At 35.8% G+C, this 72,089-nt stretch overlaps 4 protein-coding genes across 7 annotated transcripts; 3 read left to right on the top strand and 1 right to left on the bottom strand.

Moving 5' to 3' along the window:
* The first annotated feature begins 22,214 nt into the window (after positions 1 to 22,214).
* Positions 22,215 to 22,703, top strand: LOC145805255 (protein FAR1-RELATED SEQUENCE 5-like). Its single transcript, XM_082900361.1, has one exon. It carries the CDS (start codon positions 22,215 to 22,217, stop codon positions 22,701 to 22,703), a length of 489 nt encoding a protein of 162 aa, XP_082756487.1.
* Positions 22,704 to 33,181: 10,478 nt separating this feature from the next.
* LOC114319209 (ATP-dependent zinc metalloprotease FTSH 4, mitochondrial) lies at positions 33,182 to 43,511 on the top strand. Its single transcript, XM_028266216.2, has 7 exons — positions 33,182 to 33,550; positions 34,322 to 34,385; positions 37,316 to 37,579; positions 38,005 to 38,250; positions 38,341 to 38,465; positions 39,081 to 39,557; positions 42,265 to 43,511. The coding sequence occupies exons 1-7, from the start codon at positions 33,524 to 33,526 to the stop codon at positions 43,192 to 43,194; spliced, it is 2,133 nt and encodes a 710-aa protein (XP_028122017.1). The 5' UTR covers positions 33,182 to 33,523; the 3' UTR covers positions 43,195 to 43,511.
* A 1,662-nt stretch (positions 43,512 to 45,173) lies between these two features.
* On the top strand, positions 45,174 to 55,661 carry LOC114319210 (putative uncharacterized protein YDL057W). 2 transcript variants are annotated; one of them, XM_028266217.2, is made up of 7 exons: positions 45,174 to 45,575; positions 47,178 to 47,296; positions 50,630 to 50,712; positions 52,579 to 52,700; positions 53,722 to 53,886; positions 54,183 to 54,276; positions 55,030 to 55,661. In XM_028266217.2, the coding sequence occupies exons 1-7, from the start codon at positions 45,524 to 45,526 to the stop codon at positions 55,277 to 55,279; spliced, it is 885 nt and encodes a 294-aa protein (XP_028122018.2). In that variant the 5' UTR covers positions 45,174 to 45,523; the 3' UTR covers positions 55,280 to 55,661. The 2 variants fall into 2 exon arrangements, with proteins under 2 accessions (XP_028122018.2, XP_028122019.2); XM_028266218.2 differs by lacking the exon at positions 53,722 to 53,886 and having other exon boundaries at positions 45,262 to 45,575.
* A 485-nt stretch (positions 55,662 to 56,146) lies between these two features.
* LOC114319211 (Translation initiation factor SUI1 family protein) lies at positions 56,147 to 60,792 on the bottom strand. 3 transcript variants are annotated; one of them, XR_014348571.1, is made up of 8 exons: positions 60,340 to 60,716; positions 60,140 to 60,229; positions 59,357 to 59,421; positions 58,277 to 58,358; positions 58,099 to 58,166; positions 57,931 to 58,014; positions 57,579 to 57,759; positions 56,147 to 56,517 (listed from the first exon to the last, which is right to left on the bottom strand). XR_014348571.1 is itself a non-coding variant. In XM_028266219.2 (7 exons), exons 1-7 carry the CDS (start codon positions 60,485 to 60,487, stop codon positions 56,461 to 56,463), a joined length of 594 nt encoding a protein of 197 aa, XP_028122020.1. In that variant the 5' UTR covers positions 60,488 to 60,792; the 3' UTR covers positions 56,147 to 56,460. The 3 variants fall into 3 exon arrangements, 1 of the variants encoding a protein (XP_028122020.1); XR_014348572.1 differs by having other exon boundaries at positions 57,579 to 57,675; XM_028266219.2 differs by lacking the exon at positions 57,579 to 57,759 and having other exon boundaries at positions 60,340 to 60,792.
* Between the last annotated feature and the right edge of the window lie 11,297 nt (positions 60,793 to 72,089).

The raw sequence follows: 72,089 nt of genomic DNA, 5'->3' as shown, positions 1-72,089 counted from the left end.
AGGCAAAGATATAACATCAATAAAAGTAGGAGGATGCACAAACCTAATAGCTAAAACAAAATGATTCCAACTAATTTGACATTAAAAAGCAAACTCAAATCATCTACAAAGCACAACCAAAATTGGTGAGAGTCCAACCAAGGAGCCAGAAATCAAAAACATAAAAAAATAAAAACAAAACAGTACAAAACACTCTAGGTACTCCATCCAATCATAATCTTGTCCGTAAATTTTAAAATCTAAGTACATTTTTTGAATTTTTTTTTTTAAATATGTAATATTGATGTTTCTCTATTAGATATAGTAATTGATTGGGTGCTCACGAAAATAAGAGTTAAGGAAGTGAGGGCTTGCAATCCTCTATTTGTAAATCTTTTTATTATTTTGTCTCAATACATTTATAATTATTATATCATGTCTTTTCATTTAAAATTTTTTAATGACTTCGTGATTTTGGAATATGTACGAGTACGAAATAATTCTTCTCGTATGATCTTGTTGATTAAGTTTGCGCTCCTCAAAACAACGTTATTTTGCTACCTGAAAACACAAACATGAGCTAACCGGCGGGTGTGTGCCGGAAATCCCCCCGATGCCTAAGTCAGCAACTAGACAATAGACAGTAAGCTCTGTGTATTCTAGAGTAAGAATTGGGATACCTGTCCATAGGTCTGGTCATAAGCTTTTATAGACTTTACTTTGACACAATCCTAGTAAGATTCCAACTCTCCCTATGAGAGTCCTCCTAGGAATCACACACCCTACTCACTACCAACCAAGTAAGATGGTTTTGTACAATCCTAGTAGGACTCTACTCTCCTTAGCAAAGTCTTCCTAGGAGTCATACTCCTACTCACTACCAACCAAGTGAGATGGTTTGCACAATCCCAGTAGGACTCTAACTCTCCTTAGCAGAGTCCTACTAGGAGTCTCATCACTGCAAGCCAAGTGAGATGGTTGAACCCTTTACCTCGGTTATACATTTCTGACCGAACTGTCTTATCTCGGTCCCCTGCCATTCGGACCATGTGATCGAAAGTCGATCTATCGAATGCCACCCTACCGAGCTATACATAGTTCGGCCCTCGCTATTGATGTTACCTCTGTTTTGTCTGTTTAGACCGAGGTAACTGCAGTAGTCTCTGACCGAACTAACAAGGACAGGTCCAACTTGCGAAGCCCAAACACCTCAGCCCATAGTTCGGCCTAAATCTGAAATATGAGATGTCTTCTCGGCCTAAGACCGAGCTATACCAGCCCTTATCTCGGCCCATTGCGCGGCCCAACTTCCAAAGAAGACTTTTCCTAACTCGGCCCAATTTGTTTACAAATTACCCTCTCAATTGCCCCTTAATTCCATCTGCGTAGCATGATTGAGATTATTTTTCCTCCAGCCAAGCTAAGAACGCCCTACTCTGCCAAGCTAAAAAGTTTGTTCGGCCCCCAATAAGCCTTGTCAGTTGCTCAATATGTTCTTCCACTAATCTGATACGACGTCATTCCCAGGATACATGTCGTGCCCCCAATATCCTCGTTCTCCTGTTACCACTGTCATGCCAAAAATTTGAATAGCCCTGCCTTTTCGCCTTCAACGTATATATCCTTCGAGTTTGCAATCGTATGGCCAGTCGTTCTCTCTGTGTCTCGCCGAGGTAACCATCATCCCGGCCAAAGAGTTCAAAAAATTTGTTGGTCAAACCTGCCAACCTGCTTTGACCGAGGTAACCATCATCCCGACCAAAGAGTTTCAAAAATTTTGTTGGTCATACCTGCCAACTTCGTGCAGCCTAGATCCTCATCTTGGCTTAGGAGAGCTAAATGTTGGTTATTCTTGCCAACCTTATCTCGGCTTGAAGAAGAGCTAAATGCTTGGTCATTCTTGCCAAACTTCTTGATTGTCCCCCAGTCGGGCAAAGACTTGTTGGTCAAACCTGCCAACTTCCTGCAGCCTAGATCCTTATCTTGGCTTAGGAGAAGTGTTGGTTTTTCTAGCCAACCTCTTTAGCCTAGATCCTAATCATAGCTAAAGAAAGCTCAAAGTTGGTTATTTCGGCCAACTCTGAGCGAAATGTTTGGTTTTTCCAGCCAAACGTCTTGCAGCTTGGATCCTTATCCTCGGCTTAGGAGAAGTGTTGGTTTTTCCAGCCAACCTCTAAGTTGGTTATTCCTACCAACCTAGAGTAAAGTGCTTGATTATTCCGACCAAACATCCTGCAGCCTGGATCCTTATCCTGGGCTTAGGAGGGGTGTTGGTTTTTCCAGCCAACTTCTAAGTTGGTTATTCCTGCCAACCTAGAGTAAAGTGTTTGGTTATTCCGACCAAACGTCCTGCAGCTTGGATCCTTATTCTGGGCTTAGGAGGGGTGTTGGTTTATTCCAGCCAACTTCTTCTGTTGCCCCCCCAGTCGGGCAAAGACTTTTCAGAAAGAGTTGGTCAAACTTGCCAACCCACTTTGCCCCTAGTTGGGCAAAGATTTTTGTGCGATCGGTCCTACTTGTCAACCGTGTTATCTTTTGTCAAAGATGTTTTGTCCGACATCGCTATTGTGCCAGACTCTGCCTTGGTGTGCGCCCTATCTTCCTCTACCCTGATGTGTTGGTGCACTCTCTCCATCAGGGCTTCCATAGTAAGGGGCAGCGTCATTGTCATTGAATCCCTCAACTCAGTTCACGATATTCTGCTTCAATCAATTTTACACCATCAAATAGATACTGCTTATCTTCTATATAATCTCTGAGCCCCTTCAGTTTCTTCAAATGCTCTTGCCTTGAAACTTTCTTTATAGCCCCAATGTCGTCTTCTTCCAAAGCATTAGACCTCTGAACAGCTTATTCTTCCTCCCTCTGTGTTAATTTTGGCTCAGCTAGCTTCCTCGTTGCTGCTGCATCTCTCTCTTTGGTCATGCAATTGTTCTTCCTCCGACTCAGAACCATCATCATCATCCTGAGAAGTCTGTCTTTTAACTCGTCTTTCTTCTTCACTGCTCTTCTTTTTCTTCGAATCTTCCTTCTCTGTCTTCGTCTTCTTCGACTTTCTCTACTTCAAATCCTGCTCCTCTATCTCCGACTCTTTTTTTCTCCCTTTGCCTTTTATCTGGCTCTTCATAGACTTTATGTCAGTCGCCATTCTTCTTATTACTTTGTCTTGCTCCCTTATGCGATCTTCAAGAACCTGTGGATCCATCTTCCGCCTCTATCTATTAGGGCTTTGAGAGCGGTGTGGACTTGAGCCCCGTCTTTCTCTTGCTTCTCTCTGTGGATTCCTTCGCTGGGGATCTAATTCTGCCATGGGTGGAATAGAAGGTAAACCTTCGCGCCTCCCACCCCCTTCCGGTGTTTGCCCATCAATAGCAGATTATGGCAAGTCTTCATTGTGCGCTATTGCTTTCAACTAGAGAGGAAAACTTGATCAAGAGGTTTTGTTCTTCGTGAAATTTTCACAGACGGCGCCAATTGTACGAGCACGAAATAATTCTTCTCGTATGATCCTGTTGATCAAGTTTGCGCTCCTCTAAACAACGTTTCTTTGCCACCTAAAAACACAAACGTGAGCTAACCGGCGGGTGTGTGCCGGAAACCCCTCCGATGCGTAAGTCAGCAACTAGACAATAGACAATAAGCTCTGTGTATTCTAGAGTAAGAATTGGGATACCTGTCCATAGGTCTAGTCATGAGCTTTTATAGACTTTACTTTGGCACAATCCTAGTAGGATTCCAACTCTCCCGATGAGAGTCTTCCTAGGAATCACACACCCTACTTACTACCAACCATGTGAGATAGTTTTGTACAATCCTAGTAGGACTCTACTCTCCTTAGCAGAGTCTTCCTAGGAGTCATACTCCTACTCACTACAAACCAAGTGAGATGGTTTGCACAATCCCAATAGGACTCTAACTCTCCTTAGCAGAGTCCTACTATGAGTCTCATCACTGCAAGCCAAGTGAGATAGCTGAACCCTTTACCTCGGTTATACATTTCTGACCGAACTGTCTTATCTCGGTCCCCTGCCATTCGGACCGTGTGATCGAAAGCCGATTTATCGAATGCCACCCTACCGAGCTATACACAGCTCGGCCCTCGTTATTGATGTTACCTCGATTTTTTCTGTTTAGACCGAGGTAACTGCAGCAGTCTCTGACCGAACTAACAAGGACGAGGTCCAACTTGTGAAGCCCAAACACCTCGGCCCATAGTTCGGCCTAAATCCGAAATATGAGATGTCTTCTCGGCCTAAGACCGAGCTATACCAGCCATTATCTCGGCCCATTGCGTGGCCCAACTTCCAAAGAAGACTTTTCCTAGCTTGGCCTAATTTGTTTACAAATTACCCTCTCAAAATAGGAGAACAAGTAGATATAAAGATAGAATTTTTGACCATAACCGAGAGAAGAATGTGCATGGATAAATCATATGTACATTGAATAGGTAGCAATTTGTAACCAAAATATAGATTGTGAGAGCAAACAAAGAGAAAACCATAACCAAAATGGAAATATGGAGTTTTTTTTCTTTTTTAGGTAAAGACACTAGCACATCTAATGAAAGCAATGAGGAACTGAATTAATGACACTATTCAATTTTAGGTAATGAATGCTCTGGTGGACAAAAATTGTACCACTAGGTTGTGGTGGCATTCCAACAGTAGTTGGACTCTTTTGGACCTGAAATATACTCACAAAAGAATGAAGAAGTGGCTGGAGAACAATCAGGAGACTCTCCGATACCTAAACTAGTAAACAAGTAGACAAATGAGCAGAATATGTGACTAGAAGTTCAAGTAGGAGTGTTGGAATGTGTGTACCTTAGCTTTGGATACTACCTTTATTTATACTCTTCTCTCACTGGTTGTTATGGGCAGTTGTGTCTCCCTCTACTCTTCACGTCAACCTTTTTCTCTAGGGATTGTGTACCAGATTGGCACAATTATTTAGGAGTTTGTTGGGCCATGATTTTAGGAACAAGCCTTTGACTTAGTCTGCTTCTTGTGGAGTATGTGTTTCCGTCTTGTTTCCTGACCTTATACGTCTGGACCCCTAGTTCTAGACTTATAATCCTCTAAACCTGCCATTCTATTAATTTGAACCCCATTTTAGCCTCCCACAAATGCCAAATAAAATAAAATAAAATAAAATGATAAGATGACAAAAATGTGTGAGAATATTGACCATTACACATTATAAGAGTACCGGACTATCATTAGAATCAAAGTCAAAAGACTTTCCACAAGTTCGGACTAATTAAAATCCATAATTTAAATGAATAATTTTAATTCTTGAAATTCTAAACTCATTAATTTAAATTTTCTTTTTTAAAATCTTATAAAATGAATGTGAAGGTTACGAGAGTAGTATTACAAAGGTAGCAGAATATATATGCCTACTGAAGTAGTGGAAGATGAGTGAGGGGGTTTGGGGGTGGCAGTTGGAATTGAAAATAAATAGAAGAAGATGGTCGGAGTTTGTAATGATAGGCAGTGGCTAGAGCGTGACAGGTGGGCCTCGACCCAAGGGGCCACCCAACCTATCTTGCATTTTTAAGAATTTGGATAGATCATAGAGTTGGATTTGCTAAACTTTTTGTCTCATTTATTAACGGGTTGGACTTATAAATAGTTCTTGAGCCCATCTAAGCCCTGTCTTGCCCAACCCAATCATTAATATTTTTGTTATAAATTAGATATAATAAAAATCTTTATATACAATTTATTTAGCTTTATTTTTATTTAAAGAAAATAAAATATACATCAAATGAAAATACAATATTTTTTATCATTTTTGTCAAAATTGTAGAATTTTATTGATAAAAAATAAATACAAAACTAAAGACATCCGTCATCATCCATGTGGGTGTTGATTTCTGACCACACAACCAAAAGGGAAACTCAGTTGGAAAGCATCGGCAGAATAGATTAAGCCCAACAACCTACACAAGAAGATGAGAATCCAGCGGTGGTTCGTCCACCCGGGAGCACGCCGATGATTAAGTCAGTAATCTCTCAAAGATATCAATTCAAGTATTTAACTCACAATTCACTACTCACAGTATATCACACATAAAAGTATACCTTAAACCTACGAGGGTGCCTTATTTTTATAATGATCAGTGTCCAACTTTTCCTAGAAGTCTTACTTCATGGGACTCTATCCTTTACAAGGATAACATCTATCACAACTCACACTATTCAGATTAAGATGAACTCCCTCAAGAGTTCCATCTCTATCCAAATAAGTAGCATGATGTCATCTAAGACTCTAGTCCTCTATCCCAATATCTCGAATTCTGCATCCCCGCAAAATACCTCGGCAGTGAACATCTCGGCAAACATGATCTGCCCACGTGGCACCTTGGTTGACATATCAGTGTCACCTTAACCACGTGGCGTCATCTCAAAATACTTTATCACAACTGCCCCCTAGGTTCTATTACCTCAGCAACCTAATGTGATGGAACCTACATCGTTTCATCTTCCAACATGCTAGAGATACTCTTCCGACGAAGATCATGACTCACCGGCGTATCGAAATAAGTACTCAAATGTCTACTCATCAAGAACCATCATGTTCTATTTCATCCAGGTCCAACATCTCGATAGAGATCACACTACTAGCAGAGATCATTATTCACTAGTTCAAGAACATCAAGACCATCAACTCATTAGGAACCAAGAACAAACAAGTTATGGTTCATCTAAATTCAGCGTCTCAACCGAGATCATCATGTCATCACCTCGTTGGTTCGTATCAGTCACGCGTCACTCCAACACATCAAAGCTGTCCACGCCACCTAACAGGCACATCGTCCAAGGCAGTTACATAATTGTAGACACCCCATTTTTTAGCGCTCTTAAGACTTGGGTGCTTTATTCCAAACACCCCATGATGAAAATTACACTGTGCAATCTTTTGAATTCTCATCGAAAAAATTTGGATTCAAGCTCTAATCCCAAACCTTACACCCCATTTTGGCCAAATCATTTTAGACCTTAAAACCCTCTTTTTAAAAATATTTTGCCAAATGTTTTTATGATGTTTCGAGGCTCACATTTCGATTAAAATATTGCACTTCTCGATAAATCGAGTAAGAACAAAGTGGAAATAAATGAATGGAATGTGAACTCTTTCAAAAATATTTTAAATCATATTATTTATAGGTTTGGAGTTGAAGAAAATAGGAGGGGGCGGAAGAAAACTAGTTTAGGAAAAGATCGGGCATCTCACTGTTGAGAAATAAATGAGCAGCCTTCACTAAATTAGGCATATCTCTCTAACCACTTAGAATTTAGATGTGAGGCTACCACCATTGGAAATTAGACTTCCGAGGCTTCAATTTAGAATCAAAAATCACCGAAAAATGAGTTTGGATGAAAGAGATATGCCCGCTGAAGTCGGGCCTGAAATGTAGATTTTTTAACCCGGCCAGGTCCATTTAGATCCAACCGTGGCTCATTTAGACCCGGTCAGGTTTCAATGAAAAATAGTGAATTTGTGCCTTTTAGACCCGGCCTTTCATTTTTGGGCCTGGCCGTGTGTTTTAGGGACCGACGGGGTCTCAATAGCCCCAAACAAACAGTTGGCAGGAATTGGACAATTGGCTTTGTTTAAAGATTTTTTTGACCAAATTGGCTCAAATTCTATAAATAGGACCTCACACTTTAGATTTTAAGGTTAGAAAAACCTTCCAAGAGGCTTAGACATTGATGAGTTATCCTTGAACCTTCAAGCTTCTCTTTTTTCTTCAAATCAACTTTCACCCTCCATATACCATTAAAGCTTGGAATTGAAGCTTTCTTGTAGAGATTTTAAACCATATTTTCTGAACCTAGAGGGTTAGGAAATATTTTCAAAGACTTTGAAGGTTTTTAAGAGCTAAGACCATCCATCTTCCTTCCAAAAGCCTCATTGACTTCATATCACCTTTTAGCTATACATACACAATACATATACCATTGGAACTAGTTCTTGAAGCTTTTTGTTGAAGTTTCAAACCATATTTCATAAACTTGAGGGTGTTTGGAATCAAGTTTAATCAACAACCATACATATTCTTTAAAGAGGTATACTTCTTACCCATCTTTTTCCTTTGTTTTTACTAATCATCTTCTTCATTTTCCTTGAGTTTGTGCATTGCTGGAGGTTACTTTAAATGGCTGAAATATGTGATTTAATTCACAAAAAGTGGAAGGGTTAGACACCCCTCCTTAAGCTTGTTTGTCTAGTTTGTTCTCTCTTATTTTTGTTTACTTTCTTCACCTTTTTGAAGTAGTTTTAGCCACTGTTTTTGGACTATTTTGGGACTATTTTTAGACTGTTTTAGGGCTAAAAAATGTTATTTAAAAATGAAAAACTGGAGGGGTTAGCCACCCCTCCTTAAGCTTTGTTCCATAGCTTTTTCTCTACTCTTTGTACTTACCTTCTCTCGGTTTTAGCTACTTTTTTTTTCACTTTAGGGGCTGATTTAATTTATTTAAATTGCTTATGCTTTGAATACTTAGCTTGTTGTGTTGTAAGTCCTCATGACTTCGGTTGTTTAGGCCTTAGACACCGAGTCATTTGAGTTGATAGCTTTTGATTACTACTTAGTTTTCATGTAAGAGTCTCATTTTAATAATCAATATCGCATAATCATTTCTGCGCCTTCCTCCATTTCTTCTTTTCTTTTGTGTGAGAACTATTTCACACGATTGATGGTTATTCAAGGCATGGGAAAAAAACTTATGCTCAATGGCTTAACCTCTTTAGAGGTTCATCGTCAAGGCATAGTCCCTCTTTCATGCTTCGGATCACTTCTCGTTTGACATTTCTTCTCATGTAGTGGACTTAACTATCACTTTGGGACAAATTGATTAAAGAATGGAAATGACTAATAAAATGGGCTTAAAACCAGTGAAACCAACATAAAGAAAATGAGTAAGATTGCTTGGATTCGGCCGGACATTATGTCGAGTCCGTAGTGTTAAGACTCGTCACGTACCAATTCATAATGTGTTGATGAAACTTGAAGCGTCTCTACCTCCCTCTTTGAGCTCACTTCATAGTAGGATGGAGGGGTGGTTGTTAATTGCATTGATTGATTTTTGTCCAATTGTCCCCGAAATCATCAAGCGATCAACTCGCTTATTGATTGTTTCGGAACCAACTTCGTTCTTCTCTTGAGCCTCTCCATAACAGAGAAGAGCAGAAGGGACAAACAGAGCTCAAAAAAGTTTTGTCTGCACTGTTTTCACCTCAGAGAAATCAGGGCACGGCCGGCCTTATTTGGGCCTGTCCAAGCCTCATTGGGGCCGACCAGGCTCCAATGTTTGGTAAGCAATGCATTTTTGGCAGAAACAGAGGGTAGTGGCTGAAGGTGAAACAGGACAGATTCCAAGGAAGGCAGACAGAACTGCTTCTAAAAATAGTCACGAGCATGCAATCCTTGTGCATCTTTATTTATCAATGTTGTAAATTAATGTTCCTATATAATTAATTAATTACCATTACAATTAGCATTGTTGTAATTATTATTAATGTTTATTCGTAATTGTCATAGCTAGTTAAACTTAGCTAGTTAGTTCTATTGTTCATCTTTGTTGTAATAAATTAGATAGTTAGTTAGTTATTTAGTATTCATTAGCTTAATTCATTCATTTGGTTATGTAATAGTTAGTTTATTTCGGACACTTGGACATTCGGACCTGTGAAGGCAAACAATGTAATAATTGTGTATGTCTTCCAACCCCCATTTCTTTCTTTCTTTCTTTTATTTACCTGCTTATAATGGTAGCATCATATGTACGTAGCATCTTCCATGATGTGCATCCATTCGTCTAGCATGCATGAGGTTTGGTTCATCATTTTAATCAAATGTCAATTTCAAATTCATTGCTTGGATACGTGATTTATTGCATGCCTTAAATTGATTCAAATACCATGTTAGTAACCGAACTTATTATTTGCATAATGTATGTGTTGCATTAGTCATATTGCATTGTTTAGGAACGTGCATTTTTTCTAATTATTTTGTTTAATATGGCTTGCCTTGGAGTATTAGGTGAGCATTTATTGCTTTAACATATTGCATTGTATGTTTATGTTGACATGACGAGCATACCTTCCATGAGGCTAAGTACTTAAGTGATATACCTGTTTGAATGCCAGCGAATAAAGGCCTTTTTACTTAAGTTGGAATACTTTGATTAAATGTAAATACGAGCTCGCTTTTTCAAGTGACATGTATTCAAACCACTTTTTTAAAACAAACATAAAATCAATGCATTCCAAATTTTGTGAATTGGTCTATACTTATTTGACATCACATAGTAATTAACGATAGCATTATAATCAGAACAAGAGCATATAATGTAAATAAGAATCACATCATGATTAGTAAAGACCGTTCTTTGATCAGGTGAGTGGGGTGCTTAATTCATGACCTTCTTCTTTCATACCTAAGTTCCCGAGCCGAGACACTTTGGTGATGACAAACACGTGTCCTTCGGCACGAGTCACGAGTTTTCTAAATTTTTCTAAAAAATATTTAGTTGGCGACTCTATAATCTAGCAAAGCAGTCCATTTTTGACATTTTTGATTCAAAATTAATTTTCTAAAAGATTTGCCAGATTTGGACTCATTTGTGTTTATCTATTTCACATTGCACTTGTAAAATCAGATTCAGAATCACGGGAGTCCAAATTGTAGGGCTATCGTATCCGAAAGGAGCATGAAAAGCAAGCTACAATAATGTTTTGCCACATTTTCATTTTTGGACAAAACTTCCTTTACTCTCTCTTTAGAAGTCTCCATTGCTATACCTTCGAAGCTTTTTGTAACGCCCTCAAAAAGTACAAGACAACCATTCACTAATTGTTATAAACATAGGGGAAACATCATCTCTTCATTCATCAGAGTTTCTTTTACAAAAGATATTACATGCATTACATTTTCATAAACATTCATCTTGATACTATAGCATGTAACTCTAACTTCTAAACAACAAAAATAAGTGCCCAAAGGACTTACAACTTTCTAAGTTAACACTTAGTTACAACAAAAAAAGAGTCCTAACTCTTTACATATAAAGCCCTTGGCTTGAAATTTTACATTTAACACCAAACAAAATATGTAAAATGGAGTCTTCCACCCCTAAACCTCCCAAGCTATGTCCTTGGAGGTGGCGTCTCAAGTAGGGTGAGCCAAAACCCAGTAGAGATATACTAAACAGTATATGAGAATTAACTAAAACTTTAGCATCCGATAAATGTTTAACACTTGAAAACCAACTTACACCTTTTTCATAACCAATCAACATTGACATCAATACTTCTATTCACTTACATTTACTTATCCAAATCAATTCATGGATATAGGTCATCATCATCTAAACAATTCAAAATGAGACTACAACTCATTTATCAATACTTCAATCATAAACATATATTCATACACTTTCATTTCTTGCCATTTTACAGAACTACGTCCGAGGGAACCGATACCCAAATAAATATAAGATTTCGGGACTTTCACCCTGGAAACTCCGACCAACTTAATTATCAATGGAGTCCATCCCCTATCTCTTCCCAAACAATGGAGTACATCCTCTATCTCCTCCCAAACAAAGATACATATACAATGTATTTAAATACGTTGTCATATACAATGACCAATTAAATCACATATTCTATGTTTTAATCAAACCGTCATATTCAATGACATAATCCAATTGATTAGTTTCAATTCACCTAATCATCATGCAATTTCTATAACAATCATGGCTATCCTCCACCAATAGCCCAAAGCAGATATTTCTAAACAGATAAATAAATCTATCAATAGATAATTTATCAATTTTTTCCATAGGTGAGTGATTTATTGATCCAACTACACCATTTAATCATATGTTTCTTCAATTCCATAATTTCCAAGTCAATCTCGTTATTTATACAAAATAACTCATTTAAATCAAATTAGGGCAAATCTCCCCCTTTATCAAATATTATACCTAAGACCAAATTTTCATCAATTCTTCTCAAGTCATAACATGTTCAAGACCTCTCATGCCCATAAGGAACCCAAATAGAAAACCCATCTTTTATATATATAGAAATTCACCAAAAACCTTCCCAAATCACACCATTTATACAAGATGACAATATCTATGTTAAAACTCATATAGGAGAGTAGAATATCCCTATCTCAAGCTTAGAAGAGGAAGAAGGAAGAAAAATCCAAAAGTTGACGGAAGAGAAACGACGTTTTGCTCCGATCAAAATGAAGCCCTCGACAAGCTCTACAATGTATCTCAAAGAAGCAAGGTGAGAAGATCACTCTATGTGAGTAGATCTAGAGATTTAAGTGAAAAAGTTGAGTTTTAGAGAGAGAAGAGAGAGAGATCACGGTTTGAGAGGAAAAAGGGAAAGAAAAACATGAGAGAATGAATGGTTTGGGCCTATTTATAGTAATGAGGAAAAGCCCTAAGGTCAAATAAAATAATAGGCCCAAAAACCCCCTCTATCGGGCCCATTCGGACCTAAAAAATCTGGAAAAAAAAAACACGCAGGGGTTGACCCTTAGATAGGAGGACGTCGACCATATCTTCCAGCAACTAACACACAGACATAAAAGGGTCGATCCTCTCCTAGTCTGGTGTCTACCCTATCTTCCAGCAATTAACACACAGACATAAAAGGGTCGACCCTCTCCCAGTCTGGTGTCTACCCTATCTTCCAGCAACACTTCTAGAACTTCACCAACAGGTTAGGGTCAACCCTTAGGAAGGCTAGTGTCGACCCTAGAATGGAATTTCTAAGTCTCCAGGGAACTTTTGACAAGAATAAGTGTGAACAACCAAACCCAACAAGTTTAAATCGGATTGTATTCCTCCAAAGCCAACCCATAACAACACCAAAGATTCCCAAAATAGAATAAAGGGTTCAAATACACTTACCAAAAGCTTTAAAGGACACAAGTGCTACAACCTTCCCACCTTAGGAAATTTCGTCCCCGAAATTTTAAAGCAGGTATTTAAAGCCATGATTAAACCAATCCCAACAATAATAATCAATCAATTTCATCACCATGACCCATCTACCAGTCATTCCATCTCTTCATAAGAGAACAAATCCACAACATATATTACCAATATGCGTGTTCCGAGATTTAACATATTTCAACACATACATCTCGTGTTTCCAAACATATTCAATGCTTATGACAAGTTTACATTTCCCAAACTTAAATAACATATGCAATGTTCAAATTTAACTTGTGTCTCCATAACATACTCAACATTCACAATGTATTATAATCTCAAAACATATACAATGTTCTTATAGTTCATCAACAAAACAAAGTTTTCAACATATACTCAAACATTAACAAATAGGTCCAGATATTTCTCTCAGACCTCTAATTCTCGTTTCCAAGTTGCCTCATCAACTTTGTGATGTTTCCATAATACTTTGACTAAGGAAATCGTCTTGCCTCGCAAGACTTGGTCTCGTCTATCCAAGACCCTCACCGGTCTCTCCTTATACGAGGCATCCTCATCTACCTCTAAATCGGTCCAATCCAACACATGCGATGGGTTCAACTCATACTTCCGAAGCATACTAATATGAAACACGTCATGCACTCCGAAAAGTTACGGAGGCAACGCCAAATGATATGAAACCTCCCCAATCCGCTCAAGGATCTCAAAAGGGCCAATAAACCGAGGGGACAACTTCCCACTCTTCCCAAACCTCATCAAACCCCGTCTAGGTGATATTTTCAAAAAGCCACGATCGCCCACCTCAAAAGACAAAGGTCTCCTCCTACAATCGGCATAACTTTTTTGGCAACTGTAACGCCCTCAAAATAATAACAATAAACCCATCAAACAAGACATGCATTGATATTCAAACGTTCCACATTCTTTCATTTATCAGAGTTTCATTACAAAAAGTATTACATGTTAACAACAAAAGTAAATGCCCTAAGGGCTTACAGCTTTCCAAGTTAACACTTGGTTACAACAAAAGAGTACTAACTCATACACATTTAGCCCTTGGCCTGAATTTACATGTAATACATCAAAAAGTAAAACGACAAAAGTATGTCCGCCTCTAGCCTCCCAAGCTATGTCCTTGGAGGTGGCATGCTACCTGTACTTGAAAATGATATTCCCATATAGGGTGAGCCACAGCCCAGTAGAAATATACTAAACCAACCATGAACAATGACTAAAAGATTAGCAATTGATAGATGGCTAACACTGATACATTCACATAAATCACATATTTATGCCTTACGACTTATGAGTCCAAATTACTTTTCATTTTCCCTTTTTCAACAGATAAGCATATTAGCTCTATCATTATTTCAACAGATATGTATAAAAACTATATCCCACATTCACAGATAAGCATATAAGCTATATCCACATTCTCAACAGATATGTATAACAACAATATCCCACATTCACAGATAAGCATATAAGCTGTATCCACACTTCTCAAAGGTAAGCATATGAGCTCTATCTTCACTTCTCTAGACAAGCATATGAGCTGTATCTACGGAGTTCATCCCCTATCTTCTCTCAACACTATCCGGTTTAGAGGTACATCCCCTATCTTCCCCTAAACCGCGGAGTACATCCCCCATCTCCTCCTCTACACATAACGTATACAAACACATTGGTTCTATATACAATCATTCAATACATACAGTTAATGTATTCTATCGACCGTCAAATTCCATGACACCTTCCATTGATTAGTTTCCGTTTGCCTAATCATCATGCATTGTCTACAACAATCACGACTATCCTCCGCCGATAGCCCAAAGAAGTTATTTCTAAACAGAAAATAAATGCACAATGGATATTCAATCAACATTTCATTCTCTCATTTCTCACAATTAATTATCCCAATTAATCAAACAATGTAATTAGGTCATTAACCATAATTGACATTTCAACCCTTAGGTCCCATTTTTACCAATGATTCAACATTTATTCCATTTCTCTATTCCAATCATGCATCTAGGTTTATTATGAATAAAACCCCAACTTTTGTAAAATTACACAAAAGCCCCAAACTTCCACAAAATTACCAAACCAACCCCAACATCTCAAAATACCAAAATTTAAAGACAAAATCCATAGAGAGGAGTAGGATATCCCTACCTCGAAGTTTAAGCCAAAAAGGAGATGAAGACTCGAAGATCAACGTGCTCCAAATCCAAACTTTTTCAGATTAAGACGAAGCTCTCAACGCCCTCTATCTTTCTAACAAAGACCCTAGGCTAGATTCACACTCTAGGGACATCAAATCTTAGAGAGAGTGTAAGTTTAGAGAGAGAGGGTCTCGGATCTAGGGTTTGAAAGAAAAAGAAAGTGAAAAAAAGTGATGTTCAAAAACGCTACTGTCCGTTGATATAAAACACGCTCGCTCGAGCGAAGACTTGGTCGCTCGAGCGACCAGACACAGAAAACTCTCGCTCGAGCCAAGAAGCTCTCGCTCGAGCCAAAAACTCAAAAGTGCGCTCGAGCGAAAGAATGCCCGCTCGAGCCAACAACTCAAACCCTCAGGTCTGCAACCAGAAGCACGCTCGAGCGATAGACCTCTCGCTCGAGCGAAGAACAAACCAGACCGCTCGAGCCAAGAAAAGCTCGCTCGAGCCAAGAAATACAACTCTCAGGTCCAGAACCAGACGCCATCGCTCGCTCGAGCGAAGCCACTCTGGCTCGACCCACCAGACACGAACTCAACTCTCGCTCGAGCGACCAACTCCTCGCTCGAGCGAAGGTCCAAAAATCTGGGCAGCAACACTAGGCTCCCAAACACAACCAACCTGTAACAAACCTGCCCAACACATCCTATAACTCAAATAAGAAGTAAAAAGGATGCAAACAAGATAATAAACAACTACGAACATCCACGGACACATGTCCGGATCACTGTACAACAAGGGTAAACCCGGGATCGCTATAGCGACTCTAGGCTGTAACCAACCTCTTACGAATAAGTGCCACTTTCTCCGTCATTTCCTGAACCAATTCTAGACCCAATAGAGGTGCCACCTCGGCCCAACACACTAGAGATCTACACGGTCGGCCATACAAGGCCTCAAACAGTGCCATACTAATACTCGATTAGAAACTGTTATTGTAGGCAAACTTCACTAAGGGTAGGTGTCTTTCCCACGATCCCTTAAAGCCAAGGACACAGCCTCGAAGCATATCCTCAAGTATTTGAATAGTGCGCTCAGACTGCCCGTCAGTCTGAGGATGGTAAGCCGTGCTAAAAGTTAATCTAGTGCCCAAGGCACTCTACAAACTTTGCCACAACCGGGGGGTGAAACGCCGGTCTTTATCTAAGACAATCGACACCGGGACCCCATGCAACCTCACTATGTCCCGAATATACAAGTCAGCAAAGTAATCTGTCGAATCTCTTACGCGCATAGGGATCAAGTGCGCCGACTTAGTCAACCGGTCCACTACCACCCAAATGGCATCATTACCCCGTTGAGTCCTCGGAAGGCCCACGACAAAATCCATCGTGACGTGCTCCCATTTCCACTCGGCTATAGGCAAGGGTTGTAACAAACCCGCTGGCCTCTGATGCTCAGCCTTCACTTGCTGACAAGTAAGGTATTTCGATACAAACACTGCCACATCCTTCTTCATACCCTCCACCAAAACTGGCGACTTAAATCATGATACATCTTTGTGCCTCCCAGATGCACTGCAAGACGTAAATGGTAAAACTCTCGGAGTACTTCCTTTCGGCAAGACTCCGGCACAAACAAGCGGTATCGGTACCTCACACTCAGGTTGGGATACACAGTCAAACCCTTCTCTACCTTTCCACTAGAGATCTTCTCTCGGAGGAATTCTACTTCAAAGTCACCCTTCTGCACTTCTAATACTCAGTTCACAAGTGTAGGTTGTATAACTACTGAAAACAAAGTTGCAGACTCAACAGACTCGCCCAAGTGCATGTCAAACTTGCCAAGAGCACCCAACATCTCCCATTCTCGGATAGCTATTAATTTTTTTAAAGCAAATGCGTGAATTATATATTATATAAAAATAACAAAATATAATTTTATTTTTATAGATTTAGAATCCAAGCAGTATAGTTATTATTTTATAAATTAATTTTTAAGTAGTTATGGGATTATGAATAAATTTTTTAAAAATAATGACAGATTTCTTAGAAATATAAAATTTTACTAACATTATGTTTGTTTGAACGAAAGACAATGGAAATTTTACTAATATTTTATGATATTAGTGTTATAAAAAACGAAAGTCGATGAAAATTATTTTTTATGGTCAATCAAAAATAAACCTATATGAATAGATAATATTTTTTTTTTACTAAAGTCATATCAATGTTATCACACCATCACTGTTACTCTCACCTCCACGACCACTACCACTATCACTGTCGCCGTCGTCCCACCATCATACCACTACCTCCACTTTTATTCCACTGCCGCTACTAAAAAAATAGAAAAATATTTTTTGTCCAAATTAAAATACAATAAATAAAAAAAATAAATCAGCCATCGCAGTGTACAAGATAGCATAAAATATAGATAGTATTATAAGCCCTGTTTGGACGGATATGAGAGTAGAACCGGATATAATATGAGTGGGTTCCACATGTTTTCTTGTCTCTCTATATCCCGTGTTTGGTTGCTCCAGATTTAGGGAGTCTGGATAGTATATGATGCAAAAGGGGATATGCAATACTAACCCCCATGGTATTGTATATCCCCACCATCGGATATAAAAAATCTTCATCTAAAGGTCAAAAATAATTACTCTCCTCTTATCCCATCTTATATCTTATATTAATCAAACATAATATAAGTGACCCTACAGTATATATTATAGCAATCCTGGTTCTTCCTTCTTTGATTGTTGTATCCGGACGTAGGTTCCGTGGAGTTGGTTGTTGTATATGTCTTGTTGTCATCCTTTAATTCCATATATTTGAGTTTTAGGATGCATTGGGCGTGTTTTGAACAGGTTGGTTGAGCTTTAGTCTCATTCCTTGTTGCCCAGATTTTTGGTGGTCTGCTCGAGCGGGTCTCTTTGCGCTGGAGCGGAGTTTACACACTTTCAGCTTTTTGTGCCTCTACAAAACTTCTGCAGGTGCGTTTTTCACGCTCGAGCGGATTTCCTTAAGCTCGAGCGGGTCACGCTCTAGCGGACCTTTTTGCGCTCAAGGGGGTGTTCAATGACTGTGAAAATATTAGAAGAAGATAATTTACGCTCGAGCTGGTTTTCCTTTGTGCTTGAGCGGGTGCTTTTTGATTGTGTCTTGGCGCTCAAGCGGGTCTTTTTGCGCTCGAGCGGGTTCAGTTTTTGTGTTTGACGCTCGAGCGTCCTATTCTCCGCTCGAGCGGGATAGTCGTATATCAGATGGCAGCTGAGTGATTTTGAATCACTTTTCGCATTTCCTTTCTCTCTCTTACTTTTCTAAACCCTCTTTTGAGAGCTCCTCTCTCTAGAATATACCTTCTCTCTAGGGATTGATCTAGCTTGAGTGATCTACTCCCTTAGTGTCTTTGCAAAGAGTGTAGAGCTTGGCTTGGGCTTCCTATCAATCCGAAAATCTTGGGTTTTGGAGCATTTTGAGATTTCTTCATCATCTCCTTTGAGTTTCATCTCTTGAGGTAGGGATTCCTACTCATCTTTATGAGCTTTAACATAGATGTTGAGCTTTTTGTATAAATGATTTGATTTGGGAAGTTAGGATTTGAGATGGGTTATATTAGAAAGAGGAGTTTTGTTATTTTGATTCAAACATTTATGTTTTGGGTCTAAAAAGAAGGTTATTGACGTTGTTAATAATATTTGGACCTTTGGGTCAATATTGAGAAAAATGGAAAAAATGCCATATTTGGATATATTTGGGTCATTAGTATAATTAATGACATTTATTATGGAAATATGAAATTAAGTTGGAAATAATGTAATTGGCTCATTATGAGATAGAATGGTGGAGTTGGAATTATTAATCACTCACCTTGGAAATTGTTGACCAATTATTGGTTGATATAATTATTATCTGTTTAGAAATAATTGTTTTGGGCTATCGGTGGAGAATAGTCTTGATTGTTGTAGACATTGCATGATGATTAGGTGAATTAAAACTAATCAATTGAAAATGTCATTAAATATGACGGTTGGAATAATACATCAAGTTTATGTATTGATTGATTATGTATATGATATGTGTTTATATACATTGTGTTGTGTGGGAGGAGATAGGGGATGTACTCCACGGTTTAGGAGGAGATAGGGGATAGACTCCTAAACCGGATATTCTTTGGGAGGAGATAGGAGATGAACTCCATTGATACAGCAAATATGTGTATCTACTGTGAAGTATGGAAGTATTTTATGTGATATTGATACAGCAAATATGTGTATCTATTGTGAAGTATGGAAGTATTGTTGATATGAGTTATAGCCTCATTAAATTATTGGCCAGGTTTTGAGCCTTATTCATAAATTGAGAACTGGATAAGTAATGGAAAATGGAATGAAATATGGACATAATTGTCATGTAATTGAGAGAAATTATGAATTGATTTATGTGAGTTAAACATTTATCAAATGTTCATGTTTTAGTTATTACTCATACTATGTTTAGCATATCTCTACTGGGCGTTGGCTCACCCTATATGGGACATCATTTTCAGGTACAGGTGTTATGCCACCTCCAAGGACGTAGCTTGGGAGGCTTGAGGCTGTTAAAACCTTTTTGTTGTTTTGTTGTATTACATGTATATCAAGCCAAGGGCTTATTTTGTGTAGAGTTAGTACTCTCATTTTGTAACCAAGTGTTGACTTGGAAAGTTGTAAGCCTATAGGGCATTTACTTTTGTTGTCAACATGTAATACCTTTTGTAAGAATACTCTGATGATTGTAATACGAAATCTCTTTTTTGTATCGTGAATGTATGATGTTATGGGTTTATTTTGAGGGCGTTACATATATAATCCATTTCATATCTTACAATATATTATATCTCATCGTTATCCATAAGTATTACATATCCTCCTCAAATCCTTATGGTCCCGTTTGTCTAGAGTTGGAGGACAGATTGGGACTATTAGTGAGGTGGGATTCAAAAAATTGTGTTTGATGTGGAAAGTGGCTATGGGATTAAGAGTCCCATGGAACTATGAAAGGCCTTGGATGAAGAGACCAGTAATGGCCTAGTGGAGGTGGTATTCAAAAATGAATCTCTTGGGACTATGGTTTAATTGATTATTTTACCCTTGTGTTTATTGCTAAATTTGTTATAACTTTGAATGAGTCTCATAATTGAGTAAGGATCCTTGGCCGTAGCCCTTTCCTACGGCCCTCCTTTCTGTCCTCGCCAAAACGATGTCGTTTTGGTTAGTATTTTCCCTCTCTAAAAGAAAATTTGATTTTCTCGCTTCTTTCACTTTCATCTTCCTCTATGTTCTGTTTAGCCCTAACAGGTAGACAGAGCAGAGACGAGAGAGAGAGAGACGCTAGATGAAGAGAGAGAAAGGGGCATAGAGAAACGAACTGAAAGAGATGGTGGAGGGATGCGACGGCGACGGCGAAAGACGAAGGATGGCAAAGGAAGGAGACGGCTACAGCGAATGACGAAGAATGGCGGAGGGATGCACAGCGACGGTGGAGGGACGCAACGCGACGACAAACTGAGATTGCGGCCATGACGAGGTGTATTTCATCATTTTAGATTTTTCTTACTGGTATATACATATATATGTATATAACCAAGTCTATCTGTGTTGTGAAATTCCTAATTTTTGTATCTGAAATTCCAAAAATTTATAAAATGACTCAAATGTTTGTGTTGTCTGCTTTGAAATTTCTGTAAGCTGTATTTGTGGTTTAGTATGTTTGATCTCAAGAATTAAAGGACTGATCATTAGTATGTTTAGTAGTCTGCTTTGAAAAAGAATTAAAGGTGAGTCTGGAAGAGATAACACCCAAAATTGGTATAAATATTGAAAATTTTTTCAAGACAAAAACCTCTATTCTATTATAATATTAGGTACCCGTCTTGTATTACTAAACACTCTAATCAGCATTAGACATGAGATTATCAATTATCTGCTCTTCTTGCTTACTAAATGAGAACATGCTCATTTTTCAAAATATTTCAGCATTCCCATGGTTCTGCAAATTATCAATTAGTATGTTTGATCATTAAAAAGAATTAAAGGACTGAAATTTCTATATAGTAGTCTGCTTTGAAATTTCTGTAAGCTATATTTGTGGTTTAATATGTTTGATCTTGAGAATTAAAGGACTGATCATTAGTATGTTTAGTAATCTGCTTTGAAAAACAATGAGTTGCAAAATGTGTAGCACTTTTGTGTTTGCTTGGCAGTTGGGATATCATGTTGTCTTATTTCCCAAAGAAAAAATTTATATTCCAAGCCTACTTACTTTGATTACATTATTCAATTATTGTTTATGTTACTTTTAATTTTTTTATTAGTTGTATGGTACTAAAAATTGTAGGTAATAGAACAAAATAATATTGTTGATGAGTTGGTTAGTTGTGGTTGGAAGCCGAAATTAGGCATGTCATTTGACTCTGAACAAGCTGCATATGACTTTTACAATAACTATGGGGAAATGTGGACTTTAGTATTAGGAAGATGTATGCACACAAGAACAAACAAATTAAGAAAATAACTTCACGAACTTTTGAATGTTACAAAAAGAGAACTCGGGGTATTGACAAACGAGATCCACTAGTAAAATTTCCGAGACAAGAGATGAGATGTGGTAATGGTGCCCGATTGAGTATCAAGTTAGATAGAAATTTAGGAAAATATGTTACAATTGATTTTGTTGAACATCATAAGCATGACCTTATGCCTCAAGAGTGCATTCATATGTTGCTAGCCTAAAGAAAAATATCTACCACCCAAGTAATTGAAGTAAAATTGGCTTCAGAATTTGGAATCCCTCTTAGGTCTGCTTATGAGATATTTGGTAGGGAATCTGGTGGAAGAGCAGCACTTGGCTTCACGAAATTGGACCAAAAAAATTACTTGAGATCGAAGAGAAAAAAAGATTTGGAATATAGAGAAGCAGGTAGTGTGTTGCAGTACTTTCGTAGGAAAACTGTGGAAAATCCATTCTTTTATTATGCAGTCTAATTAGATTGTGAAGAGTAGATAAGTAATATATTTTGGGCCGATGCTCAAATGATAATGGACTATGCTCAATTTGGTGATGTAGTGACCTTTGACACTACTTACAAATTAAATAATGAGCATAGATCTTTTGGAACCTTTGTTGGATTTAATCATCATCAAGAAACAATTATATTCGGTGCAACGTTGATGTATGATGAGACTGTCGAATCATTCACATGGTTGTTTCAGATTTTTTTGAAGGCAATGTCAAACAAAGCTCCGAACACTATTTTCACAGATCAAAATGCTGCGATGGCTAAAGCCATTCCAAGTGTCATGCCTACTACAAACCACCGACTTTGCACATGGCATTTAATGCAAAATGTTGTGAAGCATGTAAGTTCTCTTTTTAAAGATGTAGGGGTGAAGGGTGTGTTTTCAAAATTTAGGCCTGAAATTGATGACGAAGAAGAATTCAAAATACAATCGGAACAAATGCTTGATAAGTATGATGCACGCAACAATCATTGGTTGGAGCAAACTTTTGGTGTGAATGAGAAATAGGGATGGCCATATATTATGAATTCTTGGGCAGCTGGAATGAGTGCTACTCAACTACGTGAATCTTTCAATGCATTTTTAAAGGATTATTCCAATTGTGATCATAACTTGATGGAATTTTTCATGCATTTTGAGAGTGTGCTCTATGAGAAGAGATATAAAGAATTGGAAACCGAGTATAATTTGTCCCAAAAATTGCCAAAGGTTTCAATTCCAACTTTGATGTTAAAGCAAGTGGCAGAGATTTATACTAAAACAATTTTTGAGGAAATCCAAAATGCGTACGTGCAGTCCATTGAAGGGTCCATTGTAGGCACTATTAATGATGGTGAGAGTACCATATTCACAATTAGAACGGTAGTAGATGGAAAAAAAAGATAAGAATCTGACTATGGATAGGGATGGTTCTTTAAATTGTAGTTGTAAGATGTGAGAACCCGTATTTTTGTATATTAAATTATTTTGGTAATTGTATTTAGCTACTTAATTTTGTAATCAACATCCATAATCCAATTCCATAACAACATTTTATGACGAAATTCTATAATTAACTTTTAATTATTTAATTAGTGCAACTTTTATCTTCATAGTATTATTATTATTGTTGTTGTTGTCATCACTTTTATGACTACACAAATCTAATTCTTAATATATATCATTCTATATAATTGTTCTGTATAAAGTTTTGCATTAATAATTTGTGTACAAAAAAATTAACCCATGGAGATTAATTGGTTCAATCTCAAGTCTTTTAGTTACCTATAATAATATTATAATATTAAGTCAATTAATAGTGATTATTAAACTATTAAATCATAATGTTAATAGCATCATGATTAATACTATTATTAAACTCCTTTAAATAAATTTATGTATCCTTATGTGATTAAATTTCTATATCTATATACAGCTGTGGAAATTTTTAAACAAATAGTAACTAAATTAATCAGAGGATAGTAGGGAGTAAAATACCTAGTGACTAAGTTATATATATTCATTGATTTTTATTTTGTATACAAAAAAAAAAAAGGAAATCAGATTTGTTTTTGGCAGAGGAATTCAGCCGTCTTTCTTCTCAAGAGGTTGTTGTCAAAGCATGCCAAGGCATGCATAGAAGTATACTCTAAAGCCTATATATATAGATAATCCCAAGCCAAGAGGCTGCTATCAAAGCATGCCAAGGCATGCATAGAAGCCTATATATATAGATAATAATTCCAAGCCAAGAGGAAAAAAAAATAATAAAAAAAAAAATTGTCTCCAAGCTCCTACATATAGAGCACTATTCACCCATTTTCATTTCCACGGCTGAGGAAAAGAAAAAGAGAGAAAGAGTAGAAAAGAAAAGAAAAAGATAAAAGAGAGGGTGCTTAGTGGTTACCAATTCAAAACCAATTTTGAGAATTGTTTGTAAAAGCTCTTGAGGTAGGAATATTCAATCTCTATCCTCCCTTAGATATTTTTCTTAACTAAATCTATATATTAAAAATATGCAAGAGTGTGCATTGTTAATACACAATAGCTCAATGCATGTTTACATTTTGATAGAATGATAATTTTATGATTATATGATTTCTATCATTCTTGCAAGCATGGATTATTTAGCTACTGATTTTCTTTTTATGTGTTCAAATATTCTCCATTATTTGAAATAATCTTGCATGCTTATGAATTTGTGTTCACTCTTCATAAATATTATTTTCATCTATTCCGTGTTCTCACTAATGAAAGTAAATATGAAGGATTAGAGTTTCACATAGGAATAGTAGCAAGAAATAATTTTTATAGTCTTGCGTATGATTTATGGTGAATACAAAGTGTGTTTTTCACAAAATAATGAACTTCTAGCAAAATAGATTTTTAATCCGTTTTGAATAAACCCAAACAAACTCATGAGAACACTTTCATAAAATCTGAAACTATTGGAGTTAGCTTAACACGTTTTCATGGTGCTAGAATATCGAAAAAATTATTTGACAACGTTCTGTGGTCAAAACATATTTTTAACTTCATTACTGTCTGGAGGTAGTAACAATGTTGACTTTACCAGGTCACTATTTATTCTACAAAATGAGTTTTCAAGTGATTCAAATTGGCAAAGTTAGATTTTTAAGTTACCTTTCTGAGAGGGAGTTTTTATGTGCATTAGGGCTGAGCTAGGCCAAGGCATGGTAATGAGCCGTTCTGTGGGCCCCGGTAAAAAGAGCTGAGTTAAAGGACCTTGTAGTTAGCTCGGTCCAAATATGGTTACAGTCACCACGGTCAAAGTGGTAATTAGGTCGGTCATAGTATTTGGAACCAAGGTATTTGGGCTTCTGATAGTGAACCTTGCTCTTGTTAGCTCGGTCAAAACTTGCTATAGTTAGCTTGGTTTCGACAGGCAACCAAGATGCAAGTGAACAAAAGCCAAGCTATGTGTTGCGTGTGAAGGTGCTAGATTAAGTATGATAGAGATATTGTTAGCTTGGTTATATTGTCATCCCACAGAGGTAAAACCATCTCACTTAGTTTAAGCAGTGAGGGGGGTGTTGGAGGATAAATATTATCTTTCAGGAGTGTGATTTCTAGGAGGACTCTACATGAAGGAATAAGAGTCCTACTAGGATTGTGCCACGCAGAACCTACAAAAGCTCACAACATAACCTATGTACAGGTAACGCAACTTTGATCCCCGAATAGATAGAGCTTTTGTTTATTTGTCTATTTTGCTGACTTAGGCATCAGACAGGTATCCGGTACACATCCGCCAGCTAGCTCCTGTTTGTGCTTTTAGGGAGTAAAGCGACGACGTTTGGAGGAGCGTAGACTTGATCAACAGGATTATACGAGAAGATAATTTCGTGCTCGTACAATATTCATAACAACATAATGGTAAGTAATGTAGTAAGTGGAGTTTATTTTAAGTGGTAGTAAGTGAGGTTTATTTGAGTGGTAAGTCAAGCCCAACAAACTGGTAAGTAAAGTCTTCTTGACTAGTAAGTATGATTGAATAAAATGGTAAGCCAAGAGTAATGAAGTAGTAAGTGGAGTTTACTTGAGTGGTAGTAAGTAAGGTTTATTTGAATAGTAAGTGAAATGCAAAATGAGATTTTTTCTTGGCATATTCAATGTAATGAAATCTATCCAATCTTCATTGCATCTGTGTATTCTCTCTCTGTAGCCTTGATATGACTGTTGCATCATCGCATGATTTGTTTCTGCATAGTTCAGTTGAGCGTGCCCTTGGAACCCGTAGCCCATGCCATCGACAATATATCTCAAGTTCACAACGTTTTTCGAAGAGGTCTTGCCATTGTAAGTTGTTTCTGTCAATATTGACCCCGCGTGGTGGATGATCGTATGCATGACCAACAATTACGTGACCCACATCTGATTGCCACGGATCATGCATGAAAAGAGGTTTATTATGGAAGTGATGTTTGGCTCCATACCATGTCTTTCCTAATGAATCAGTATAGGAACCTATTGTTGGAGGTGTTTGATCATCACTACCATGACTAAATGTAGAGCTAGATGATGCAATATTTTCAGATTTTCGTTTAGGCATTTTGAGTACTTAGGCTTGTAGTGAAGTGTGATGTATACAAGTGAGGTTAAATAAGGGTGTCACATGTGATCTATTAGTATTATTTTAATCATTGTTAATAGTCACATGTGAATAGTCATATGTACTAATGTCATGTCAATCATGTTCAATCATTTGAATGGTCAATAGTCATATGTACTAGTGTCATGATCAATCATTTTATATGAGTCACATGTGAATAGTCAAAGAGTAATAAAGTAGTGAGTGGAATTTATTTAAATAGTATACCCAGCCATCTTATTCTTAAATGTCGCTGGTTTCATAATTTTTTTTTTTTTTTAAGCATTGAGAGAGAAACGTCAAATTTTCCAAAATGTGATAGAATCTGTCCAGTTTTCTTAGAAAAATTATTTAACCATCTTCTATTGAGTTTCAGTCTTCAAACTCTTTTGAAAATATGTTCTAAAATTAAATATCTAGCAAGCCGTTCTGACCATACCTCTTTTTGACACCGTTTGAGGCCCCTTTTTATTTTTCAAACACAGATTACCTGTGCTAGAAGTTAATGTAACTCAATGTCCCAAAAAAACCAGTTTTCTCCAAATTTTATTTCTCCATTTTAAAATTGTTTTTAGCCTTAGTATTCTTCTCGAAATATTTTCCTAACTCGATGAACTAGCACCAGTTAAAATATTGTAATGGTTGAACTTCGTTTGGTATGGGTTTCATTTTTTTTTGTCTGACCATACAGTGCTGAAAGAAGAAGTGTGTGAATTCTTAAGAAATTTTGTGATGATTCCTACGACATTCTATCATATTTATTTTGGCTGCCATACATGATTGTGTTGTACTATATAAACATTATGTCACTGTGGTTTTCAAACTAAAACTCACACATGCATCAAAATGTGAATTCGACGAAGTAAAGAAACACGAAATTAAACCGATGATACATTAAAATTTAAAAGTGATGGGGTGAGCCCGGTTTAGAATCTTGCGCAAGTGAGTTGCAAACGCTAATATGGCACAAGAAGGTATTTCGGCTCTTATCGGTATAGGTGATATAAGGTTGGTGGTATGGGTGCCATAACATAGACCATTCCCTTCGGGTAGACCATGATGTCACGACTTGGGTACGTAACCCTGGTACATAGGCATCATTGGTAGTTACAGTAAGTAACATTTGAATATTTAACCAAGAGGGAGTTAGAATTGCCCGTGGCCATTGTTTAGTAGTTGAGTGGAAATAGTGCTCTGCGGGGAGTTACTTAAACTTATCTGATAAATGAAATCTATGTGAATTTAAAAGAAAACTTGGCATTTTTCCTTATGATGAAATACTGTTTCCACTTGCCATTGTTCTTATTATCTATTGTTATTACTTCAATTGATGGCATTCATGTTGTGCTTATTAAATGTTGCTTGTTATTTTGTTACTACACAGTGTTCATTAATTGTGAGTATTATTATCGTGGTGGGTATTTTCGGGTTGTAGTATCTTATTGAGCTCGTCGCTCATTGGCATTTCCGTTGTCCTGGTGTTTCATGCTAGGTACCGAAGAAAACACCAAGGTGTTGGAAGGTAACATTCAGCCTTGGTTAGCTTGAAGCATGCCAAAGTTCCATGAACCATTTTTCTAAGTTTTCTAGTTTTTTTTTTTTTTTGTGTGTGTGTGTGTGTGTGTGTGTATTTCTTTCATATACTAAGACTAAGTCTTGAGTTTTATTGGAGTTGTAATTTAAGAACTTTTAATTTTTGTATTGTTAATTAATGGATGGTGGTAAACTTAGTGGCAACATTGATGAGGAGTTCTTAATTAAGAAAATTGGTTTTAAGTTCTAAACCATATTATGATGTCCTCAAATTTTGGGGCGTCACACAAGAAGTTTGGAGTGAAGGGCATATTGTGTCGACATTGTTTGAAGGTGCTTAGAGATATATTCAATGCAACGGACCTTCCTACACAATACATACTGAAACGATGGACTAAAAAAGCAATGGCTGAAAGTGTGAAAGAAAGTCGTAGGTATGACGTCAAGGCTGATGTGAAACTACATAAAAGCGACCGATATAGGTCATTGACGAATATGTTTAGAGCAATAGCAAGTAGAGCCGCTGAAAGTGAAGAAACTTATCATTTGTCACTTGCAAAAGGTGAAGAATTGAGTGTAATGGTTGAAGACAAATTAAGTGTGCACACTTGTGGTCAAGTAAAGGTCACTGAATTGAGAAATTCCTCAACTAACACATGCCCACAGAGTAATGAAGTAGATTGTCCAATCCAAGCTAAGAGACTTAAGAAAAGACAAGCAACTAGTATGGGAAGAAGGAGGATCAAGGGCGGGATGGAAAAATCTATTGCAAAGAAGAAAATAATGCAATCTATGCAGGTAATAACACGAAAAAGTTGCATATGATTAAATGATATTTTGTTATGTGTGATTGTTATGTGTTATGTCATATGTGTTACCAATTTTGTATTATATGTGTTGGAAAAATAATGAATTAAATAAATTGGTCGTTTGTAGGGTGATGCTTTTTGTACTCTTGAAGGTCAATCTGAGCCTCATGTTGCCATGGGTAATAATTCTAGTCAGGTAATATTTATTATTGTGTGCAACCTTGTGTTAATCTTGTTGGATTGGTTATTCTTGCAATCTAGTAGGGAGATATTTATTATTTTGGGTCTTTTGTGATGCATGTAGGGTGGTTCTTTTTGTGCTTCCCAAGGTCAATCTCAACCTTGTTCCACCATGGGTAATCATTCAATACAAGTAATATTTAATATTGTATGCAACCTTTAACATGCATAGAACTTAGGGAAATTGAACATCATACAGAACCATTGTTTTATTTTATTAATGTTGTTGGATAACTAAGATTCCCACATATCTTCAATTGGTTCTTCTTGCAATCTAGTCATATGAATTTTTTTTTTTTCGAGTATTGGTTGTATAGGGTGTTATTGTTTATACTCCCCAAGGTCAATCCCGACCTCCTTTCTCCATGGGTAGTAATTATATTGAGGTAATATTTCATATTGTGTGTTTTTTTATATGAAAACGCATTATTTATTTGTTTTTATTTCATATATTATTTTCTTTATGTTGGTTTATTTTAGGGTCATGGTCATGGTGTCTATATTTCTTAATCTCAACCTGAATCTCAATCTCAACCTCCCTTTGCCATGGGTCGTGCAAGTGTTCCTCATGTTATGTATCCTACATATGATGTGAGTTATAATTGCTTACATACTTTACACTGAAGTGGTAGTATACATTGTATCAATATTTTAATAAATTTAGCACTATTACAGGGAAATAACACGCCTCAGTCAATGCCTTTAGTCTATCCCACTCAGACATCGTTTTAGGAGTTGCTTTGAGGTACTAATGTTCAACACTTTGCAATCCAACTGTCGCAAGCCTCACATTGTCCTGCTGACAACCATGTAGATGGACATCTTTGAAAGGCTTGCACCGAACAATGATGTTATTATATTTTTAGATTTGGGTGTATTTTTTTATGTTGTTCGAATTTGAGTATTTTTTCTAGACATCTTTTTTATGTATTTTTTTTATGTTTGGGAACAAAGTTCTTGCCATTCATTGCAATGGGAACAATGGGAGCAATGTTTGCAATGGGAATAATGTTCTTTTTTTATGATGTTGGGTGTTGGCTGTATGACTAAGAAGAATATGTTGGCTTTATGATGTTGGGTGTTGGTTGTATGTTTGCTCAATGGGTGTTGGCTTTATGATGTTGGGTGTTTGCAATGGAAACAATGTTATTTTTTTGATTCTTATGCTATGAATGAGAGCATAATGCATACAGTATAAATGCATAAAGCAAAATGCAAGCACATGATATGATTTTTATGCCATGATTTTTTAGATTTTTGCAAGCAGAATTGTTGAGAGCAGAATTCTTATGCTATGAGAGCAGAATTCTTATGCAATGATTCTTGGGAGTAGAATTCTTGTGTTATGATTTTTTTGCTTTTTATGTATGTTTGATCCATGGTGTAGAATGCATGCATATATATCTTTGGGATAAGGATGGATAGATTCTTTATATATATTTGAGCAGAATGCATGCATATATATATATATATATATATATATAATTAAATTGGTACAATTTATTTCAAATGGGTCATCTAAATCGTTATTGGTCATTACAAGCGAAAGCAATTCTGTTTTAATTGTGAATATACATAACACCTAATTTCATTAATTAACACAATTGACATAGCATAGTAACTTCATTAATAAAGCATTGTTTGGATTTTACATGCACATATAAAAGCTTCACAAACCAAATACAAGTTCTACAAACAGTGGTTACATTCAGTAGAAATGGTTACATTCACTTGAGAAGCCCCACTAGCATGGTAAAATCAACCATCACTAAGGTTGTCAACATAATGAATTTCATAACTTCAAGTCGTTCTCGTTGGTTTGCCTCAAGTCGTTCCAATTTATTCAAAACTTCATTGTTTCTCTTAAAATTATAATCATACTTGCTCTCATCTTCATTCTTCATATGCATAGCTTTAGTTCTCCTTTGGATATTTGATGCATTCCCAGTAGAAGCTGCTCCCTACGCAAAGTAGTCACAAATCTTATCTGCACACTTGAAATGCAACCTTCTTGGATTTTTCTCTAATTCTGATATGTACGCTCTTGCTTTTTTCTCACATTTGCATCGCTTATTTTACAAGAATCCAGCATCATTGTTTGAACCCACTGACATGTTAATCCTAATAACAAGTAAACACAGAATTCAATTTCAAATGTAGCCATAGAACCTTAATCTAGGCAGCTGTGAAGCATGTAAAAAATTAAAGAGTTCATTTTCATCAATATGAAATTTCCAAGAGATCAACATCCTTCAAACACACTTTTATGACATGAAACCTAGAAACCCATTGACATGTTGAATTTGTTTTTTTTTTTTTAAATCTTTTTTTTTCTTCTCTACAATCTTAAATCATATTAGATGGAAAGAACAAATGGATTAACCAAGCTGGTGTATTGAATTTGAAATAGTAAATGACGAACAAATAGTAAATGATGAATAAATAGAATAGTGTAAATGAGGAACAATGAAGACAATGTTCTCATCATTTTGAATGGATTACCAATAGAGTATGATGCTTTCAAGCCTGCAATTCGATCTAGGTTTGAAAGCATCACCATGGAAGAATTGTCCTCTTTATTATGCTCAGAGGCCATTCACATTGAGGCAAAACTCAGACAGAATTCAGAATTACCTGTTACTTATGCAACAATAAAGGAGTCACAATCTTTATCTTTTTCTTAAGGATTTTATAATCATCAAAGTGGATGCAATTATTTCAGAAATGATTCAAGACAATGTTATAGAGGAAATAAGTCTTGTTAAAGAGGTAACATGTCTATTTATGGCAGATCTTCTGACATAGGAAGAAGTATTTATGCTGTGATTGCCATATCTATGGTAAATCTAACCACTATGCTCTGAGTGTTGGTACAAGCTTGATACTCACTTTCAACCACAGTCTCAACAACATGCAAATCAACCATATACTCATCAACAACATCAGTTTTTCCAAGCCTCTCACGGTTCATATTACTTCATATCCTTCTCCATACTATTCACTTCAGCCAAATCATTCCATTAGATTATATATATATACTCACTTCAGCCAAATGTATATATAGTGAAAATTATGCTTTTCAAGCTCTGGAATCAGCAAACCTCAACAAATCATTCCATTCAATGAAAAAATGGATAGAAAAAGTATAAATCAATTTAGTGTGAAACCACAAACATCACAAACACCAAAACAAACAAACCTCGTCGCTGCCTCGCGTTCGTCGACCTTTGTGTTCGTCTCTCGCCGCCTCCACTTGCTTCACTGCCGCATCTCTATCTTCATCTCCCCTCGCTTCGTGTTCGTCGCCTCTCCCGTTCAATGATCTATTTAGCTCTGTTCGTCTCTCTCAGAGGGGCTAGGGCTCAACAACCAAAAGGGGTTGAAAATAAAAAAGGGGAAAAAAAAAGTCAAAACGACGTCGTTTTGACGCACGGCAGGGAGGGTCGCAGGAAAGTGCAGCCGAGGATCCGGACTGCTCATAATATGGCTCATGTAATATTAAACACAAATAATTGAGTAAAATTCTATCGATAATTGGATTCTTTGATATTTTGCAAAAAAAGAAAAAAAAGAAAAAAAAGAAAAAGAAAAAGAGAGAATAACATTGAGTAAAAATTTATTGTTAGTTGGATTTATTAATATTTAAAAAAAAAAGAAAAAAGAATAACTTTGAGTAAAAAAATTTTGATAGTTGGATTATTTAATATTTAAAAAATATATAAAAAAGAAGAAGAATAACATTGAGTAAAAATTTATTTATTCTTTAGTTGATATAAGCTTAAATTTGATAATAATATAGAGGGTATTTGTGAAATTTTATATGGTTAATCCCATTTCTATTTCTTAAAATAAATATGAACTATTATTAGTCTACTGGTTATCAAACAAATATAATTTTTTTAGGATAAATTACAAATACACTTACTGAGATTTAATTAAAATACGAATCGCCACTTGTAATTTTGAAAATTACATTCCACTCCTTAATGTTTCTAATTTCATAACAAATCGCCAATTTTATTAATAAATTATTAAGTCAATTAACTGTTTTTAATAATGTTAGAAATATATTTCAATTAATAATTTAGATAATTTTTATTATTGTATAGAAGAATAGTTATGAATTTCATTTTTTTAATTAATTTGTTATATAAAAAATACTAACAAAAAAATATTTATAATTTTTTAAATTATAAAAAATAATCTATACTTTAAATAAATTTCAAAAATGTAATTATAATTTATTATTTTTTTAATTTCTTCGCCAATAATCTCTTCACTAATACCTGGAAAAAGAAACAGGACTCTGTACTCAATCCGGATAATTAAACGGGCCCACAGATGAGGTGCGCATTTGCACACCGTGCGTAAATTAGGACCCTCCTGACCAATCTATCTGAGAGATTATTTCCCCCAAAATCTGAGAGATTATTTCCCCCAAAATATACTATTAACCTTCTCGTTCTCTGGTTCCTCTCTCTCTCTCTCTCTCTCTCTCTCTCTGCCCCATGCACCCATCTCTCTTCATTTCTTGATCATCGCCATTGAAAAACCCAGAAACTCTTATACATACATAGATACACACACATATATAGAGAGAGTTTTAGAGAGAGAACGAGAGTAAGATCGGACCTTCGCCAGCCTCTCTGGGGGAGATGGCTTTGAGGCGCCTTCTCACGCAGGTCACTTCTATCTTCTTTAAAAATCAAAATCTTGGATTTTATTTATATACACCACTTTCCTATGATTGTTTTCATTTTTTCTTTATGATTGTTCGATTCTTGAAAGCTCTCGATCTTTACGTTGACAAAAACCCTAATCTTGGTCTTCTCTAGGGTTTTCGGTCAATACATCAAAATAGATTGTCATTTTTTTTTGTTTTTTTGGTTTCCTGTTGTTTTTTACTCATTACAATACATAGTCTAATAGGTGAGGAAGCTAGAGTTTTTGGGGGAAAGATTGCATTTTTAATTTATTTATGGGTATTTGATTACATATCTTGATGTGGGTAAAGTCCGAAACTGAAACTTTGTGAAAAGATTGCTCTTTTATGACAAGAATTAGCTTTCACAGCTACTTTTAGCTTGTATTTTGCTCTATTCTGCAGATGGGTCTCTTTGTTTTAGTTTGGTTTTTTGTGGGTGTTTGATTAAAATTTTCATATTATTTGAAAAGGAGGCTATTATGGTTTTGAGCACTCCTTTACAATACGAAACACAAGCCGAATACAACTTTCATGTTCAGCAATGATTGGTAGAAATTACATGTCGGTCGATTTGTCATTTTCATATAGCTTTTGGAATGGTGAGGTTAGGATAGTTGAGTTTGGCTTGTTGACTATTCAGATGCTTTTATCTCATGATTTCATTGCATGACATCAGTATTGAATTCTGACATTATATGGTTGTTTTATTTCTCTTATCTTATTAAACATTATGTTTTCACTGCAACAGGTTTCGAGGCAGCAGTTAAACAGTTTATTTCCCAGATCTTATTTCACTTTCCAAAGGTTTGGAGGTATGTATGATTTGCTGGCATTCTCAATTCATATATTTGTGCTGTGGTTTGCTTTTATATTCATTTGTGTACTTTACTAATGCAGAAGTAGATCTATTCACTTTACTAAACTAAAATATTTTGCAGAATCATGTTTTCCCTACTGATCTGTTATCGTAACAGTTGTGTTTCTTTTAATGGTGGTGACTAGTAGTTGAAGCCCGCACAACATGATATAGGAACTCTAATACAATATGTTTATGAAGAGAATAAATGACTTGATTTGAGTATTTAAAATTCATTATCTTAAAATCTTATTATAATTATTGTAGAAATGCATTCTAAGAGAACAAAATCTGTTGTTAGAGGTTAGTAGGAGTTTAAAGTAGTGGGATTGGAAAGTGGAGAAAAATAAGTATAAGGAGAGAAAAAAGAAAGGGTGGTTCTTGAATTAAATGTCCCCTTGTGTGCTTAAATTTTAGAAATCTAAAACTATAGTAGTAGGGGCATTTAAGGAACTAAAATTATGGCAGGCTTTAAGAGACAAGTAGGGTGTTTCCTTTTAATGATAGTATAGATGTAAACAATTGCATGAGAGTGGATAGTTGTTATATATTGGTTAATGGATGGATCATTGTTTACCCTTGTGCCATGCGACGGATGAAGGGCATGTCTGAAAATATTTGTTATGAATTTGCTGTAATCTGGAGTTTATGCTTTGTCTTAACACTGTCTAGCGGGATCTTTGTGAATCTTGTAAATTTATAGCATTTAGTTGACACAGATTGATCAGCTTGTTGCTTCTTCTTCTTCTTCTTTTTTTACACTATGAATTTTGCATGGTAACTGTTACTGGGAGAGTGAATGCTTAGAATGATTGATAAAGCCCTTTATAAGGTTGGTTATTTACATTGTGGGTTATCTTGAAGGTCACTAATAGTTCCAACTCTAATTGCATATTCTATTGATGTGTCTATGCTTCTTGCAACTTGCATCCTTCCCTAAGAAATTTTAGTCCAGTGGAATGTGCTCTTAGTCATGTCCTCAGTTTTTGCTCATATGTGGCCAATAAGATTGTAGATCAGGAGCTGTTTAGTATTTTGATTTTACTACTGATGAGGAAGAGGCTTTTTCAAGTCAATCAGCGGTGTCAATTTAAAATAATAAGGATAGGCCTAAAAGCCTAGAAGTCGTGATGGAAAATTCAGCATTGACAATGGTCTACATCTATAATTATAGTAATAATTATAGTAAAATAGTATTCAGGATAGTCTGATATCCTCATTTTCAGCCAAGGCTAGTGTTTTAAAAGGTGCACTTAGGCGCAAGGTGCACCTGAGGTGCCTAAGATATCTTGAGGTGAGGTGCTGTAGGAAAGGTGTATCCAAGGCACAGTTGCGAGGCGCACACCTTATGCACTTCATATAAATTTTGCTCCAACCTTATTCGTTGTGTGTGCAGCCACAGGGAATCGAAACCCCTTCAATAAAAATGCAAACATGTGCTTTGAGCCACAATTTTCCTTTTCTAAAAAAGCCCTAGGCATTGAGCAAAAGCTCTGGGATTGCAAGATCGATATATGATATTGGGATTCATTTTCAATAGTAGTATTATGCGAACGATATAAATGTAGTACCTGTGGAAATAAGTGATCAAAAGAAGCATCACCAAACCAAGCATTTTTCCAAAATTGGATGCACTTACCGTTCTCGATCCTAAAACAAATGAACTGAGAGAAATGACTAATTCCCTAAGAAATGCACTACTATGGAGATCTAGAATTGCGCTTATTAAACCTCATGGGAGTTCCACCCATTGTGTTGAATTCCATACATGCTCAATGGGGACAATCAGGAAGGTGCATCACCTCTATGAGTTGGTCTGATGAATGCTTTGGTGATGTTACTTACCAAATCAAAGGCCGGTAATCAAAATTGCTCAGGTCAGTGAGTTCCCACAAAAAATTCCCCAACGACACAGAATTTTTTAAGCAAGACTTAAATTTTTCCATTGAAATTTCAAATTTTGCGTGCTCATGTATGAAAATAAATATCTCATGTCATGTATTTGAAGAATGGGTGGGGTATGCAGTGTTATATGGACATTTCTATACTGCCAAGGTACTTCTGCCCTCAAGAAATGACAAGGTTCAGGGCATTGGGATCAGTGTTCAACCCTATACCCAAATTGAAGATTAGATAGCAATAGTGGCATTATGCGAATGAGATAAATGCTACAGCCATGGAAACAAGTGATCAAATGAAGCATCATCAATCCAAAAATCCTCCTAGAATTGGATACGCTCCTGATTCCTGACCCTGAAATGATTAAACTGTGTGAAATGACTAATTCTCTAAGAAATGCATTTCCGTGGAGATCTAGTATTGCCCCTATAGACCTCATGAGAGTACTGCCCATGGTGTTAAATTCCTTACCAGCTCATATGTCATAAAACATCTCTTTCAAGGGTAAACCTCCATAACCATTTTTCACGGTGTTTTGTTCTTAACAACAATATTTCCAGTGGCAAGACTCCCTTGCTTTTTGTAGGGGTCACCACAACCCAACTAACTAAATGGTTCCATTTAGGAGGCTGTCATTAGAGCATCCTTGAAAAAGTGAAACCGCATGGTGGGCTAATAGCACTACCTGAAATTTCTCTTGTATTTTTCTGTAATTTAGTGCTTTGTTCTTAACAACAATATTACTAGTGGCAAGACAATCTTGTAATTTAGTGCTCTCTTCTTCTTGTGTTAATGCCTTTTGGGAACTGAGCCTCACTCATCCTTGATTGTTATGTTTGAATGTGTCTGCATGATATTTCTTCAAATTCAAAGTGAAGTTCTATAATTATTTATTGGTGTACCCTGTGACAATGCATTATGCAAAGATAAACGCCGGGGGGGAGAGATAATACAAAACTAATAATTGACTGTTACCCCTTTGCGCAGGGAATAGACTTTTGGGTGCTCAAGAAAGGCTTCAGTCAAGTTATGTTGGCAGTTTAGCTCGCAGGGTACGCGACACAGATGGACCGAATGATGCTGCATATTTAAAAGAGCTTTATCGTCGAAATGATCCTGAGGCTGTGATAAGGCTATTTGAAAGTCAACCTTCCTTGCATTCTAGCCCATCAGCACTTGTTGAATATGTTAAAGCATTGGTCAAAGTTGATAGGTTGGATGAAAGTGAGTTGTTCAAGACGTTGCACAGAGGTGGGTATGGGAAGGGAACAGCCTTTGAAGTTAGTTAGTTTGTTTGTTTTAATTCTTTATTGCTTTTAGGTTTTATATGTTTTGTTTATCTAGTAACCAGTTGAACTAATTCATCAAGATAAGCAGCTAAAACTCTTCTTGTGTAATGCATGAAGTAAGAATTGTTTATGGTACGTTTGGTGGGGTTGCTTAAAGTGTTGGCCCCACATCCGGGCTGCTTGTATTTATGACTAATTTGTTGTGTTTCAGAAAAATGAAAAAAACAAAAGAAGAAAAGTTCTTTAATTACATAGTTCATCATCCATTTAGAAGAATTTTGCAAGTTAGCTTCTTGTGTTCTTTTCAGACCATTTCTCTCTATTTTTTTGGTGATCATCTTATTATCCCTCCTCAATTTTGACCAACTAAACAAGAGAATTATACAGGGATTGGAGGCACTTTCAACTCACATGCGGAGGAAGAAAGTATAGGGGGCCTTGCAGCTTTTAGGAATGTGGGAAAACCTACAAAAGATGGTGTTCTTGGAACTGCTAATGCTCCAATACATATGGTGGCTGCAGAAGGAGGGCATTTCAAAGAACAGTTATGGCGGACATTTCGTACCCTGGGCATGGCCTTTCTCTTGATTTCAGGTGTAGGAGCACTCATTGAGGATAGAGGAATTAGTAAAGGTAAGACTAACTTCTGAAGTTACAGATGCCTTTGTAATCTGGTTCCAAAACGTTTATGATTTTCTTTTCTATTGCTGTTTATACCTTCAGGACTTGGTCTAAATGAAGAGGTGCAACCCACCATGGAATCTAACACAAAATTTAATGACGTAAAGGGTGTTGATGAGGCAAAAGCTGAGTTAGAAGAAATTGTTCACTATCTTCGAGACCCTAAGGTAATGATAATACATCATGGGTTTTGTGTGCATCTCTCTTTTTCTCTGTGGGTATGTGCATCCTGGTTTGTATCTATTTACTTCATTTCTTTTTGTTGTTCATGGACACGCATACCCATGTATACGGTGAAATACCTATTGCAACATTTGCACAACATTCCACTGCACATATTTCTCCTAAATTTCTTAAATCATTCTATTGCTTTTTTTATTTTTTGGGGAGTGCTATGTGGAGGTGAGACAGGCCCGGAAGATTAAGTTATTTATTTTGGAACATTTTATTTAGGGAATTAGAATATTTTGTAATTTTGGTTGTGGAATTTATTTCCTTTTTAGTTATTTCTTTGAGCTGGACTATAAATATTGGAAGGATAGTTGATTGCAGCTACCTTTGATATTGAAATTTGAGAGTTAAATTTTGTTTGCTAGGGTTTTTTTTTCCTGTTCTTTTCGTTTGTGTGTTTTCCTTCTTGCCAGCCGTCCGGCATTAGCTAAAATATGTGTAAAGGTAAGTGTATGATTTTGAAGCCTAATTCTCCAGTTAATGCACATATGTTTTCCTTAACCATGCAGACAAGTTCAAATCTTTTATCCTAGCTTTTTCTTTCTTTACAGCGCTTCACTCGTCTTGGTGGCAAGCTTCCAAAAGGTGTTTTGCTTGTTGGTCCACCCGGCACTGGCAAGACTATGTTAGCAAGGGCTATAGCAGGAGAAGCTGGGGTGCCTTTTTTCTCATGCAGTGGCAGTGAGTTTGAAGAAATGTTTGTGGGTGTTGGAGCCCGAAGGGTGAGAGATCTCTTTGCTGCTGCGAAGAAACGATCACCATGTATCATATTTCTTGATGAGATAGATGCCATAGGAGGAAGTCGCAACCCGAAGGATCAACAGTACATGAAGATGACATTGAATCAGTTGCTTGTTGAACTGGATGGCTTTAAACAAAATGACGGCATCATTGTGATTGCTGCAACTAATTTTCCAGAATCATTGGATAAGGCATTGGTGAGACCTGGACGCTTTGATCGTAACATTGTTGTCCCAAATCCAGACGTTGAAGGGCGGAGGCAGATTTTGGAATCTCATATGTCAAAGGTATTGTTACTTTTTGAAAAGATATTTGTTGTTTGACTAAGGCCCTGTTTGATAACACAATAAGTGCTTAAAGTTGAGCGCATTCAATACCATCACAATTAATTACGTCATAATTGCCCATTACTATCTAAAAATTGACTGAAGAATGGTCTTAAGTATAAGGGACAGAGATTTGTCGTATCACTGAATGTTGAATATACTATACTCATTGAAAGGAAGTTTTGAAGTGAATGTAAAGGCAGTTTTCATTTTCATTGTCAACCAACATTTTTATCTAATTTTCAAATTTAAAAGTTTAGTACTTAATTATTTCACCACTAGAAATTAAGTCCTAGAAGTGACTTAATCAACTAGTCTTTACTTTTATGCTGGGCCTGCCTGATATGCTCTTTCTACCATTGGCTTGGTTTATGTATTTTTACACTCATATACAGTCTTCTTCTTGTTTGCCTTTCAAGTAAACAATTATTCTATAATCCTCCATAGGCTAGCAGTACTAAATTAGCTTTGAAAGAAGGTGAAAAGGAGCCTATTAAGGGCTCAGGGCTCAGGGCTCAGGGCTCATGTCTAATGACAAAAGAAGTGACCTAGGTTTAGATGGCCTCATACAATCTGGACCAACCTGGGAGTGGTGTCTATCACCCTGATATGAATCTGACACATCATTGTCCAATGGCAATTGCTAGGATATAATTGTGCAAATATGGTCACTAGTGTGATTTTGTCTTTAATCACTATACACATAGATTCATAGCCGTAGTTGTTAAACCGCAATACAAATTTTCAATTGAAATTCTCATAATTTGATCGGTGAGAAGTAAGAATGGTACATCACTGGTAATTGCTAGGATATAATTGTGCAAATGTACTCACACTGGTTATTTTTTCTTTAGTCACTGTAACTGATCAAACTATATATACATACATATTCATTATCATAGTTGTTAAATCAAGATATGAATTGTCAATCGAAATTCTCTTTTTTCGACATTTGAATTGTAAGCCAGTAACTCTTTCTATAGTTGATAAAAAAAAAGATATTTAGACATGTAAAAAATTTAAAATCTACTGAAAATCTGAAAGACATATTAATGCTAAACTTGTAGTAAATGGTGATAACATCGTCTAGTAGTAGGTCAAGTGTTTGCTTTCATGTCAAGATCAAGGGATGCAGGTCTGAAAGTCCTTGCATAGCTTATAAGACCATATTACATATATATATATATATATACAAAACCAAACGAAACCAAGCCTTAAGTCCCATCAAATAGAATTGGCTGCATGAATCCTTCTTCTCCACGCGATTTTATCCAAGGCCATTTCGGTAGTCAAATTAAGGAGATTCATATATCTATTTACTACACTAATCCACGTCAATCTAGGTTTGTCCCTTCCTCTAACACTATCATCTACCATCACTGTATCGCATTTCTTTACTACTGTCTTTGGTGGTCTCCGTTGTATATGACCAAACCATCTCAATCTATTCTTTCTCAACTTATCTTCTATCGGTACTATTCTTACCCATTCTTGAATATACTTATTCCTAACTTTGTATTTTCTAGTCTTGCTACACATCCACCTTAGCATGCTCATCTCAGCAACACTCATCTTCTCTACATGCTATTTCTTAGTTACTCAACATTCCGTCCCATATAACATTGTCGGTCTAATAGCCAGCTCATATTCCGTCTCATATATATATATATATATATATATCTGTGTGTTGATCCAAATTTCATGGTCCATCATACTTGAAGCTAGAATATCTATATTTCAACATAGGATAAAATTAACAAAATTTGCATAATAATTTCATTAATTCATCACGAGTTTCAAATTTACAATTACTTAAAATAATCTATTATTTCTATCAAACCATAGTCTATAGTCGACACTAAACCATGGTCCCTTATAATAATACATTAGACTTGTTCTTTTCATTTTTCATGACTACAGTTCTCAACAAAGTATGTAAACAACGTGAAACTCCCAAATTTCAAACAAGTATAAGTTAACTCAATTTATAGTTGTCAATTAGTAGGGGTCAAAGTAGCCAAACTACCAAACATTTCAAGCTTCCCTATGCCTCTGAAAGATTCTTTTAAATTTGAATATGAAGCCTTGTAAAGAAGAAATTCTTTGTCTTTTGAAAGTTAGGGATTGAGAGGAGAAGAATGTAATGAAACAACCTTAAAAGCTTTGAAAGGTTTTGGAGATCATTTTCCAACTAAAAAACAAAGGGGCAGAAAAAGAGCCAAAATAAAAAAAGAACCATTCTGCAGATTTGATGATGAATTGACTGATTCAGGCCCTCTGATGCTTCGCCCAATCAATTTGTACCGATTAGGGCTTAAATATACTCAAACTGTATGATTTTAACAGCTATGTTCACAGTAACAACTATTAGTGAATATAATAAAATCCATAAAATCTTATTGTTATGAATGTAACTATGTATAGTGTGTTATTCTATTGTTTATGTACATTTGTAATAGGGTTTGTTTAGTTTCACTTCATCTTCATTGCACAGCCAATTGAAAGAGGTATCTTGGCTGATGCCAATTGAAAGATGTTAGATTCCTCTTCATGTCCTCCAATATAGGTAATTTGTTAAAAGCACTAAATTCCTAATGCAAAGAAGGTAAAACAAGGAGGTCTCTATAGCCTAACTTATGATTTGTGTGATCTAAATACTGTTTGACAGGTTCTCAAGGCAGATGATGTTGATATGATGATCATTGCCAGAGGAACTCCTGGCTTCTCAGGTGCTGATCTCGCTAACTTGGTCAATATCGCAGCCCTCAAGGCCGCGATGGATGGTGCTAAAGCTGTGAGCATGGTTGATCTAGAGTATGCAAAGGACAAGATCATGATGGGAAGTGAGCGTAAATCCGCTGTTATATCTGACGAATCACGACGACTGACAGCATTCCATGAAGGTGGCCATGCCCTTGTAGCTATTCACACGGATGGTGCTCTTCCAGTGCACAAGGCAACAATTGTGCCACGAGGAATGGCTCTCGGCATGGTTGCCCAATTGCCTGACAAGGATGAGACAAGTATTTCTCGTAAGCAAATGCTAGCTCGCCTCGATGTTTGCATGGGGGGTCGAGTTGCAGAAGAGCTCATCTTCGGAGAAAACGAAGTTACTTCAGGTGCATCTTCTGATCTCCAGCAAGCAACTAGTCTTGCTAGAGCTATGGTTACGAAATATGGCATGAGCAAACAAGTTGGGCTGGTTGCTCACAACTACGACGATAATGGGAAGAGCATGAGCACCGAGACTAGGCTCCTTATCGAGGAGGAAGTGAGAGGATTATTGGAAAGGGCTTACAACAATGCAAAAACCATTCTCACCACCCATAGCAAAGAGCACCATGCTCTTGCTAATGCATTGCTCGAGCACGAGACACTGACAGGGACGCAGATCAATGCACTTCTTGCTCAAGTCAACTCTCAACAGCAGCAACAACCGCAACAGCAAGTGGTTGTGCAACAGAGCACTTCGCAATCCAACCCTGTCCCACCTTCGACGCCCAATGCAGCGGCTTCTGCTGCTGCTGCTGCAGCTGCAGCCGCCGCCGCAGCAACTTCAGCAGCCAAGACGAAAGGTATTGCCCCAGTGGGATCTTAGCAGGGACAATGTTTGTAGGGTTTTTTCATATTGGATGTGCATATACTTATTTTACATGCGAGTCCCTTGTCTTTGAGAAGAATTGTACTTTGACACCTTCCAATGAGGTTCTATTTGTGTACCAATCGTGAGTTTGGAAGATGAAAGCTGTAGAACAAGTGTAGCGGTTATATTTTTAAGCTGATAGAACAGTATTTATTGTCCCTTTTTTTTCTTTGGCACCTGTCAGCATAAATAATCATTTTTAAGTTGCTAACATTTTTCTGTTTGAGTTGTAAAGTTTTTAATAAAGGGCTTCAACTTCTGTTATCCTTAAATTGCTTTGCACTTGCTACTTTTTGGGTAAATCCAAGTTTCAGAAAATGCTTTGTCAATCAGATAAATTATAGTTTTGTAGGTACTCGTAATCGATACAACAGTTGCAGTTTGGTTACCAATATTTTTGTAGGTTTCTTGTGGAATTAAGTTTGGTGTTTGTGCATAATGGCTGTCGAGTTCTACACCGTATATGTATGTTAAATGGATTTTGTGCCATGTGATTAACACAAATGTCCACAGTAATCTTGTAACGTGTCTTCACCAGTGTGTGTTTGTGAATGTAAGAGCTGGCTCCAAAAAAATGGAAGCATATGGCCCTACGTTGTTCAAATTGTAATGGAATCTGTAATGGAATCCTTGGAAAAGCTTTGCCGATTCAAGTGGTACGTGAGTTGGGTTTAGAACGTAGTTGAGACAGGGGTAGTGCCCTGAGGCTCATAAGGGAGAAATGTCCTACTGAAGGAATGTGAAAGTGAGAGTATACTTTCCAAGTGTGATGTTTGGACTCGTGAACTCATCACTGAATTTATATTGTTTATTTCATAAAATTTTGTATTTCGATCAACAAAAAAATATGAAATTGATTTAATAATTTTAATTATATAATTTCATTATATTTGTTTTTAATTGTGTGATTATGATTTTCAAATTAATTAAAAAAAATTATAAATAATTTATACATGAGCTTACAAAAGGAGCAATTTAAATCATCGAAATAGTTACTGGAGAGAAAGAAAAAAAAAATTAAAAAAAAAAAGCTAAATCCCATTATGCATATGTATTTTTCATTCTGATAATTAATTATACAGAATAATATTCTTAGAAACTAATTAATTATATGACCTCTATATGACTTGGGTGCATTCATTAGCATGAGAAGGTACACATGCACATAAACCACAATAAAAGAATAGATACTAATATTTGCGGTTTTAAAAAATATAATAAATTCTATAATTATGACATAATTATGTCTGACTATTTTTTTTTTAAAAAAAAACTATGTTAAATTAGCTGTAATTAACGTAAATTGTGTAGTTATAAGCCAAAATTTGAGTAAAAATTATATATATTTCCATGTAAAAAAATTATAAAATTGATGAATTACTAATAAAAATGACATACAGGATTATTTGAATTAAAATATTAACAAACTCTAATATAATTATATCAAATTTATGGGATTGGGGTTTGATGTATATTTTTTTTAATAATAACATTAGAGATCCACATTTTATGCCTACAATTTACAAGTACATTTATAATGCTATGACAAGGATGATGGTCCCATATCATTAAGTGCGTAATTAATTAAAAACAGACACTTATCAAATTATGCCATTGTTTGGAAAGTCAGTTTGGGTGGGTTTGGCGCTAAAATAGTCACAAAAAATAAAATAAACTTTTTAGTCCTAATAAGACAAAATATTACATCCAACTTATAATCATTATATTATTTCTCTCAAAAAAAGTTCAAAAAAACTAAAAATTCTTTCCAAATTAAACTTTTTAACTCCAGATTAAAATAATAAAAAAAATTAAAAAATTAAAAAGTCAAAAAGTCAATCCACTTCTCAGAGCCTATTGTGAATTGGATTATGAAAGATTTATGAGGTTTTAAACATTTTTTATTTTCTTAACAAGTGAGTGTAATTGATCTTGAAAATAAAAATGAAAATAATACTAATAAGTAAAAGGAGCTCCGGCAAACGAATTTGGAAGAATGCGGTGCCAGCTGAATTATAATTCAGGATAATTCGAGATGAGGCTGTTTTAGTTTCTTAAATTGTATTGGCCTTTCTAAAAAATAAAATAAAATAAAAAAATAAAATAAAATAAAGCTCGTAAAGTTCATTTTGGACTAAATAATTACCAGCAGGGATATCACTGTTGTCTCTCTTCCCGGTATTGCAGAAGACAAATGTGAAGGTTGTCTTCCTCAAAACTGTGTCCGATTTGTAGTTCCATCAGAGGTAACTTCGAAACCTTAAAAGGGCAAAATCACTTTCAGATGTCTCGGTTCAGTCCGACCTATGAAGATCAACATCACCCACAAAACCCAGGTGAGAAACACCCAACATTAGTACCACGAATTAAAATTCTTTATCATGCTATGATTCAAACAATCTTTATTGATATAAGCGTTGATATTTGCCAATACCCATCAAAGAATTGTCCCAAATGCAACCCTATTGGGATTCTTTGGATGTTTGAGTCATTGCTTTCAGAATTAAATGTTGGTTCTTTTTAGATGTTTAGTTCAATCCTTAATTGTATCAATCGGGCATTGCTTTTCTTTTTTTTAAACTTTCTGAATGCTTTCTAGAGTCTGCTTTGGTTGTTGATTCTACCAAGTTGTTAGATGACAATTTTTTGTTGAATAGTTAACAAGAGCAATTAGCTTTTCTGGAGTGTAATTCTTTATGGTTTTGCTCTTAATATGTTTTCTTAAATCCCATCATATTTTCTATTGTATTTCCTTGAGGCTGTGTTTGGTTCAAGTATATGGAGAGATTTGGAAAGGGAAAGGAAAAGGGAAAAGATAGGGGAAATATGAATAAAATATACATATCTTTCACCTAGTTTCACACTTTTTCCCTTTCTATTTCCAAATCTCTTCCCAAATCCATGACCAAAAACAGCCTAAGGCTATGTTTGGTTGGAGTATTTGATGAGATAAATGAAAAGGAAAAAAGAAATGCAATCCCACTTTTTGTTTGGTTATAATGGAAAACACCGGAAAAAGAAAGTGAGAGAGAAATACAATCCCACTTTTTGTCTTTTGGGTTCACTTAGGCCCTTTTCTTTCTCCATTTCCTAACTCAACCAAACATAGCTTGGAATTTGAATCCTATCAATTCTTTCACCTTTTCTTTCTATTTCCCTTTCCTTTCCATTTTTCTCATAAAATCCTCCAACCAAACATAGCCTAAGGCAATGTTTGGATCTTGGATTTAAGTAAGGATTTGTGCAGGAAAGCTGGCTAGTCATGTTAAGACTGATTTACTCTGGTATCCCAATTTAGTTCCATTATAGTCAAATTAATATGGTCATTGTCAATCATTTATCCGAAACTGATTTTTGCTAGGATTAATCTTATGATAGTTGATTTCCTGAATAGGTGTGATATTTCATATACGATATTATAATGAGTATGAACTGATGTGAAATGTCAAGTGAAATAAGGATTGTGATACTCAATGGGTCAATTGAGCTTAGTTCAAGATTTTTGATAATCTTAGCTTTGGTAACAGGAAGAGGTTTGAGTGCACCAGCACTTGAGTCGTGAGACCATTTAGAGAATAGCATTGAGAACAAGAGGGAGATTGAAAAAAGATATGACTGTGTGTGACCTAACCAAGGTTCGAGCTCTTGATAGAGCTGAATAGTGATATAAGATTTGTTTAGGATAGAGGAGTTTAATGCTTTGTTTAGTTGGATTGTATAGCAATAATGTATTACTTTACGAGATCTAGAGGTTTAGTTTTTGCTTGATTCAGCTGTTTAAAATGATCCAACCCTTTTGGATTCACTCTCTACATGCCTTGCAGTTTGTTCATATTTGTATATCAGATGCTGTTTTCTTTGGGAATCTTCACAACATTTTCATCATAGTAATCTCTTTGATTTAAGCGTTGCATCATTTTTTTTTGCCGTCTCGACAGTCATTCAACAGCAGCGAGTTATAATACAGAGCAACCATGGGGACAAGCTTGTGGGGATATTGCATGAAACAGGTTCTAAAGAACTTGTAATCTTGTGCCATGGATTTAGATCCTCAAAGGTTGGTAATTGTAATTGGAGCTGTGTTTTGATTTGGCAGATAATAAGAATAGCAACTGTCGGTGGTGTTGTTTCATTTTTATTTTTGATGATTGTCCTTTGTTATGATGTTAAAATCCACCTACTCTCCACCTACTTCACCCACTTAAACCTACTCCACTAAACCTAACCCACTACACCACTACCACCTCACCTACTCTACTAAACCTAACCCACTACACCACTACCACCCCCACTTCACCTACTCCTTACCTACTACACACTCACCCTCTTCTATATATAGGAATCATAAATCATTGTAATTGATATCAATATAAATCAATCAATAATACAATTCTCTATTTCTCTTTATACATTAAATTTCTACATGGTATCAGAGCAAGGTTAAGCACTTAGTATTTTTCGTTTCACCGGCGGGCGGCAACCTCGCCTTGGCCGCCCGCCGGACCTCAACCTATTCCGCTTATTTTCTACACATACCTTCCCATCACTGCCTAAATCCTCTCTCTTGAGGCCAATGTGAATTCCTCCTCTTCATAATCTGCACTAACTGTGGCATCTTTTCCTGGGGCAAACTCTGCAACCCAACACTCAATCTATGCTTCTCCTCCATGCTCATTTGCCTCTTGTTAGGATCCTTCGCCTTCGGCTTTGGTTTGGGCTTCGCCACAGCCTTGAGCTTCACTGCAGCTTTCAGCTTCACGGCAGCCTTCGGTTTCACAGCAGCTTTTGGCTTCGCAGCTGGCTTGGCCTTTGCCGCTGGCTTGGGCTTCACAGCGGCTTTAGCTTTTGGCGCAGCAGCTTTTGTCTTAGCCGGAGCCTTCTTTTCCTTTTTCGCTTTTACAGCCTTCGGCTTTGCAGCAGCCTTCGGCTTTGCTTCCCTCTGGTGGCTCCCCAGGTTCCACCTGAGCTGCATGATTCATTTATAGCTGCAATTGATAAGGGAAGTATTAGAACAATGCCCAATAGAAGTATGCCAGCTGCTCCTTACCCTACTCCTGGAGCACTATTAATAGGTGATACTTTCAACATGCGTCATCCTTTAACTGGTGGAGGAATGACTGGAGCCCTGTATAAGGTGTTTTGTGCATCTCCTGATCAAGCAAGGAAGGAAATGCGTGAAGCATGTTTTGATTATTTGAGCCTTGGAGGTGTGTGTTCAACAGGACCAGTGGCTTTACTCTCTGGTCTAAATCCTAACCCATTGAGCTTGATACTCCATTTCTTTGCTATAGCCATATATGGTGTTGGCCGTCTCTTGCTACCATTTCTTTCCCCTAAGCGCCTGTGGATAGCAGCTAGATTATTTTTGGGTGCATCGGCTATCATTTTTCCCCTCTTTCTCTCACATGGGCTTGTCCCATCTCTCTCCTCCGTTTGATTTCAAAATCCATTATTTTTATTTATTTTCTCCAAACCACTTTCCTTATTTCCCCCATCTTTCATTTTGATTTCAAATATATTTTTATTATTTCTTTCTTTATTTTTCTTTCACATTATTTTTTAATCTTTTTCAAATTCCATTCATACCATATAGCTTTGCACACCAAACCATCTTTTATTCATCTCAGGGATCAACCCCGATCACAATTTTAACACACAAAAAAAAAAAAAAAAAAAAAAACAACAACCACAACAACACAAACCACAACACCACAAGATTTGTTTTCTTTTCTGCAGACGGCCACCCACCGACCTCACTTTTTCGCCTATTCCGCCGGTCTTTTCTTCTTGCCTCCGTCCTGGGCGGCCCTTGACGGTGTTGCCTCCGTGTTTCCCACTCCACTGGGCAAGATCACTCCACCCTGCTCCTCCACTACAGCATATGGCGGACCTCCAAATCGGAACATAACGGTGGCCTTCTGCTTCAGCTCCTTATTTTCCGCCTTTAGCACACTTATCTCTGCTCGCGCATCCTTATACATGCGTTGGAGCAGAGCCAGTTGGGCGTTTAACTGCTGCACCTCATTTGTCCTACTCTGCAGCCGGTGCGACAAGTTTGTGACCGCAGTCATAGTTTCAACACAGGACTTCAATGTATACTGATTAGCTTCAATATCCGTTTGCACTGCCATTTTTTGCTCCACTGACCGCATCGGAAAGTTCAACGGAGCAAAACCAGAGGTGTTTGGTTGAGGGTCACAGGCCACCGCACCAGTTATCTCTCTTGTTGACTCGTTGAGGTCGGGAAAGAGAGTGCGCAGACCACGGGAAGAAGAGGCTATGTTTTGGGTAGCTGAACGGGAAGAAGAAGCCATGTTTTTGGGTTGCTGAGTGTTTCAGAGAAGGGTTGGTTACAGAATGTTACAGAGAACGAAGAGGTTTCAACTGGTTTGTTATGCTTCCAAGCCTCAGACTTCGCTTTGGTTTATAAAGACAGAGACGACGAGGCCGACACGCGCTCTGTCAATCAGGTGCATCGCCGCGTGTCAGGCGCCCCTTTTGATGGCTCGACGCTTTCTGTCGGGCACGTCTTTTGATGAAGTGGGCGCGCCTTTTGATGGCACGCCCTTTGATGGCACGCCTTTTTATGGATTGGGCACGCCTTTTGATGGCACGCTTTTTGAAAGATTGGGCACACCTTTTGAGGGTGCGACTTTTAAAGGGTCCGACAAGACTCTGTAAACTGTCCCGACATTGATTCCGGTTAGCTCCTTTATGAGTCCGACAAGACTCTGTAAACTGTCCCGACATTGATTCCGGTTAGCTCCTTCATGGGTCCGACAAGACTCTGTAAACTGTCCCGACATTGATTCCGGTTAGCTCCTTCATGGGTCCGACAAGACTCTGTAAACTGTCCCGACATTGATTCCGGTTAGTTTCTACAAGGGTCCAGCAAGACTCTGTAAACTGTCACAACATTGTCTGCTACAACGGTCCGACATGACCCCATAAACTGTCTTCTACAACGTTATGACACCACCATCCAGTGTGTTCACCAATGGTCTGACACGACCATACAGTGTCTCTTATCCTCTTTTATTTTTGTGTATTTTCTTGTTTTGTTACTCTCTCCAAACTCAAGTTGGTTAGTTCCTATCCCCCCTTGAGTTTGCGGGGGCTGTTAAAATCCACCTACTCTCCACCTACTTCACCCACTTAAACCTACTCCACTAAACCTAACCCACTACACCACTACCACCTCACCTACTCTACTAAACCTAACCCACTACACCACTACCACCCCCACTTCACCTACTCCTTACCTACTACACACTCACCCTCTTCTATATATAGGAATCATGAATCATTGTAATTGATATCAATATAAATCAATCAATAATACAATTCTCTATTTCTCTTTATACATTAAATTTCTACATATGATTTTCAGGATCGCATTCCTATGGCAAATCTTGCTGCTGTTCTAGGGAAAGCAGGAATTAGTGCCTTCCGCTTTGACTTTGCTGGCAATGGGTAAGTTGTTGGGAGTGAAATCCAGTAGAATTATATACGAGCACTAACAATAGATCTGCAAATGCACTGGAGGACTTCACAAAAATAAGAAGTTAAATTTGAAAATTATGATATCTTAGTTTGTATTATATGTATTATTTATTTTTTTATTCTTTTTTTTTATGCATAATTTTTATATGTGCATTACAGATTAGAAGGATAGCTATTTTTCTTTTTTGTTGTTTCTGTAAATATTTTAGCATGCATCCATGAAAGTTTTGGTTAATCTTAAAACACCTTTTATTAATTTATTTTCAATTTTGCAAGTTGGAAATTCATATACAAGTTTTTTTATTCCCTATTGACTACAAAGAGTTTTGATATCAGATTTTATTTTTTGGATATATTAGTGCTAGATTCTCGTATGGAAATATGATTAAAGTGAATCCTGATTTAGTGTTAAATTGATTCTATGTTGGGCTCTTGCTTATTTTATGTATGATGCATGCAGTAAAAGAGAACTTATATGGGTGTTTTTTTAATAAATAAATTCCACACGTACTTTATAATTGTACTTCTCTGATTCTGAATATGTATTTGGAAGGCATCCTGTTAGTGCAATGTGGTTCTATTAAATATATTTTTCTTAGAATACAATTTTTTGGGGAAGAAAAATGTCTAATGGCCTCTTGGAAAAACTTTAAATTCCTTCCTATCACTTGACACGACTACTCTTTTTACTCCCCTATCAGCATTCGGAACTATGTCATCAAGTGCACGAATCCTTTTTCACCGTGCAGCTCTGTGTACTATGTAGTTCCATATCCTTCATAAGATTACAAATCCTCATTTTCTTCCTCAACTAGCTTTTTGTCGTACCTGTTGTTCTTGTAGCACCTTCAACTTCAAACAAGTCATTCCTTTCTGGTACATTTTGCAGTCATTGTTGCACATGCACAAATTATCTTTGTTGGCTCCCCCAACCCCCCCCCCCCCCCCCCCCCCCACCCCACCATCTACTCAATTTATGCTACCCTATGTTGCGTGGACTCTCTACATATGTTGGGAGTGGTTACGCATCCTAGCGTTCTATTAATGTAATTCCTTTGGGCCCGATCCAAGGACACTTGTACACACTTAAATATACATATTTATTAATATCTTGCATTTGATAGGTTTTTTATTTTTTATTTTTTATTATTTGTTATTTGTTATTTTTATTTTTATGTAGCATAGAGCATTAAAGATTGGTCTTCTCTCATTTTGAAGCACCCATGTTGCTAAAGGAAAATAAAAAGGATGTTTTATGCCCAATTACTAGTAGACTTAAATACCGGACATGCTTTGTGTGTAAGTCCAACTGGATTTGTTGGATGCATATTTTATACCTTTACCCAAGTGGCAGCTGTTTGACATGGGTACTCCATGCATTTAGATGAGTCCATGTAACATAGGTGCTACCATTAGCTTCTCACAAATGCATTCAGTTTATATACTATACTGCTAATTCTATTAACTCTATATTGTTGACAACACTTACTCCAACATGTTTCCTGACTGCCTAGCATTCCATGCGAGAATGACTTCGTACCAACCACTACTAGCCTCTTTTAGATATGTTCAGTTAGAGGATCATAAGTAATGATGAAAACACAGAAGCCTCTCTCTTTCTCTCTCTCTGTTAGACACTGGATGGCTTTAGACAGCCCTTTCACCTTGGATGCATGTGGTGCCTGTTTAATTGAGAATTATCTCCAATTTGATGCATGTGTTTATTACTAAAGTTAAGGTAGGAGTGCTTCATCCTTGAAGTTACCTCTGAAACATGTGAATTACTCGAGTTTAATAAAAATATTGATAAGGACATCTTGTATTCCTGACATCCAGGGAGAGTGAGGGCATGTTTCGGTATGGTAGCTATCATAGAGAAGTTGATGATTTACGTGCTGTAGTCCAATACTTTTGTGGGGAGAAACGTGCTATAGTTGCAATTATTGGACATAGTAAAGGTATGTTGCTCTATGTTATCTAGGTCCATTTTATGGAATCAAATTTAGAACCTTTTTTTTCCTTTTTTCCTTTCATTTGTTTTTGTTTTGTTTTTTGTTTGAGCCTGGGAGAGGGGAATGTTCTGTTAGTTTGTTGGAATTATGTGAAGAATTTGAAAACCTGATGTAGTTGAGAGTAAATTTCAATGTCACTCACAAATTTGGATTCACACTGAGTTATCTGCAGTTTGCAATTTACTAGTAAATTGTTCTCGTTATATATGGCTTCACTGATCTTACTTATGGTTACATTTTGGTGGTAAATTTTAATATCTACAAAATTGTTTTAAAAAAAAAGAAAAAAAGAAAAAAAAAAAGAAAAGCGAATGAGAAAATTGCTTACTGGAATTTAGGATGTTATCTTGATTCCTAAAATGATATAAATAGAGATTTCAAAACCATTAAACTGGCTCTGTGTTTTCAGTACAATTTCTTTAGGAAGCATGAGTCCTTAAATTAATAAAATTTGAAATTATGAGAACTATTTTGGAGAATATATTGTAAGGGATGAAAAACTTACGTGAAAATGATTGAGTTTAGGAAATAGCTATGTTTTATTGGTTATTTGCTATTGGTTATAATGATCTTTTAAGGATGTTTTACTAAAAAGCATCAATCTTCACAGAACAATCACACTAGGTTCCTTATCTGGGAAAGCTTGTAGTTATCCTGTGACCTGTGTTACATTTGACTTTGGTACAAGTGTCGAGTGAGGGTGCATATCTGGGGATTGGACCCATTCAACATAGCTTGTGACACGTGTACTTGATTTATATTGAAGAGTCCATGTAACATAGCCTGTGACACTAGCCCATGGGAATGCAGTCAATTGCTTTGGAATCCATAGATACTCTGTTGCTTTGCATATTTCTTAGTATTTTTGTGTGTGGCTATTTTAAGATTGCTTCAAACAAATAATGATTATTTTTTTTTGTATTATTTTTCTTGAATGCACAATATTGCTGAAATGAACTTTTTTCAGGAGGAAATGTGGTGCTATTGTATGCTTCGACATATAATGATGTTTGTAAAGTTGTTAATATTTCTGGCCGCTTCAATTTGAAGAGAGGCATTGAAGGTCGCTTGGGTAAAAACTTTTTAGAAAGAATCAAGCAAAATGGATTCATTGATGTTAAGAACAGAAAGGGTAAGCTTTGAAATGAAATCAGTCTATCTGTTTTGTCCTTAACATTGTGATTATTCCTCTGTTATGTAGTGACTGTTGCACATTATTTTTCTTTATCTTTCTGATAAATTTCTTGTTAATTAAAACTTAGTTGTTATGTCAGACTTTCTTGCTTCTTTCAAAATTTAAGAGTACATACTTTATGAATTCCAACAATTCTCATCGTCCTCCTAAAGCCTTAGTACTAAAGTAGATAGCAGGATTATTTTCAGTTGTCGTTAGCAATTTAGTTGGTTGTTATCTTTCTATTTTTGCAGGAAAAGTAGATTATCGGGTGACTGAAGAAAGTTTGATGGACCGCCTAACAACCGATACACATGCAGCATGCCTATTGATACCCAATTCCTGCAGGTTAGGATTGTAATTAATTATATATTTAATATTTATGTATTTTCCTTCTCGCTTGCTCTCTCTCTCTCTCTCTCTTTGGCGGCCTAGGCCTTTTTCAATACCTACTAGGGAGTCAAAAACTCAGTGCTATCCAAAAAAGGCTAATACTATAGCGATTTATGTTTTGGAACGCATGCTCTGAAACATATTGTACACTTTTGTTTCAAAACAGAAAATTCAGCATTCTAAAGTAATCCTAATTTTTTTTATCCATTATATTTTCTTAGAAGTTCCTTATAGGAGCAAAAAAATCAAATATAAGGAAATAAAATCTAGAGAGAATGGTATTTTTGCGTGACCAAATATAAAACAAATGGGCCATGGTAGTTCTACAATTGTGTTTTCACATGATTAATTTATAGCTATATGTCTAACTAATAAAATGTAATTGCTATTATATTTAATAGTCTCTTGAATTCTAGTAGTGTCATCTATATGACCCTAACACTATCATACCACATGTTAGAGAATGTAGTGTACCTCGTTTTGTTCCCATTTCCTGTACTGGAACGATATCCATTCCAAGTGACATGGCAAAAACTCGTAAGCCATAACCCGGGTTCCCCCCCCAAGGGGGAGGCATTTAGATACTGCAAGAACAAAGGCCCAAGCATTGAAAGTAATTAGAGCTTGATTGTGTGTTTTTGGCTTGCCAAATGATATTTGATTTGAAATTGCAGTGTTGGCTTTTGATGATTTTGTTATGACTTGCAGGGTTTTGACAGTTCATGGTTCTGCCGATGAAATGGTACCTTTTGAAGATGCGAAGGAATTCAACAAGTACATATCTAATCACAAATTACACATCATAGAAGGAGCAGATCATGAATACACTTCACATCAAGATGAATTAGCTTCAATAGTTTTCGACTTCATTACAGTTAATCCGCCGCAAGATATAGATACACCTCCACAATTACTACTTCCATTCACGAGAAACAAATTCATCCATTCGCGATTCTGATTCTTATCAATGTTGGTAGAAATGAAGAACCTGCTGCACAACCGGAGGAAATAAGTATTGGAATATTCTGAGGTGGCTTAAAGAGGTTCTATGGCAACATTTGATGTTGATTTCATTGCTACAAATTCGGAGCTGCCAACAGACCAAGCTGCAAAAGATATTTCTGTGGCCTACCCATTCTGGATTTGGATTTGTAATTTTGTTTTGTCATGTGGGTTACAAAATTTAGGTTCAGATTAGCAAAAATGTACATTTATAGTGGACAAGTTGGTGCCCTACATTTTACGTTCATTCTTCACATTGAACTGTTCAAGAAAGAGACTTTCGTACAAAGAACTACTCTTCACATTCAACTGTTCAAGGAACGGACTTGTGTACAAAACTACTCATGTTGATTGATTTCTTTCATCATTTCCCCTATAATCATGAAACTATAGTTAGTTCTGGGAACATGAAAATTTTATGTTCTTGATTTTGTTACTCTTTCGTTTAGGTTTGCAAGATCCACTCTCCGAAATCCTTTGTCTCTCTGTTCTAAAGATCTCAAGGGGGATGAGAATCTCAAGCCACTATGATGTGTAATTATAAAGTAACACAGATTTGCCCTCAAACATACCAAGTTTCATAGAAGTATAAAATCAGTAACACAGATTTGTCCTCAAACATACCAAGTCCCCTTTTCCTTGGAACTAATTCCTTCCTACGAATTTGAAGGTTACAAAGATATTTGGGGGAGGGATGTTTATAATATCTGCTTTCCAATTATCAATTTTCTGCTTGCAGAAAATAGCACCAAACAAGCCCATAGCTTCATGTATAACAATCGCAGAATACTAAAGCTAACACCAAACTGGCTTCAAAGCTTACTTTCACAAACTAGAAATGGCATAATAGAGCAGAAACTTCAGGACTACACCAGACTAGAAATGCTCATATTTCATTAGGGCCCTTTAGCATTTCAGCAGAAAGGACACTGTCTATATAACACAATAAACCAAGACAAACGAAGGTAGAGAATCACTGGACTTTAGATTTCATATCTAAAGCCCTAATATCAATAATTGAATTCTTTTGAAAAGGAAAGCAAAAACTCTAAGCCTTTTCCTGATATGGTATTAGCTATTCTTTCTGCTGATAGACGTCCAAAAATCAGCACCAGTTTCCATTTGCAAATTTTAGAATCAAGCAGCTGGAAGCTTCCTTCCATCCTCGATGAAGTATATAGCAGTTTCTGGCACCTGAAATGTCAGAGCAAGAGTACATGTTAGCACACAGAGAAAGTATTGTCTTTGTGAAAATTGTCATTCTAATTGACATGAGAATACCACTTTTAAGTGATGCAATACTCTAATGGGTCCATCACAAGCTAATTAATGTACCTAAAGCAGCACAAACCTAGTTCGATCACAAACCACTAATTTAAGTAACTTCCATTCATCATATTGAACTCAATCGCTTTCAACAATGGTAGTTCAAAAAAAAAAAAGTAGATGATTAATTTCCAATGGAAAGGGTTACCTTTTAGCAATATATAATCAATTGAATCATTTGATTTGATATAAGGAACTATGCCGATACACAAAACATGGTAATTAAAACATATATGTTATTTCTCCACACGACAAACAATACTAGGGGCGGACGAGGGTCAGTTGCAGTCACGGAACCTCCAATCCGCCATCTATCCGCCAATCCGGCGGATGTGGATTGAGCGGATTGACGGATGGATGCGAATCGGTTTGGTAGTTTAAAATTTTATAAATTTTTAACATAATTCAACTTATGCATTTTCTCAAAAAAAAAAAAAAATTATTACAGTCAATAACTTAAAAAAATATTACAATCATTGCATACTTCATCCAAAGAAAGAAAGTTTAAAACTTTAGAATATTACAATCACTGCATGCCTCATCCATATATTACAATCACAGCATGCCTCATTCACATAAAGTATTACAATCTGTGATTTTTAAAATATAAAAACAATTCAAACTACCAAAACCATGAACAGAATAGTAGTAAAGATTTTATGACTCTATATTGTTACATCTATATCTATTTTTGAAAACAAAAACTAACCAGCATATATCATCTTTTTTATTTATTATTTTAGAGTTAGATTTAAAAATAAAAAAATATAGATAAATAATACATTTATTTTTTTCAATTCAAAAAATATATTCAAGTTGAAAACTCTTTTTCAACAGAATATATTCAACAAAATATTTAAACTCTTTTTCAATTGAAAACACAAATAAAATAACTAAACAAATTAAAAACACAAAACATTACAAATTACCAAGGGTGCTCACGGTTCGGTTGCGACTAAAGGAACCTCAAATCCGCCATCCGTTCAAAACTAGGCGAATAGAAAAAAATCAATCCGCAACCGTCCGCTGGTCATCATGCATCCGTCCAAAATGCAGCAGATCAGTTCGGGTTAAGCGGACGGTATATCCGCTACTCACCCTTAAACAATACTATTTGAGCAAGGATAATTAAGTAACTTGGTAAAGCTTGGGATAAATACAATTTCAGAATCAATCCTATCAAAACATAGTTTCGTTGTATCATTTTCACTAAAAACAAAATTTGAAATTTTTTAAGGAAATATGAATATCTATATATACATAACACAGTAAGAATATTACATCAGGCCAAGTTTCTGTGATGAACTCCACGATGTCCATAAAGATATCTCCTTGCACATCAATTTGCTCCTTCTCAGTTGGCCCCTGGAATGAACCATTCCAAAATTATTTACAAAAAAAAAAAAAGCTATATTTTCTTTCCAATATATTAAAAGTATCTCTTCTAACCTTGACAACAGATGCTCCAGTGGCAAACTTTTTCCCAAGCTTTTTTGAAGCATCACTAAGTTTGATACCTGAACAATATTCCCAAAAGTTAGATACGTTGTAACGTAATCAACTGCCACATCATATATGAAAACTTTTGAATCCACAGGTACAATAGAATAGCGAAAGAATGACTCACCAAAGAGGTCCAGTCCTTTCACAATAGTGATACATTTGCGCTTGTTACGTGTAATCTTTTCAATAACAACTTCTTGCTTGTCCTACAAAATGTATTGCTTAGGGATTATTCCTCCACAACTATATCCATGTATGCCGCCAAATAATCTAAAGTACAGCATTAACAGATAGAAAACCCATGGCAGCAAGTGCCACCGCCACCATACAGTAATTTTGAACTCAACAATGTAAATAAATACCTCTTCTTGACCACAGAAGTGGGCAATAGATCTCAGCACTCTGACTGACAACATTTACATGAACACGCTATCTATGTCTATACATCCAAAATCCAGTCATTGTTATTTCCTTGTTGCAAGCAATTTTTCTACTAGCTTTCAAATGAGGCCTAAAATTAGACATCAAATAAATTCTGAAAAAATTGAGTGGAAGGGGAGGTAAGACTTCATATATGGGACTTGACTGAATGGGTATTGGTTTGGACCATCTAAAATGACAAACTCACTTAAAAATCATACCACTAATTTACTAAATCAGTAGTTCAACAAACTTCTTCAAGAATTGAAGAAGACATGGAAGTTTAATCAAATTCAATAAAAACAATGCAACATGATCTGAAGTCTTTAGAAAATAGATAGATTACCCTAAGTGGCCCTCCTAATCCTAAATGATCCCAAATCTATGAAAATTTTCATATTATTTACCACACATACAAGCAGCAAGGATACATGAAGGCACTACAGGAGATATTAGCCCACTTCAATGGTATAATAACTGATTCCCAGCAACAAAGACATGTGCACTGGAACACGTCGTTGGGCCCATCTCTCATTTGGACCCTTGCCTTCAGATATCTGTCTTTTACATGCATCACCTCCTAGGTTAAAGAACTAAATAACGAACGGGGCTGGGAGCCCCTTAACCTTAATACAGACAGTTCCTAATCTTGGCCTTGTGCATGAATAAAGCCTAAAATCAATTAGCTAGCAGAACAAAATTTTTACATTCTATGAGACTGAATAAAAATTGAAACCAAAAGAGAAAAAAAAAATGAATGAAGGGCAAGGGCATATGGTCTTACTTTCTTCTTTACTTTTCCACCAGGAAGGCGTTTAACTTCTTCTTGCTTAGATGATGACGGTTCCCCTGAAATATAAAGGCAGCATGACAAAAATGCATAAAGTTTGAAGACAAAAAGAGTAGAAAGGGGCATTCAGTGTGTGGCAACCCTCGCTGAGTGTGACCATAGGAGACTCTACCCTTTGGAAAGTCGAACAGGAGGGGCGCAATGCAGGAATACCGCACACAGAAATCCACAAGTGCTCCCTCAAGACAGGCTTGAGCCATAATCTGACCTCAGCTCCACCAGCCCATTAATGGGCAAGAGTCTCAACCCAGAGACTGAAGCTCATGTCGTAAACAAACCACATCGACATGGGAGTAAGCCCACACAACCAAGCTACGATACTCGGGTGGTAAATTCATGTGGTTTGAATGACACTAAAAAATAGCCACAAAAACAATTTGAACGCAACCCTTCTATACAGATTATCAGTACTAATAATCATTCTTGAGTAGCACAATATGCCAATAAAATAAACTCTTAATTTACTAAAAATCAAAGTCAAGGGTTGTCAATCTCCTACACTGATATGAATTGTGCAATAAATACTGATATCAATAACAGTTTAAAAATAACCAGTGTCATGAAAGCAAAAACTTGATTTTAGTTTTTCTCAAAATTTTGATCAGTCAATTCGGGTATAAATTTTCCTATCCCTTTTAACCCAACAAAAAAGATTTGATTTTTATCCTCTCTACCATAATTTCTCAGCAAACAAACAGAAACTGAAGTCAAATTTACCAGAAGGATGAGCTCCAGTGCGACCACCAGAAGACAGTCCAGCCGATTGAAGCTGTTCAGACACCTTCTCCACATCTTTCTCATTTCCCTCTAATCACATCAATAACAATATTATTTTTTTTTAAAAAAAAAAAAAAGAAAGAAAAACCCAAAAAATATATAAGAGAAGAGAAAGATTGGATTGATCGGTACGAATTAACCTTGAAGGAGATTGGGATAGAGGTCAGGGGCGTTGGCGATCAACCAGGGTTTGCATTTCTCGAAATCGGGACCAAATTCGCAGTACTCAGCGGGTAGAGTACAAACACGACAGTACAGAACTTGAACTGGTTGGGGTTTCTCAGCCATTCCTCTTCTCTTCTCTTTGTCTCTCTCTCTCAATAGGTATAGATCAAGCGAAGAAGAAGGAATTGATTTTCCGAGATTTGCTTTTTCCTGTGAGCGTGAGAATTCGGAAAAGAAATCTCTGATTCCGACTTCTAGGTCGAACGGATCTGATTTATTAGGGCCATGGCCCGAACCAAGCCCAAATTCATCTGAACGTAAACAGAGTTTGAATTAGATGGGCCTTTGATCTAGCCCAACCTAATTATCCGATTTGGTCTTCTATAGCTTACTGCAAGGCCAATGCTTTATTTTATTGTATCTCTTTTCCAATCACCTATGGTTGTAAATGAAGAAAATTATTTGTCAACAGATTCGAGTGCAGTTCGGTAAGCGTTCGTTCGAACTTGATTCATTAAGTGTTTTTTTGCATTTGAGTTTAAGTTTGAACTCGTTAAATTTTTAATAAACTACTCAGCTCAAGTCCGATTCATTAAATTTTTATTGTGTTCGAGTTTGTTAAAATCTTAATAAATAGCATAAATACATTAAAATTCGACTCGACTCAACTCATTTGCGGCTCTACCTACAAGTGTATGAGAAGATATGTTTTTTTAACAATAAAATAGTCATGAGTTTCAAAGCAGGTGATAAACTTTGACTAAAACTGTGACATATGATGGTAAATATATATATATATATACTAGTTTACACATACCGGTGCATGGCACGGGGTATTATTATAGTATGTTTAAATTTAATGTTTTGAATTTTTTTTTAAAATTAAAGTATTGTTATATGTAATTGAATAGAATAAATCATTATATATATGATAGAATTATGTGGTATAATATGTATATTTTTTAATTTGTTATACATCTAATAATGTCGACCCCAATTCTATTAACATATCATTTTTGGTAAATTTATGAGTTTTTAACATTTCTTCCGAATTTATAAAAAAATTATGGTGTATAACTTTTCTCAACAGATAAATATAAAACAAATATTAAGATAATTCTCCTATCTAAAAAAAATTACTAAGACAAGTCACTAAACTAATAAAGAAACAAAAGAAAATACATATATATACAAATGACTAATTTTATTAATACATAAATCATACTCGTATAACAAATGATCAATTTTATTAATAAGTAAATTATTAAATAATTTAATAATTTTTAATGATAAGAAAAGTATTTTTCAATTAACGCTTTTGTTAATAAATAAATCAATAAGTCAATTAATAATTTTTAATGATATGACAAATATTTTTCAATAAACAATTTTAATAATTTATTATTGCATAGGAAAATAGTTTTTTTTCCTTGAATACTGTGCTAAATTAAAATTTATAACAAACGATAATTGTAAATTCTAATATTATAAGACTGATTCATATTTTAAACAAACTTTATGAGTGTATTTGTAATTTGTCAAAAAATAAAATATTTATGTTTTATAATTGATCAAGAATGTTTGCATAATTACAAAAAAACATTCACTCAACATATAGGTCACCATTAGTAAATTATTTAAAATAAAAAGACAAAATCATAAAGAAAAGACCAACCTCAAACAGTTAAACGCCTCATATATATTTATATATATATATATACATTCACCATATTCATTTGCAAAAGCTAATTTTTTGTTCTTTGTTTTTTTTTTTATTTTAATTACAACCACTTGTCATAAGACCTTTGGATTTATTATTGGTAGATGATTATTGAATAATTTACCATCTGCTAGATCTATCTTGATCGTTTTGAATGATCAAATTCCTTACCTCGCGAATGGACTACATTATCCAGCATATTTTTTGAGAAGTAATCAGTGTGTAGAAGCCTGTACTCATATGAGAAAAAATCAAGTGAAAGACTTGAAGATTTATGAAAATTTTCCTATTTTATTAAGGTCCATTCTATTGACTGACAAGGTTGAAATTGTGTAACCCTCTCATTTTTTAATCTGTACTGTTGTTTAACTTCCCTTATTATTTATAAAAAAAAAAAAAATTGAAATTCATATATATATATATATATAGTTATTGTTATTATTGTTGTTATTATAGTGTTTTGGGAAGTTAGTAAAATGTTAATTTTTTGATTTTTTGTGACTTTTTGACTTTTTAATATAAAAAAAGAGAGAGATGATATAACTTAAAAAAGTCAAAAAGTTAAAAAATTGACTTTTTTAATACTTGCCAAAATGCCACATTATTAGTTATGAACGTTTGTGAACTATATATATTTTGAAATTTCAATCTACATCCCCCATATGGTGAATGATGTCTAATCATGATTAACAATTCAACTTTTAGAAAGCCCAAAGTAAACTTCTATTAAGTGCTCTAAAAAAGGGAAGGTCCTTGTCCATATGACACACTCTTTGAATGTTAAATTCAATTGAATGCAATGCTACTTATGGCAATACATGATTCCTACCCAAAACTGTAAGGAAAGAGCATTAGATGAAAGGCCATTGGATTTGTACAATTTCATGTTGCATAGTGATGTGGAATTCTGGTACACTATAAAACTTGTTTTGTTATCTTCTTTTGTTTTATCTCTCTCTCTCTCTCTCTCTAAAAACCTCCTTCTCAAGCCTCACTTTGGGGCCGGCCGGCCGCCGCTTTTGGCTATGGTGGTCGGCTGGCCCAGTTCTTTTATTGTGTTTGGTTGTTAGTTTTCCGTTTAATAAACTTGATTGCCCCATTATTTTCCCACCGGTGCTGTGCGGGCTGCCGTAGATTTTGCTCGGTTTTTTGGGGTGTTTTGGTGAACGTTTTGGATGTTCACCGGGTCGGCAAAGAGGACGACCCAAATCTAGTTAGGTTGTTCATTCGGGCGCTTCTTTGCGAATGGAAGTTTGAGGGGTGTTCTCCGTTCAGATCTATAGAGCTGTTTCGGTGTTTTGGTCGGGGGAAAGCATTAGTGTCAAAGATGATCTAGATCTGTGTAAGATTTCATTCGAGCACTTCTATGCATATCGGAGTTTGAGGGGTGAACGCCGTCCAGATGTGTGGTGTGTTTTCGGTGTTTGGGTTGTTTCGACCATAGGAGTGGAGAAGTGGAGATGGCAGTGTTTCGACCGTAGGAGTGTTTGGGTTGTTTGGGTTGATCGGCCTTGGGTGTGTTCGGATGCATTGAGTGCTCGGAGTTTTGAATCAGAAAAGAAGTTTCCGATCGTGGAAGTGGGTCTTGGTGTGGTGATCAAGCTGTGTTCAGATGGGTGGCTATGGAGTTTTCTCGGTCGGTTCAACAGCATAGGTGAGGTGTGGCCTTAGGTGTTGTCAGTGGGTGTAGCAGGCTTGCTTTTGATGCTATGGCAGAGTGTTGTTCGGCGTGGGTCTTGGCTGGGCATTGGGAGTGTAGCAGCAAGTGGGTCTTGGCTGGGCATTGGGAGTATAACAGCTTGCAGACGTCAGGCAAGGGAGTTTTTCCAGCCATGGAGATGTTCCAGAGAACATCCTCGGTAGGTGCAGAGGAGCGTGCAATAGGTAGGTGAAAAGATTTAGCAGTAGTAGCAGGTGGGCGTTGGGTGTTGTCAGGCGTGGGAGTGTAGTAGGTGGGCGTTGGGAGTTGAAGCAGCACAGATGAAAAGCTTTAGTTTTAAAAGTGGGCGGGAAAGTATTAGTTTTAAAAATAGCAGGTGGGCATTGGGAGTGAAACAACTTTGGATTTGGTGTTGGGTTTTGGATTTGGCTTTGGGTTTTGTGGGCTGATTTTGTGGGGATTCTTGTATTCTATTTTTTAGTTAAGTCCTTAACTTTTTTTGTTTAAAAAAATCGTGAGACTAAGGGGTTGGTTGTATGGATGCGAATAGCAATAGGAGGGATAATTTGAACTTTTCGAATCTCTCTCGATGCATGCTAGCTTCCTGTACCTTTAATTTTATGCTGTTAATGAATTTTTTTTTTTTGTTGATAAAAAAAAAAGAAAAAGAAAAAAAAAGTGATCTAAAAATGCTTGATGTTGACTTTGCCAAACAATAACAAAAAAAAGTGTCCTATGTCTTTGCTCCTTTAAGAACTTTTTGTGTTTTTTTAACCAAGTTTTTAAATGAAAATAAAAACTCATTTCAATGTTCACCCCATGAGAGAATGCTGATAGAAGTTAAATTTATCAATTCAAATGCCAACACAAAGAATAAAAACTTTAATTTGGGCATCTCGAAGCAAAACTAAAGCAACTACAAATTCAAAGTGCTCAATTGCTAAAAAGCGCTTGAAAGGGCCTAGCCTTTCCATTCTCACCATATGCAAGTATCAACATCAATTTACAATTAAAACTATATCGCTTATAAAAGTATATAGTACAAGAACTTTTGAGAAGATTTTTTTTTTTTTTTTTTGTCCATAGACAAACATGTTTAATACATATCGAAAAATAATATTATATGTATCAATTAATATATTAACTAGTATATTAATAGATAATGTGACATAATTTTAAAAATTTAATATACTAGCATGTACATTAATTGATATATGTAACGTCATAATATATCAAAATTTGTTATTTTTCAAATGTATCAGAGCATACTTTAATGACATGGTTAAATTTGTGTGTTGAACTACGTTATATGATACAAAATGATAAGAATATAATTCAATTTTCTATATTAAGTATTTGTTAGTTTGGAGATTAGTGTGCGCTCCGATAATAGAGTTAAAGTTTATGTTAAAAATATGTTATATAATTGTAAAGTTTACTTAAATATATATTTATATAAAACAAATTAAATTTAAAATAAAACGAAATATCATTATATACCCACTTTACGCTCTCTCACTCTCTCTCTCTCTCAGGTGACTGTCCACAATCAGTACTCTACTGAACGAAAACTTTAAATAAGGTTTCATTTGAAAATTCAATATTTTAGTTTAAAAATTAAAAAATTATTAAAAAAATTTAAAAATTATATTAAAAAGTCAAAAATTTTATTTTCTCTCTATTTTTTGTATATCGTTTTATAAACAAATAAAAAATTATTCTAAACATACTAATTTTTTTATCTCATACTTAATCAAAAAATAAAAAAATTACTAAAATAACTTGTTTCTAAACAAGGCTTAACTAAATATTTTACAATACCATTGGAGAAAGTTCAATACTTATGTGTTAAATTGGTTGCCATATCTAACATTATTAGGACATTCATAATGGGATGGCTAAAAAAGTATATTAAAGTGTGTGTTATATGACAAAAAGTAATAAAAATGAGACTCAAAAATGTTTGTTAAGATGTGTTAAGAGTTTGTTAATTTTAGAGAGTGAGTGGTAGTGCAATGAATGTGTTAAAGAGTGTGTTAAATATATATATGTGTGTATGTGTATATAAGAAATAAAATAAATAAATAATTTAGTTTAATCAAAAATTTCAAGCTCAAAATTAAATTTCAAGTAAAAAAAAAAAAAAATCTCAACAAGTTAAAAAAAAAAAAAAATCTGTTGACCGGTCAACCGGCCGGACGCCCGGCCGGTCAACCCGTAAGACCAAAAAAACGCTTCCCTTCCCTCGCTAGAACACTTGCTGCAGATAACAAACAACTTAACACACGACGCTAACACACACCATTAACACACATGTTAATAGATTCACTGCAGCACCAAATGCTTCCCTTCCCTAGCTAAAACTTAACAACTGACACTAATATTATCGTTAGTAGCTCCACTGTGGATGCTCTTAGACCCATTAGAAATGCTCTTAGCACTACAAGAAAAAGCGTTTTTGGCGACCAAAATTTCATTTTTCGTCGCTGAAAGTAGTACAAATGGCGACTAAAATGGAATTAGTCGCCAAAATTGAACACTTTTGCTCTTAGACCCATTAGAAATGCTCTTAGCACTACAAGAAAAAGCGTTTTTGGCGACCAAAATTTCATTTTTCGTCGCTGAAAGTAGTACAAATGGCGACTAAAATGGAATTAGTCGCCAAAATTGAACACTTTTGCCGACTAAAACACTTTAGTCGCCGAATACAATGGTTTTAGCGACTAAAAGGCAGTTTAGTTGCCGAATGTAGGGGTTTTAGCGACTAAAGGTTGTTTAGTAGCCAAAAGTGACGGTTTTTGGCGACTAAAATAATTTAGTAGCCAAAAGTGATGGTTTTGGCGACTAAAAAGCAGATTGGTCGCCGATTGTAGGTGTTTTGCCGACTAAAAACAGATTGGTCGCTGAAAGTGAAGTTTTTTGGCTACCAAAAAAAATTAGCTAAAAACTGAGTATTGGCAACTAAAATTCAGTTTAGTAGCCAAAAGGGGACGTTTTTGGCGACTAAAAATAGGTTTCGTCGCCAAAACTGCTGATTTTTAATTGGAACTTCTTTTTTTAGCGACAAAAAAATAATTAATAGCCCAAAATAATAGAATTGGTGACTAAATAATAGAATTGGTGACTAAATAATAGTTTTAGTCGCCAAAAGTGGCCTAATTTTTTTTTTAGTAAATAATTTATTTTTTACATAAATTATATTGAATTAAAAAAAATATATTTATAAATATTATTTTGTATTAATAGCAGTTAATATACTATATAAATAATATATATTGCATGTATATTAATGTGATGGCATAGTGGAGGGAGCCTTTGGCAAAAGGTTTGGACTGTGGTGGTGGGATGTCTCAGGTTCAAAACCTGGGAGCAATTGGTTCAAAATTTATTTATTTTTTTTAAATATGCTTTTGGCGACTAAAACAAGTGGGTTAGTCGCCCATACCTTCCGCGACTGTTTTCCAGCGACAAACATGGCGACTAAAAAATTTAGTCGGGAAAAGCTGAAACCTGACTTTTGGCAACTAAAAAATCACTTTTGGCGACTAAAAATTTAGTCGCCAAATGTGTATTTTCTTGTAGTGTAGAGACTTGTTACCCATTATCTTTTTAAACCACCTTAATTTCATTTATATAATTTAGAACTTTCCCACACAATATAAATTAGTTTTAGGTTGAATGTCTTCCATAATTTTAATATAGTATCAAAATTAGGCCTTCAATAACAATAAGCCAAGTTTTTCTAATCTATATGTCACCATCATACACGAGTCCCATGTTACAAAGCAAAGAAAAAAAAAAGAATGGCTAGTTCCATGTTACAAGCGAAAAAAGGAAAGGGCCAAGTAGATGACTTATGCATTAAGCATCACACTGAGTGTGATAAGGATCAATATCTTGTCCAATATCCAACTAGATCTAGATACTTTGGCTTTGATGGTGAAGTATATCCAATGGGCATATTCTAATTCATCTTGCAAACCAAACCATATGTTGCGGTTGTTTTCCCATGCATTTTATGGTGACTTAGTTCAAAAGAAACACTCAATTATTGGATTTATTTAGTCTTTGTCTAGGATGTAGGTTGGCTTTTTAATTTTTTAATTTTTTTAACCTAGGATTAAAAAGTATCGTTTGAGATGATTTTTTTGAATTTTTTGATTTTCATAAGAAAAAAAAAATGAAATGATTATAATTTAATGTGATATTTTGTCTTATTAACTTTTTAATATATTTTATCTTTTTTGTCTATTTTAAACCAAAAAATTTATATCAAACATATCCTTAGGCCTCATTTGGAAACAGTTTAATTTAATAACTTTTTGGCTATTTGGCTAAAAATGTAGGTAAAAAAAATTTATATGTTTGGGATGATTTTTTGGCTAATTACGAAAAGATGTGTAAAAAGTAGAGAGAAAAGAGAATCTTTGACTTTTTGGTATGAATTGTTGGTTTTTTTGACTAATTTAGTAATTTTTTGACTAATTGACTAAAATAATCTTTTGCCAAACGAGACCTTAGTATCCATTTGCTTTGTGCATGAGAGTATACTATAAGTCGGTCATTAAATAGTTGTTTCCAACTAGCAAGCATCTTTCTTTTTTAGAATAGAGAATATAATTAAAGACTTGCAATATTTCATTTTTATGTTTTGTGGCTTGCAATATCTAACAGTCCAAATGAGTCTTGTAAACCTACCGTTCTTGAGAAACTCCTACTCTATAACTTTGTCTTCGTTTAGTACGTCAAAAAGTCTGACTATTTTGTTATTTCAGTAAAAAAATAAAAATAAATTAAAAAATTAATAAGATAAAATGTCACATTCAAATCATAATTATTTTATTTTTTTCTTATAAAAGTCAAAAAAGCCTATTCCAAACGAGACTTTTTAATCCTAAACTAAAATAGACAAGAAACTAAAAAGTCAAAAAATTAACCCATATGATGAAAGAGATGATAGGATGGCCAAGTTTGGCATCTCAAAAATAATCAAAAAAGTCAAAAAGTTACACAAAAAGCAAAAAAGACATTACTATTCACAAATAAAAAATATTAAAAAAATATTTTATATATTACAATATTACAAATGGACTGAGCAGCTGTTCTCAGCCGTCTTGTGATAAAGACAGGCGTTACACACTTTGTTTGGGGCAAAAAAAAAAAATTTATATGTAAAGTCACAAAAATGTTAGGCCCATGGGGGCCTACTAAGGACTCCATTTTGATAATCCGAGCTGTTCAACATGTAAAACTCGTCGATTAATATATTTTTATAAAAAATCACATTGACCGGATATCGTTAACTATATGATCAAATCAGTTTTGTATGAACAAAACGAATGGTGTGATAGTTAACTGTTGAAAAAAAACTAATTTGATTATATAACTATCGATATCCAATCAACGTAATTTTTTACAAACATATAATACTCGACGAATTGTACATATTGAACGGTTCAGATTATTAAAATGGGACCCATGATTGTCCCCACGGACCGACCATCATTGTCCAAAAGTTATTTGTCCCGAAGGAGTTGATTATTTGTCTGTATAGACATGCTGGGGGCAGTTGTACAATCAATCATCTTTCTTCCACTACACACTTTATTTATATAATTTTTTAATATATATATTTTTATAAAAAGACAAAAAAATTAACTCAAATATTTATATTTTTTTCTAAATTTTTTAATTTAAAAAGATAAAAAATACATTTATGTAGAATACCACAAACAACCTCTGCACGTGGACTTTGTGGATTTGCAAAGTCTCAAAGAAAAAAAAAAAAAAAAAAAAACAAATATGAAACAAACTAGTTTATTAGATTGCTGGCATTGCACATGGGTGTTGGCAAGTTGAGGCTGTCCTCGAATTTGAGATCTCTCACTTTTTGCATGAGATGACATAAAAAGTGCACATCACATCTAGTTTTTTTAACTCATACATGACAAATATTAGGTCAAGTTATAAGTAAATAAAAAATTTTAATGGCGAATTAATGGAGAAGTTGGAGGTATCAAATTATAGGCTGAGGAACATCATTCTTGATTGTATTTAATGGAGAAGTTGGGAGTATTTGAAATCAACCATTGTTTTTGGAAGGCGAATAAACGCAGGCATCTCATGGCAAATCTGGGCAACCGCTCTGTTTTCAATTTTCATCTCTTTAGTTTAACATTTTTTTATAATTTCAATCAACTGACACTAGATGTTAGCAAAACTATTTGTAACAGACTTATTTTAGCTTTTGTATAGCCTTTTAATTTTTATTTTTTTTAACGTGGCTTGTAAGTTAAGTTGTATTTTGTTTATCTTTCAAGCTTGGTGTGAGGCTAAAAGTTAAGTACCTAGTTAAGGAAAAAATTAAAAATAAAAATAAAATAAGGAGAAGAAGAAGAAGAAAAAGAAAAAGAAGAAGAGATAATTATATTCAGGACAATTCTTAGGTATGCAACACTTCCCTTAAGAGAAATAATATTCATACTTTATTTGTATATTTGTTTTCATTTTCATTTTTATTTTTAAGTCTCTCACAAAAAAATGAAAAATAAAATGTGAGAGGCAAAAGTAGGATTAAGACTTGCGAAATTAAATAGACTATTAGAAATCAAATGAAATTTTAATAATTGATTCATTTTTTATGAGAGATGATTTTTTTTTTTTTGAAAATTTTATACCAATATCTACCACTGAAATAATATATTTAAATATTTTAATTCTCTAAGCATTACATAATAAATGTCGAATGCTATATGTTTTATAATAAAGATTCATTTTGCTATAATTAAATAATTTTTTTTTTAAAATTCTTAAAGCTAGTTATTTATCTTGTTTGAAATTGGGATTTCTGTTTATGTGGGGTCACAGTAGTCATTATTGTGCTGTTGATGAGTTTTATTTTAAGACTTATTTTGATAATTGAGAGGGTAATTTTTGGTGAAAATTGGGCTGAGCTATGAGATGGATTTTATGGCCCAAAGTGCGAAGGACTGGGTAGAAAGGGCCGAAAAGTTACTCCGGCCAATAGAGATGAAGTTACTCCGGCCAAAAGAGATGAAGTTACTTCGGCTCAGGAATTGTAAAGCTACTTCGGTTTTTGACCACTTGAAGTTAGTCCGGTTATGACGTATTCCGGATAGCTCGGTTCTAGCACACCATGGTTCATACAAGGGAGAACCGAGATAAGGTATAACGAGAGACAAAACCGAACCAATGATAGTTCGGCTTATTCTGCGGCTGTGCATAGCCGTGGGTATTTCGATCAAATGGTAGTTCGGTCGTGGTAAAAACCATCCCACTTGGTTTAAGCAGTGGGGGGGTGTAATAGGATAAGCATTATCCTTTAGGAGTATGAATCCTAGGAGGACTCTGCATGGAGAAATAAAAGTCCTACTAGGATTGGGCCACGCGAAACCTATAAAAGCTCACTAGCATCACCTTGGAGGAGGTAACATAACACAACATACAATTTTGCTTCCTGAATACATTGAGCTTTGTCTATTTGTCAAGTTTTCTGACTTAGGCATCAGAGAGGTTTCCGGCACACACCCGCCGGCTAGCTCACGTTTGTGTTTTCAGGTGACAAAGCGACGTCGTACGGAGGAGTGTGGACTTAGTCAACAGGATTATACGAGGAGAATTATTTCTTCCCCGTACAATTGGCGCCGTCTGTGGGAAAAATAGAAAGAACAAAACCTCTTAATTAAAGCTTCTCCTCTTTACATTCAATGGCACACATTGAAGAATTGCCGCAGTCCGCCGTCGACGAACTAACTCCAGATAGGGGCGCAAGGCGTGAAGGATTACCTTCTGTCCCCCCCATGGCAGACTTGGAGCCCCAACGACATAACTCCAGGAGGGATGCTAGGGGAAGGCGAAATAACAGCCCCCACCGCTCTCACTCACAAAGTCCTGATAGGCAAAGACGGAGGATTGACCCCCAAGCTCTGGAAGACCGCGTGAAAGAGCAAGATGAATTGATAAGAAAGATGGCGGCGAACATGGAGGCCTTGAAACGACAGATGAAGAAAAAGGAGGTGGCGACAGGAGAGGGGCGCAAAAACAAGACGCCCCCTCGCCACTCAGAAAATCGTAGTAGGGATACTACACCCTCGCGAGCAGAAAGCAGAAGCCTCAGGACAGGCGACACTCAATCATGGTCTTCCAGAACTCGTCACTCCAGGTCTGAGAGGACGAAGTCTGAAAGATCATACACTGAAGGAAGCACGTATTGGCCCTCGCATTCACACCAAACCAGATCTAGACAGACGGAATTACCCAGATCATCCGACTTACGAACCGTGCTCGAAGAGAAAGCACGATGCAAGGAGGATGCCAGGGTGCGG

Source organism: Camellia sinensis, chromosome 13, assembly GCF_055761805.1.
Source record: "Camellia sinensis isolate YWXY chromosome 13, ASM5576180v1, whole genome shotgun sequence".
Lineage (NCBI taxonomy): Eukaryota > Viridiplantae > Streptophyta > Magnoliopsida > Ericales > Theaceae > Camellia > Camellia sinensis.
This window is presented reverse-complemented; position numbering and strand designations above follow the sequence as displayed.

Bases quoted from the DNA above. Each gene is read 5' to 3' on its own strand.
- LOC114319209 (XM_028266216.2), top strand. From the start codon at position 33,524: ATGGCTTTGAGGCGCCTTCTCACGCAG. The intron at 33,551-34,321 runs GTCACTTCTATC...TCACTGCAACAG, and splicing joins TGAGGCGCCTTCTCACGCAG to GTTTCGAGGCAGCAGTTAAA. The intron at 38,251-38,340 runs GTAAGACTAACT...TTATACCTTCAG, and splicing joins GGATAGAGGAATTAGTAAAG to GACTTGGTCTAAATGAAGAG.
- LOC114319211 (XM_028266219.2), bottom strand. From the start codon at position 60,487: ATGGCTGAGAAACCCCAACCAGTTCAAGTTCTGTACTGTCGTGTTTGT. The intron at 58,359-59,356 runs GTAAGACCATAT...TACATTTTGTAG, and splicing joins GTGGAAAAGTAAAGAAGAAA to GACAAGCAAGAAGTTGTTAT. The intron at 58,167-58,276 runs GTGAGTCATTCT...AATATTGTTCAG, and splicing joins GAAAGGACTGGACCTCTTTG to GTATCAAACTTAGTGATGCT.
- LOC145805255 (XM_082900361.1), top strand. From the start codon at position 22,215: ATGGACTATGCTCAATTTGGTGATGTAGTGACCTTTGACACTACTTAC.
- LOC114319210 (XM_028266217.2), top strand. From the start codon at position 45,524: ATGTCTCGGTTCAGTCCGACCTATGAAGATCAACATCACCCACAAAAC. The intron at 45,576-47,177 runs GTGAGAAACACC...CCGTCTCGACAG, and splicing joins ACATCACCCACAAAACCCAG to TCATTCAACAGCAGCGAGTT. The intron at 50,713-52,578 runs GTAAGTTGTTGG...CCTGACATCCAG, and splicing joins TTTGACTTTGCTGGCAATGG to GGAGAGTGAGGGCATGTTTC.